Below are 72,089 nucleotides of genomic sequence, written 5' to 3' on the forward strand. Positions count from 1 at the left end.
ATTTTTAGTTAGAAGTGGGTCAAATGTCAATCCTTGCATTTCTATATTCAACAGTTGACTCAACAGTGAATTTTCCGTTGAGTCCCTCCCTTGAACGATCTGATGTCATGTTTTATAGAAAAAAGAAACGTTTCCATTGAAAGGGTACTTTTCACAATGGCCGACTTAATTAAGGAGAAGGCAATGATTTTGACTATTTTGTTAAATAATTAAATTAGCTTGCTTAACCATTATTCGAATAAATCTTTTTATTCAAATGAACCCTTATCATTTTCTTGTATACTGGGTCTTTCTTTAATAATTTGAATTTCTTATATCATTAGGAAGACTTAAAGAGGGTCAAATATCAATTGTAATCAATTTTGGACAAATTTGTGGAGGTAATTTGTTTATGAAGAAAGCTTAATATTTCACTATTGACCAAATTATCTAACATAATCATGCAATTATATGTTTTATCATATACAGATCATTCATTAATCTGTTTGCTATTAGATCCACAACAAGAGTGAATGGATAGTTTCTATAAGCAAAATTTACTTTTTCATGGAAGCCACCATCTTAGTTTGTTGAATACTCAACGGTCTTTCAGGTCGTTGAAACCATTGAACTCAACAGTGAAACGGCACTGACATCACTAGTCTCAGTGGAGAACTCAACAATTCATTTAGAAATGTCGTTTTTTCACCATTGAGTCAACCATTGAATATAGAAACGTACTGAATGTTATTGTTTTATTGTTTTTTTTTTTTTTCAATATTTAATAACTAGTTTTGTTAGATTTGGTTACTATAATTTTATTTTTAGTTTTTTATGCTATTTAGTCATGCAGTTATCAAAAATCAGTTACCTAAATTCAAAAATGATCATTTCTCAAAATTGTACTGAAAACAAAATTTTCTGCTGATTGTTAAGGCAGGAATGTTTTCTATATAAGAAATGAAGCAATTGAAAAATAATACATGGATCACCAAAAATTCGGTCATTTACGACATGCACAAATTAAAAACTTTATAACTTAAAAATCTTAATAATAATACCAAATAAACGCATTAGTTACAATAACTGAATGATACTGTTACATAAACATAAGTTTTAATTGTTGCAAAATTCAAAATATTATATATTTTTTATTGCTTTTATTGCAACAACTTGACACAACAATGTCTTAGTACAAAAATTGTATTTTCAAAAATAAATTCATTGGCTCATTTGAATGGAATTGAAATTGCTCTAGACCAGTGGTTCCCAATTAGTGGTACGCGTACCCATGGGGGTACGTGAAATTGCATGAAGGGGTACGCGCGGCAATCTAAAATCGGTTGATTTAAAATTTAAATGCATGAGATGAAGCAACCAAAAGAATAATGGGTGGACCATAAAAAATTTGGCAATTTACAACACGATGTCGAATGCACAAATTCGTTTATTTATAACTAAAAATATTCTCAAAATTTCATTAAAAATATGCATTTGTGACAATAGCTAAATGAAATTCTTACGCAAGAAACAAAAATTGTACAATTATCATTATCATCTTGTCAGCGAAGCGGCAATAAAATATTTACTACCATTTTGCACAACATACCTCTGCGAGAGCGGATTTTCGGCCGAGACAAACATGAAAACTAAACATCCTCATCCACTTCGACTCGAAGATGACTCGAGACTGAAGCTGGCCAAAAAGCAACCATATTTTACAAAGTCGTGCAAAGAAAATCGTGCACATTTGTCACATCAAAATTAAATAACCTTATGTTATTTTCATTATTAGAATTGTATTTTAAAGGTAATAAATGTAAAAAAAAACTTATTCTATTTATTACTAGCTGTCTACCCACAGCTTCGCCCGCATTATATCGAATTTTCTCGTAGGAGTAAGATATTTTCTCGCAATAAAATATAGCCTATGTCCATCTCCAACATGTAAGCTATCTGTGCCAAATTTTATTAAAACCTGTTTAGCAGTTTAGACGTGAAAAGGTAACAGACAGACAGAATTGCCTTCGAATTTACAATATTAGTATGGATTAATATGGATTTCTGCTATAAGGGGTACGCGAGTTTTAGCTCTTTATTGAAGTGGTACGTAGGAAAAACTAATTGGGACCCACTGCTCTAGACATTAAAGTGCAAAGAATGTAAGAAATAGTATTATTGTAAAGATATATTCATTATACATTGGTATAATCATACTAATTATGTGCAGTGCTTGAAGGTACAGCATCCTCACAATTCCTGTAAACTTTAATGTATAATTTTTTTTTTTTTTTTGGTCAAAATCTAGGCACACAATGGAAAGTGTATGTATCACATTTTCTGTGACTTTGAAATGTTAGGAAGGTATTGATTTTTTTTCAAAATTTTATGAAAAATTAACTTTTGAAAAAAAATGTCATTAGAAATTAATGGGGTGGCATGTGGTGCTGAAAAGGGGATTGTTTGTAGTACCCATTATATCCCTCAGGTACCTTTTCAGCCCTTGGCATTGTCAGGTGTTGCTCTCAGTTGGATCCAGCCATAGCATTCAGATGAGAAAATCTCACCAAGACACACCAAAACAAATTACTAAACTTCCCACCACCACAAGATGAAAATACAGTATGAGAGGAAGTTATTATCTATTGTTTTTTTACATTTAATTTTTGTACTAGTTTAAAATAAAATATGCTGACTTAATGACAGTGGTATAATATGAAATAATTGTCCATGTAGATTTTTGAAATCTATGTTTTAAGAATTTTGATAGTATTATAAAACTGGGAGAATTGGGACAAGGAAGATTAAATAGAAGAAAAAGTAACACTGAAGATGTGCTAAAAAGCAGTGTATTTCATTAAAATGCATTTAATGTTTAATATAGTGTTAAACATTCTAAAATAGATAAAGATGAGGTGTATTCAGAGAAGGTTAGAGACCTGCTCTATTAAGCAACAATATATAATTAAATTTTGTGATTAATATCATATGCATTCACAATATTGAAACACGGATATAAAAATTTTAGTTTTAAATTATTTCTATAAAAGTATGGAATTAGATAGAGTTAATTTCACATTTTTTCCAGGATATTCTTTTATTTTGGTAAATAAAAAAAGCTGATGTAAAAGCAAACACTGCTTCTAAAGACAGTAAAATTAATTTTAAATGTATGATTTTTTGTGTATTTTTAAAGTTTGAGTGAAATTTAGAAAAAGAAACCTCATCTCATTTGTATGAGATGTATTCCAAAACAAGGGCTAAATGGTCATAAAAACAACAGAAACACTGTCAAAATTTATTAATGGTTATAAACACATATGTAACCTCTTCATTTTTCTACATAGTCACCATTTTTTTTAAGCACATTTGAAAAAAGTTTCTTTATGCTCCTGCATAAAATTCAACCACTTCAATACTGCCATTTACATCTCCTCACTTTCTTCAAATTGTTGAGATGCAAGTCCCTTCTTTAAGTGCATGAAGAAGTGATAGTCACTGGAAGAAAGTCAGAACTGTAAAGGGCATCCCCCTTTACAGTCCTGACTTTCTTCAGTTTCCATCTGAATTGCTGAAGCATCTGAACGGTAATGGCAATAGTGTGAGAGCACACATTGTTGTGCAGGAGAACAATTCCTGACATCAACATTCCACAACATCAGTTCTGAATGGCATATTTCAGTTTAGTAAGTATTTTATAATAAACCTTCTCTGTGATTGCTGTTCCAGTTTCATGCCTTCTTTTTGCTCCAGAACACATTTGCCATAATCTTTCAGGCAGATCAACTTTGCTTGAACTGTTTTGCCTTTGGTTAATTTGAATGACACCACTGCATGGATTGTTGTTTGTCTTCAAAATTGGTTTCATTACCATTCACAATATGGGGAAAAATGTGTCTTCCTTTTTTTATAGCAGTCCAAAAATGAACATACAGATATCATTATGTGCTTTTTCTAAATGTCTTTCAACATTGTCAGTGCATGTCTACATATGGTTTGTTTATGATAGCCTGAGGTTTCAGTAACAATTCAGAACAATGTTTTCCATGAAATATCTGGAAAACCCATGGCAAGAGCACTAATTGTGAAGCACCAATTTTCTCACTCTTTGGCATTCGCACATGCAACAACATTGTTAGTCTGAACTCTAGACCTGTTTATTGTAAACATTTGTACAAGTATAGCCTCATGATACCATTTTTTTACTTTTTCTGTGCTCATTACTGTGGGACCATAAATTTCACATAATGACTTTATGAATCAATAAAAATAAAAACCATTCAACTATCCAGCAAAATTCTTTAATAATTTAAAAACGTTTTCAAATGCATTAAGTGTTCATCATCAGTTATTTCTCTAATTCAAAATGTGAAATTCGAAAAATTACGCAACGGAAATTTCAAATAACAGTTATGTAAAAAATTAAAAGGTAACGTGTGACTTTATGAATTGGCTACTGTGAATTTTGGAAGCACAATGTGCTTCTGCTTGCAGAAGTTGACTCACAGACCATGCTTCACAACTGGTGGGATTGTTGATTCTTCACAGCCATCATTAGGCACTGTAACAAAAAAACAACTGATAGCAGACTGGTGAAAGTTTGGCCACTCCGAAACCGATAATACCAGTTAATGCTACTGTTCAAATGCATTCCAACAGTCGTTGTCAGTCAATTTTTATAATAATTTGGCCTTGTTTTTGGAATATGTTTTATAAATTTTGCTTTCAACTGATTCACTAATTGCTAAATTTTGAAAGGATTATATAAAAGGCACAATTTATTGTGCACTATAATTAGCTAATTGTAGAAATATAGCAACTGCACTGAAGAAAGTCCATCTGTTTTGGCAAAAACTTGGCTAATTGTAGTCACAGGGAAGCTATAGTGGGATCTGGGGATGATACTCCCAGGAAAATGAGGCTCTTGGAGTGACAGCCATGGGAAAAACTTTTTAATTTAGAAATATTTGGGTGAAACTTTTTAAAGGAAAAAGTACTGGACAAAATGATTGAATGACTACAGAAAATTTATTTATGCTTAATGTACTTAAATTTTAAATCTTAAAATGTCTTATTAGAGAGTGAATGAATTAAATTATTCACCATTCACTTTCTGAGGAATTTTAGGATGAACCAATATCTAATTTCACTCTGGCATGCATGATACCAGGCTGCTAACTTAGACTTTTAGGTAATACTAACATTCATTTTTAGATAATGGGGCAGATTTCAAATTATGCAGCTAGCTATTAGGCAATTCAGTCAATAAAGCGAGTAAATTAAAGTTTCAGTGATACCTCGGTTTTCGTTGATAATTCATCCGAATACAATCGGCAAAATTTGAAACTGATGAAAACTGAGGCAATTATTTCCGTATGAATCAATCTAAATCTAATTTGTTCTAGACACTCCAAAATACATACCAAAAACATATTTTATAGAAAATAAATATAGTGTTTAATACTAAAAACAATAAGAAATTAATATAAAATGAATGTAAAAGACTAATGTAAAGAATAAATAAACGTTTAACATGGCCTTTCCGATGATGAAGCTGAAAGGAAAGCAATGGAATTGGACATATTCAAAATCTCAGCATCAATCCGGTGAGATGCTGCTGGAAGTGATGCAATGGTTAGTGTTTTCTAGCAATGAAATCCGGTGAAATGCTGCTGCCAGTAATGTCAGGAGAGAAAAACAATAAAAATAGAGAATGATGATGACTTCCATGTTACGTTAAATTTATTTTTAAACTTACTTAATGAGAAAGCTTAATGAAAAATTAATATTCCGAAAAGAGAAATAGGGATGAAGATTTTTTTAAATTTCTGTAGGAGTTTAAATAATTAAATCAATCCTAAGATTACACTTTAACAACTAAAAAAAATTATGTGATGCCCTACATAAATATACTAGTATATTAAAATGTTCTCATAATATAATTAATATAAGAATATTTTTTAAAAGTTATTGTTAATACATAAAGTAAAACTTAATTTTTCAGTATTAATTAATACTGTATATATAAAATTAAACTTTTTAGACTTAAATGTTTGAGAATTCAAACATTTCAAAGCATTTCACGTTGGAATAGAATTGTAATGCAACTTTTTATTACTTTATTTATAGAAAGATAACAGAATTTAATATTTAAAAAAATCTTAAGCATACATTAGAAATAACTTCTATAATATAATATATGGTATAATGTAATTTTAAAAAATGCATAGAAATTAAGAAAATAATGAAAATTGTATAGTTAAGAATTCAAATTATAAATTAAAATTTAACTGATTTATATAATAAGTTGTAGAATGTTCACAAAATTTGCCAAAGAAATAAAAAGATTGTATACATATTTCATTTTTAATATTTAAAAAGGTAAATGATAAAACAAAAAATTTACTGAATTACTGTTATAAATGATATTATAAATAACATCAATAGTATTATATTCCAAATTGTTCATAAAATACTCATTATAATATATAATCAATAAGTTTTAACAAAAATAACTTATTGAAAACGTAAATATATTTTTTTTTTTTGTTAAATAGATATTTAATACTGACTTGTTTAGTGTTTTATCCAAGTTTGTTCATATTTTAATACAATTCATTTATATATTAATTATTTTTTGCTTTCAGATAAATAGTGATAACACATGAACTTACTAAAACTCATTTAGATATGTCAAAAGTTAATTAATTTAATATCTATTGCTTAATTATTTTATATATTTACATATTTTATTAGTAGACAAATATATGTTTTGATTCTTTTAATGGAGTTATTTAATTGCTACTGACCTCTTATGATGATTGGTATAATTGACCCATAATTTGAGGTACATTTTTTTCAAAGTTTTTACTTATTATTAATTGCTGCAAATGCTTAATTATAATTGTATTATTACATAATTTCATTATTTATATGCATATTTAAAATTATTTTTAATAATTACCAGTTATATTTTGTTCTGCACTTAATTATGCAAGCACAAATATTTTCTATTAAAACACTTTCTTTGATATATTGCTTGCTAATTGCTTTTACATATTTTGTTGCAAAATACATTACATAAATCTACATTGATTTTTAAATTGATATATAATTTATTTATATTAAGCAAATTTTTAAGCATGCAATTGTTTTCTTTATTCTGTTGTATATAGAGTAAGTTGTGTTGATTACTTTACATTTTATTTTTTGATTTTTATGATCACAAATAGTACACTTTCATGTAGAACGTATCAAAACCTAATTTTATTATGTATCTATCATTCTCATAGTATTTTTTACATTCAATAATTATGCTTGTAGATGAAATTATAGCGTTCTCATTAATTGCATGAATATTATATATATTTATTAAAATGTCTTTGTTAAAGCTTAATATCTGTATGATTAATGCAATTTTCAGCACCATATTTTGCTTTACAACAACACAAACAGTTATAAATGTATATTTAATATATATTTCTAATTTTTGTACAGTATGTGCCAAGCAATATTGATATCTATTCCTATTGCTTAAATAGCTTTATTTTTTATTTATGCATGGCTAAAAAGAAGTTATTATTAAATTTTGTTTGACTACAAAGAATAAGATTTCAGGTATTTGGCAGACTTATCCTTTCCCACTAATATTTGTCTTTGCTAACATTCTAGAAAGTTTTATGCCAGAGCAGCAGACCGCTGCAGGCAAGACGACAACTGAAGATTCTGTACTTCCCTCCCCTTCCAAAGATTCTCCTATCCAAGCAAAAACTGTTGGTCTTGATGAATCTTCTCATTCTGTATTACTTCCATCCTTTGGCATGGATGACGAAAAATCTTCCTCAAATGAAATCAAAGCAAAAATTACTTCAGAACAGGTTCATGATTCAGAATTTATTTCAAAATCTTCTAGTGAGTCTGTGTTCAAAGACTCAGCTCAGAAAGATGAATTACATATAGATGATTCTAAGTTAGCAGATGAAGATGATGATGATGATATTAATTTGTTCAAGGATAAAGATGAATATGAAATGACTGTTAATTTATCTGTAAAAGTTCAGCAGCAAATAAAATCACAAATATTGAATGAAGAATTAGATCAATCTATTGAAGAAAATCCACCTGAAGAAAAAGTATTAGGTATTAGTAATATTCCAGATTTTGATCATGAAGAAAAAGTAGCACAGCAAATAAGAACAACAATATTATCACAGGAATTAGAAGCAGATATTGAAAGTGCTTCTCCAGAACAGAAAGAATTTCCTGTTCACAGTGCTGCAGTTGAAAGTGGATTTAATATTGAAACTTTAAAAACATCTGACTATCTATTACAAAATGCTCTTCAACAAGAAACAGAACAAATTACATGGGAAACACCTATTCAAGAAGAAACTGAAACTGTATTGCATGAGGAAGTTAAAGAAATTCCAAGAGAAAAACAATTGATTGTAGAACATGATGAGGAAGTTATATCTGAAGGAGATGATGCTATGAAGGATACACAGAACAGCGATTCTATTTGTCCTACTTCAGAGAGTTCTATTTCAGAAAAAGATAAATTTAAACCCTCATCATTAGAACAAGTATCATCAGAAATATCTGATGAAGATCTTGTTGAAAGAGATCATTCATCTTCAGAACTAGAAACTAAACCAATAAATATTTTAAAAGAAGAAATGGATTTAATGAAAAAAGAACTTTTGGAAGAAAAAACTAAAAAGGAATTAACATCAGAAGATTTATATAAAAGTTCAGAAACTCAGCTTCAAGATGAAACACCTACAGATAAAAAAAGTGATATTTTAGAATCTGATCAAATGAAAACAGAACATGAAAGTCATACTGATTCATACACATCAGAAAGTTCTGATTATACACACAGAGAAACTGAGGTAAATAGTTCTGGAGCAATATCTGAAGATTCACATTATAAAGATAGGCAAGATTCTTCAGAAATATCAGATAGGGAAAGTAGTCAACCTCTCTTTGTTACTGCTGAAACCTTATATACAACTGATGGCAGGGAAGATAAAAGAAGTGATTCAGAACCTTCAGATGGAGTCAAGGATCCTAGTAATATTGTTTTAAGACAAAAATCAGCATCTAAAAAAGATAAACAAGGAGGACAAGAGATGGAATCATGGTCTAGTTCTGGTGAAACTGAAAGTCATTATTATTCTTTTGAAACTTCAGAAAGTGGGAAAACATCTAGAGACACTCCTGCTATTAGTAGGCCATGTTCTTCTGAATTTGAAGTTACAATTGTAAGTGGTCAGCCATCTTCTGAATATGAAACATGTGTCACATCCCAGGAAACTTCCATTGGAGTATCTGAATCTTATACAACTGCAGTAACATCCCAAGAAACATCTTATTCTACTGCTTGCTCATCTCTCAGTCATAGTTCAAGAGAATCAGCATATTCAGTTGATTCTGAAAGTTCTGGACACTTAGCAAGTTTGGAATTATCTTCAGAAACCAGTGAAACACTCGTTCCTTCTGCACAAGAAATAGAAATGGATCTAGTGCAAGAAATAGATACACCAGTTTTAGAAGAAGAAATTGCTGCCCAGGCTGGATTTAAAGAACCATATGATTCAGAAATTCCGGAATGCATAATCAGGGAAGGAGTGGAAGTTCCTTTTCTCAAAGATTGGTCTTTACAAGCAAATGAAAGTGATATATCTTCAGCAAAAGAATGGATTTGGCCTTGTGAAAGAGACATACAGATGGTCATGAGTCCTTTTGAAATAATTACAAATGATGATTTAGCAGAATGTTTACAGGATCAAGCTGCTCAAGAGCCTTTATCTGATTCTGATAAAGGTTTATATGATGTACAATCAAAAGAAACAATTCAAATAGATTCGTTAGAAACTAAATCTGAAAAAAGCGTGGAAGAAGAAAAACTTATTTCAGAGATGCAGAATGATAAAGCAGAAAGTGAAAAATATTTATTATGCTCTGAGAGCTCAGAATTGCCTTCTCAGTCTATTGAAGCAATAGATAAACTGGAAGTTGGAACAGCACTTAGTGATGATGTTGCTGAGCAACTTAGTCATGATGAACTTTCTATATCAGAAAGTTCTGCCACTCAGAGTGAGCAGACTTGGCAGACTTCTAGTATAGAAACTGCTATCCATATTTCCCAACAGATGTCCTCCTGTTTTAAGCCTTATACTGAAACTCCCCCAGTAACTAGAGTAGATAGCACTGTTTCCGATGTCACATTAGATCTCTCAGGTTCTCCCATACATAGTGCCATTGTTCAAGATAATTTACAATCTGCTCAAGAACCTTCAATATATCATCAATTAAATGGTCCAGTTGAAGTTGAATACATTCCTGAATATGATGCTCCTTTTGATGACAGTAGAGAAAATATTTCGGTTCAGAATGTCCAAGAAACTCAAATTCAAAATTATGATGCTGAAGGACAGTATATGCAAATAAGTGATGATCAAGCAGACTTTAATTCTGAGAGATGTTTATTTCTTGATTCTGAAGAAATGGTAACTTCATCTCAACCTCCAGTTGAATTTTCTGAACAATGGATATCTGATGGAGAAGTTCAAGCTCAGGCCAGAGAAGATAGTTTATCATTACTCACAGAAGATTTATGGCAACAACATGTTCATAGGCATGAATCAGAAATTGAGAAAACACCAGATATACAACACGATGATATAGGTGAAACAAATTGTTTACCAGAAAGTGAACAGAATGTTCTACATAGCCAAGGTTTTGTTCATATAAATTCTGAAATGGTTAAAGATTATGAAATAGAAAAACCAAAGTTAGAAAGTAGAGACTCGTTTGATATGACTGATAAAGCAGAAGCTATAGATACCTCCCCTGAAGATGAAAGATATGATAATCTTCTCCATGATTTAGATGAACAAATTTGTGATGATGATTCTATAAAAGATAAAACATCTGAATCATTTCAGAAATTAAGTACGGATTCTATTCAGGATCAAAGAGAGCCTGCAGATAAAAATGGCTTATTGGTTACTAAAGAAACATTATATGAATCTCAGAATACATACTTATATAATATGGGGTTTGAGAAAGAACTTCCTGAAGAAGTTTTAGATGTGGCTGAGGATCAGTTTACTGAAGAGAAAGATAAATTGCAGGATTCTTATCAAGAAACTGAATTTGTTGATGGTGTATATGAAAGAGGTCAAGAATATGATGATGTCAGTCTTGGTTATGGTGAATTATATACACATCAAGAAGAAGATGAAGAAACTGAAGATGCAGAAAGAGATGAAAGGCATTATAGTCCAGCTGCTGTATCAATAGACGAAAGCAAACGAAGTACACCCAGTTATGATACTTTAGGTGTTCGTAAATTTTTTGGTAGAAGTGGAGAGCATGATGATATGTCTGTGTCATCATTACAAGAATTTGAAAGATTAGAAGCAGAAATAGCAATGGGATCAAGAATGAGCCAAGGATCTGGTGATTCAAATGAAAGACATAGTGTAACAAAAAGTGGAGAACATGATGATGTATCAATGAATTCTTTAATAGAATTTGAAAAATTGGAAACAGAATGCATTGAAGTTGAACATAGTGAATCAGTACCAGTGGTTGAAAAATTATCTGAAATTGAAGAAGGGCATGAAAGCTTATCAGAAGCAAGTCAAGGAACTCTGTCTGATCATGCTGCTGAGCATGAAGAATCAGAAGATTCAGATGATTATGATAAACGAATGTGTGAAATTGATGAAATTATTCGGCAAGCTCAATCTAATGTTGAAAAATTTGATGATAGTTCAGCTGTACTAAGTTCAGAAAAGTCTCCTGCTAAGCATGTTCATACAGTTTCTAGTGATAGTACAGAGAGTAGTCTTGTTGATAAATCACCATCTCCAAAAAAATATCAGGGTTCCTTGAAAGAGACAGAAAGAACACAAATATTGCTGGATACTCAATTACCAATTTCACTTGAACGAGAACAAGCTGAACATGAATTGGAAAGTCCAGCAACACTTGCCCGACATATTATTATCGGGAGAACAATAAGTGGCCATTCTGTTGAAAGTGGAGAATCTCTTCCAAGGAGTTCTACATCAACAGTCACTCAATATGATACAGAGTCTTTAAAAGATAGAGAAATAGATGTGGAAGAGATTGATATTGGCTGTGAAGACAAAAAAATTTCACCATCTGAAGAAGAAAAATATTTTATTCAAGAAACTGATCAAGATAGTTTTCAAACTGAATGGAATCTTCATGATTTAGCTGAACATGGATCAGATCAAATCAAACAAACCTGTGATACTGAATTTCATTCCATCCCAAATATAGATCATTTGAAACAGTTACAACCAGTAGAATTTAGATTACAAGATGATATTACTAAAGAAACTTTTGATATTCAATGGCAAGAAGAAGAATCTCATTTAAGTACAGAAAATTTGACTGGTGAAGGGGAAAGCATAAAAGCAGAAACAACAGGTTCAGGTCATTCTAGTTCAAATGGAAGAGATGGAGAACATGATATGAGTGGAAAAGGAGATTGCATGGTTTCTAGCACTGACTCAATTGACCCGAGCAGTTCTACTGCAACTCATGCAACTTATCAGTTTGAAACTGATTCAGTTATGTCATCAAGTATTAACAGTGCTCAAGCATCTGGAGAAGAATTTACTATGATATCAAGTACAGACACTTTAGAAGCGGAAACGAAAGTAACTCATGTAAATGAACTTGCTTTTGAAGAAATACCTGAAGCACCACATGCTGAAGAAGAAATATTATTAGGAGGTGATAAAACTGAATCAATGTCAGTTGAACAATCTGTAACAATACAGATAGGAACTGAAGAATATGAATCTTTACCTCAGGAAGTAAAAGATAAAGTAAATAAAATGTTAGCTGCTTCAGAAGTTGATCCTGAAATATCAGAATTTCCTGCCAGTGATACATCTTTTTGTGAAAGTGGAGTAGTTACAATTAGAAAAATTGTTAAAACTCAAATAACTTCTGAACAGCAAGTAGAAAAAACAGAATTTCCAATACAAAAAGATATTACTCTTGATTCAACTTTTCAGTCAGAAATAAAGGAAAAGGAAGGGGAGGAAAAACAGCCTATTCCATCGCACTCTTCTATTTCCTCAGAAATGTTCCATGATGATCTTCAGACATTTAACAAGAATACTTCCTCCATGCCAGAGGGTACAGATTCTTCCCTGAATTATCCTTGTTCTCCTGTTACCTCTGCTGTTCCTCAGACTGTTAGTTCTGACTATGACATAGATGAACCATCAACTTTACATAAGGATACTGATGAAAGTACTGCTGTCTCTCATGGGATTGGTCCAGCAACAGGTAGCTAACAGACAATGGTATAGATATTATGTGCAGTCTTTTTCGTCCATTCTACAATATGTAACTAGAAAATATATATCTATATATATATATATATATAAAATTTCTTCTGTTTGCATTTATTAAACAGGAAAAGAAAATTTTAAAAACAATACAAAAAAAATTTGGAAAAAAAGCTGCACAAACATTATTTTTACTATAATATGTAAAAATAATATGTTTAAGAAAATTATCAAAATACATATATTAATGAGCATTATTTTGCTTATAGTTTAATGAACAAGAAAACTAATATTTGCAAATTTCTTATAAAACTAAATTTATTCAAAAGTTTAAACAAAAGCTGATTTCCTTTACTTAAACTGGTTAAAATAATGATATTGGATCCCACTTTTTTCATTATGTATTTGAGAAAGACTTATTTATTTTTTAAAAACTATTAAGATTTTTATATCTCTGTTTCAAGTAGATCTTGATTTATTTATTTTTTTTTTTACTTTTTCCTGTTTGTTAATAATCCTCTAGCATTCATTGCAACTTTGCTGTTTTAAAAGGTCTTTTTTTTCTTTTATGTTGCAGGATGAAATTGTGATATTGTTTGATAATGAAACATAATAGAATTTTGAAATAAATGAAAATGTTTATAATTTTAATAATTAATTTATATGTTCTGATTTGCATGTATTTATTAGTATTATTTGTATGTTTTTATAATGTGATTTTACTTTAAACACTGAATTATATATACGTATTTAAATAGTTTTCTGCACTTTTAATTTGTATTTATAAAATAAGTATTATAATGAATTGACATTTGTAAAATATTTCAGTTTCAAATAAATTTTTCACGATATTTTATTTATTATAAACATGTTGTGTTTGATAAAGGAACTATAAACTATGCTTGTATATGTTAGATTTTTTGTCATAAAAGGATGAATAATATTTTAAGATATTTCTATATTATTTTGCATGCTTCAAATCCTTCACTATGCTTTTCTGCTTTGCTATTGTTTATATTTATAGCAATATGTATGCTTCTTATTTTTTTTTTTTTTTTTTTTTTTTTTTTTTTTTTTTTTTTTTTTTTTTTTTTTTTTTTTTTTTTTTTTTTTTTTTTTTTTTTTTTTTTTTTTTTTTTTTTTTTTTTTTTTTTTTTTTTTTTTTTTTTTTTTTTTTTTTTTTTTTTTTTTTTTTTTTTTTTTTTTTTTTTTTTTTTTTTTTTTTTTTTTTTTTTTTTTTTTTTTTTTTTTTTTTTTTTTTTTTTTTTTTTTTTTTTTTTTTTTTTTTTTTTTTTTTTTTTTTTTTTTTTTTTTTTTTTTTTTTTTTTTTTTTTTTTTTTTTTTTTTTTTTTTTTTTTTTTTTTTTTTTTTTTTTTTTTTTTTTTTTTTTTTTTTTTTTTTTTTTTTTTTTTTTTTTTTTTTTTTTTTTTTTTTTTTTTTTTTTTTTTTTTTTTTTTTTTTTTTTTTTTTTTTTTTTTTTTTTTTTTTTTTTTTTTTTTTTTTTTTTTTTTTTTTTTTTTTTTTTTTTTTTTTTTTTTTTTTTTTTTTTTTTTTTTTTTTTTTTTTTTTTTTTTTTTTTTTTTTTTTTTTTTTTTTTTTTTTTTTTTTTTTTTTTTTTTTTTTTTTTTTTTTTTTTTTTTTTTTTTTTTTTTTTTTTTTTTTTTTTTTTTTTTTTTTTTTTTTTTTTTTTTTTTTTTTTTTTTTTTTTTTTTTTTTTTTTTTTTTTTTTTTTTTTTTTTTTTTTTTTTTTTTTTTTTTTTTTTTTTTTTTTTTTTTTTTTTTTTTTTTTTTTTTTTTTTTTTTTTTTTTTTTTTTTTTTTTTTTTTTTTTTTTTTTTTTTTTTTTTTTTTTTTTTTTTTTTTTTTTTTTTTTTTTTTTTTTTTTTTTTTTTTTTTTTTTTTTTTTTTTTTTTTTTTTTTTTTTTTTTTTTTTTTTTTTTTTTTTTTTTTTTTTTTTTTTTTTTTTTTTTTTTTTTTTTTTTTTTTTTTTTTTTTTTTTTTTTTTTTTTTTTTTTTTTTTTTTTTTTTTTTTTTTTTTTTTTTTTTTTTTTTTTTTTTTTTTTTTTTTTTTTTTTTTTTTTTTTTTTTTTTTTTTTTTTTTTTTTTTTTTTTTTTTTTTTTTTTTTTTTTTTTTTTTTTTTTTTTTTTTTTTTTTTTTTTTTTTTTTTTTTTTTTTTTTTTTTTTTTTTTTTTTTTTTTTTTTTTTTTTTTTTTTTTTTTTTTTTTTTTTTTTTTTTTTTTTTTTTTTTTTTTTTTTTTTTTTTTTTTTTTTTTTTTTTTTTTTTTTTTTTTTTTTTTTTTTTTTTTTTTTTTTTTTTTTTTTTTTTTTTTTTTTTTTTTTTTTTTTTTTTTTTTTTTTTTTTTTTTTTTTTTTTTTTTTTTTTTTTTTTTTTTTTTTTTTTTTTTTTTTTTTTTTTTTTTTTTTTTTTTTTTTTTTTTTTTTTTTTTTTTTTTTTTTTTTTTTTTTTTTTTTTTTTTTTTTTTTTTTTTTTTTTTTTTTTTTTTTTTTTTTTTTTTTTTTTTTTTTTTTTTTTTTTTTTTTTTTTTTTTTTTTTTTTTTTTTTTTTTTTTTTTTTTTTTTTTTTTTTTTTTTTTTTTTTTTTTTTTTTTTTTTTTTTTTTTTTTTTTTTTTTTTTTTTTTTTTTTTTTTTTTTTTTTTTTTTTTTTTTTTTTTTTTTTTTTTTTTTTTTTTTTTTTTTTTTTTTTTTTTTTTTTTTTTTTTTTTTTTTTTTTTTTTTTTTTTTTTTTTTTTTTTTTTTTTTTTTTTTTTTTTTTTTTTTTTTTTTTTTTTTTTTTTTTTTTTTTTTTTTTTTTTTTTTTTTTTTTTTTTTTTTTTTTTTTTTTTTTTTTTTTTTTTTTTTTTTTTTTTTTTTTTTTTTTTTTTTTTTTTTTTTTTTTTTTTTTTTTTTTTTTTTTTTTTTTTTTTTTTTTTTTTTTTTTTTTTTTTTTTTTTTTTTTTTTTTTTTTTTTTTTTTTTTTTTTTTTTTTTTTTTTTTTTTTTTTTTTTTTTTTTTTTTTTTTTTTTTTTTTTTTTTTTTTTTTTTTTTTTTTTTTTTTTTTTTTTTTTTTTTTTTTTTTTTTTTTTTTTTTTTTTTTTTTTTTTTTTTTTTTTTTTTTTTTTTTTTTTTTTTTTTTTTTTTTTTTTTTTTTTTTTTTTTTTTTTTTTTTTTTTTTTTTTTTTTTTTTTTTTTTTTTTTTTTTTTTTTTTTTTTTTTTTTTTTTTTTTTTTTTTTTTTTTTTTTTTTTTTTTTTTTTTTTTTTTTTTTTTTTTTTTTTTTTTTTTTTTTTTTTTTTTTTTTTTTTTTTTTTTTTTTTTTTTTTTTTTTTTTTTTTTTTTTTTTTTTTTTTTTTTTTTTTTTTTTTTTTTTTTTTTTTTTTTTTTTTTTTTTTTTTTTTTTTTTTTTTTTTTTTTTTTTTTTTTTTTTTTTTTTTTTTTTTTTTTTTTTTTTTTTTTTTTTTTTTTTTTTTTTTTTTTTTTTTTTTTTTTTTTTTTTTTTTTTTTTTTTTTTTTTTTTTTTTTTTTTTTTTTTTTTTTTTTTTTTTTTTTTTTTTTTTTTTTTTTTTTTTTTTTTTTTTTTTTTTTTTTTTTTTTTTTTTTTTTTTTTTTTTTTTTTTTTTTTTTTTTTTTTTTTTTTTTTTTTTTTTTTTTTTTTTTTTTTTTTTTTTTTTTTTTTTTTTTTTTTTTTTTTTTTTTTTTTTTTTTTTTTTTTTTTTTTTTTTTTTTTTTTTTTTTTTTTTTTTTTTTTTTTTTTTTTTTTTTTTTTTTTTTTTTTTTTTTTTTTTTTTTTTTTTTTTTTTTTTTTTTTTTTTTTTTTTTTTTTTTTTTTTTTTTTTTTTTTTTTTTTTTTTTTTTTTTTTTTTTTTTTTTTTTTTTTTTTTTTTTTTTTTTTTTTTTTTTTTTTTTTTTTTTTTTTTTTTTTTTTTTTTTTTTTTTTTNCCAGAAGTTTCCTTTAAGTTGATTTTTTGATTGAAGTATAAATTTTCGTTAACATTAGTTTAATAAATACTGTTAATAATACTTACTTTTAAAAGATCTCATGTCAATTTTAAAATATTTTGAAATAATTCACAAAAAATAAATAGCCTAATTCTTAATGGAAAAAGTGGAGATTTTTTAAAAATCAAATTGCCCAAAGGGAATGTAACTATATTCATAATGTCCTGTCAATTTAATAAATTAGTCAATATTTATCAGGCTGCCTGGCCATTTTAGTCATTATTCATAATGGCTGGTTATTATAAATTCTGTAATGTCCTATTAGTCCATAACATATACATACAATTATAATGTGATAAATAGGTACAGAACTTCATTGGAAAGTAGAGATACCAGGCAGTTTTGTATATTTCTAACTCTCTAGTAATGAAAAATTGATAATTGTGTAGCATTGTGAAAAATTGTCTTATTAATTTTATATTAAAATATTGTGAGATAATATAAATAGTAAATTGTTCAATAGATCACAAAATCAATAGTGTAAATAATTTATTAAATGATTTTGTGATCAATTAATTGCATTTATATGAATTTCCATTTTGAAATTATTAGTATGCTTGGATAACTGTGCATCAGATATCGGCATGACACAGATTTATCATATTGCTCGGGGTTATGCATCAGACAGTATTTTGATTTGCATTTTATCATAAAAATAAATAAATACATAAACCTGGTTTTTGCAAAAGTATTAGCAATGATAAATTTGCATTAAGTAATAAAGTTTTTCTGAATTGCTTGTTTGCATTTTGTTTCAATAATAATAAAAAGACTAATGTAATAAATTTATATTTTCTAGCAAACTTTTATTTAATATTAATACAATGTGATAACACTTGAAATTTTAATATATTTAGAAGTATATGTTATTGTTTTAATCTTTTATGTACTTTAATTTTTAAAATATTTAAGAAATTTTTTTAATTGGCAAAATTTATATTGATAGGAAATGTTATAGAAACTGAAGATAGTAATGAGGATGGACTAAGTGATGGAAATGAGTGCACAGTTAAAACTAGGTAAATATATACATTATTGTAACATTTACTGTTTAATAAGTTATATTTATCTACAATTGGAAACAAAATTAACACAAATTACCACTTATTCTACAGCTGTATACAAATAATAAATATAATAAGAGAGTTATAAAGATAGTTTAGTAATTTTAATTACTGTAAGAAAAACTTTTTATATTTTAGTTTAACGAAACCAAATGGTGCTAAACAAGAATATTGTAACTAAATACAACTGAATTTTTATTCAACACAATCATAATAAATTAACTGCTTTCATAAAGAAAATTACAATTGTTTAAAAAATATACTGGAATATGCTTACATGCTGAATAAATTTCTTCATAATAATTACAATCAGTAATCAGTTCTTGCCTTAAAGTGTCTAATCTACAGCAATTTTTTATAAAATGTTTAACTAAATATTCAAATTTTTTTGTGATGATGAAATGGAACAACAAGAAAGACTTCAATGTTTCTATTTGTATAAGTCTTTATTATTTGTATTTTTACCATGTATATTTTAAAAGTATATTTCATCCTGGATCTTTTTAGAGATTTATTCAAATTTCTCATTACAAAAATTACATAAATTATTTCTCTGAATTCTAATACAATGATTTTTAATTAGTAATTTATATTTATTCTACCTGCATTGAGAGATTAGCATAATAATTGAAATGAGACAATAAATATTCCTGCAAATGCCAGTAATAAATTCTTAAAAACTTTTCTTAAACATTTATAATTGTTTCTTTTTTGTGACCAAATTTCTTTGATGCAAAAGCAGGATGCCAGATTAATACCAGTTTAGTGTACACTAAGCTTTTGTTGTTTACAAATAATTATTTAAAATAAGTAGCATATATAATTAATATGACCTGTATGTGTATTTATTGACCATATTTTTTTTACTAAGAAATAAATCACCTAATGACACAACCAGTAAGCTAACTATTTTGTTTGAACTTGATTTGCATATGAGTCCATCTACTCTGAAGCACACAATGAATGGATTTGAAGCATGTTGGGTCAGTGGCAAATATTTTATAGATGAGTAGCTTTTTTGTAACACAGTATATTCCTTCAGCAGCATCTCATAAACTTTCTTACAGGACTTGTCACCAAAGTTACACTTGACCATCAGCATACCTTTTAATATTTCAACTTTGAGTTCTGTATTCTTGGTTGGCTACATATAATTTACTGTGGAAAATACTCTCACTTGCAACATTGAATGGCAAGAAGCTTTTTTAATCTAGAAACTGTATTTGATTACTGAAGAGGTACAACGAAATGTAATAGCTACAACTTTTTAAAGTACTGATCTAAAGTGGCCTGCTTCATTTTTATTGCAAACTTCTAATATGTAAGATTCTAGGAAAAGCATATTCGAGCAAATACAGTATATAAAAAATGTGTTTACAATATTTATTATATTGACTGCACAGAACTTCATTGGAAAGTAGAGATACCAGACAGAGGCCACATGTTTATACTGCTTATAAAACCACAGTTAGTCAACTGATTACTTTTCTCTTACTAATCACAGCAATAAATTTAATATTTTGAAAAGGAATAATTTTTGAATTCAAATTCAAAACTGTTTACAGTTGAAATTTGTTAGCCAATCAAAAGCATAATTTTAATTTTCAAACATTAAATGTGTGAGAATCAAACATAACAAATTTCATTTGTAATCTAAATTTTCAAAATTTTTATTTTAAAGTTCATTATCATTGGGCTGTTAAACTAATTAACTTCATAAATTTCAGTAATACAGTAGAACCTCCATTATCCGGACCTCCATTATCCGGACCTCCATTATCCGGATTTTCGATTATCCGGATTGTTCAAAATAAACAAAAATTTTACGAATTTGCTGATTTGCACTTGGCGAATTACGGCACTGTTTATGTACGTGATGGAATGCACAACTTTTTTTGTTTCAACAACGTCTCACCCAGCACAGTGGTCGTAAACTCTTAAATATATTTTACGTAGTAATAAAAATATAACTTGACATACGTATTTATAAATAATTTATATTCAAATTACATCATTTCTATGACCAAGGGCGGCGTAAGGCATGGACGACGTGGGCCACCGCCTATGCCTCGCGGTCCGAAGGGCCTCGCGCCTCGAAGGTTTATGCATTACTTAAAAGCCGCGAACGCGACGAAAAAATTTTACTCGTCATAAAACGATAAATAGTTTGTCAAATTTTTATTCATAAAAGTGTAGTTTCGACTGCTTTTTATTTTATAAAATCCGTCTTCTTGCGCCACCAGAGGGCCTTTTAAACAATAGGTAGTCTGTTAGCGTTGGCCAGCAGTAGTCCAAATTTAATACGAACGTTTGTATCTTGAAAATTTGATCACGATTTAAATACAGTATTTACTTTTAATATTACAACCGGTATGTCATCGAAAAGAGAACGTCTTGTATTATCATTAAAAGACAAAGTGTTTGTTTCGATTATCCGGATTTTTCCTTATCCGGACTACCTTCATCCCCAATTAGTCCGGATAATCGAGGTTCTACTGTATTGAATATTGCACCTCCCTTCTTTAAAAACTACAGGATTCCTGTTTATGCAGCTTATGAGAACAGTATTGGTCCACTAATGTCTATTATAAAGATCATAATTAAATCTACCTGATTCCACACATTTGGAATAATTCCAGAAGCCATAATTTAATTATAAAAATTTAGGTTTTTTATCATATATTTGATAAACTTTTATGCATTTCATTAAATAGACCATCATTTACTGGACATTTTTTATCTTTTAATTTAACTAATACAGCTTCCAACTTCTCTAAACTAAACTATCCAAGAAAGAGAATTTTCTACTTAGAACACACTGTCATCCAAATTGGAATAATTATCAACTGCTTGTTTAAAAAATTAAATCACATATTACAATGAATAACTTCTATTTTAGTTCCATGCCTTACAGTCTTGTTTATTATACATGAAAATCTTCTACTGTTATTAACATTGCTTAAAGTATTTAATATTCTATTCCAGAACAAGTGCATTTTAGTTCTACATAATAATGCATATACAGTCAAACCTGTCTATAACAGAACCCCAAAGGGACCGAACAACTCTTCCGTAGTACAAGCGGTATCACCAAAGAAACAATATATCAGTTAAGCAGCAAACCCATCATTAGAGCAATAGACAAAGACAAATGAGCAGACTATATCGAAAGAAACATAGATCAGATGATCAGGCAAATACAGGCACAATTACACAAATCAAGGAGTCATAAAAGTCAGAGATATCCCACACACGAGGATAGAAGAGAATTTTCCTGGCGTAGAGGCAACAATGCTAGAACCAGATATAAGGACCTTGATGACCCAAGAAACATAATAGGCAGCATGCGAAATCAACCATATAACTCTCGATATAATTCTTGATGCAGACCTAGATGACATGGACCAAGACAATTTCCAGGCAACTCAAGAAAAACTGGCAAGTGCTGCAGAACTGCAGCACTTGTCATAAACCATCACATTTGAAGAGATAATAAATAAAACATTTCTACTTTGTTGATGGTTTCTATGCTTTTTTATATGATCACTAAAATTTTAAAAAAGAAAAATAGCTTAATCTCTTGATTTTAATTCAACTGTAATTATATAAATACTATGATACATGATTAAAATTAATTAGTTTTAATTAAATCAGTGCCAATGAAAACAGTATACAAAATAAAAATGATTCTATTATGCTGTTATGCTGTATCATATTCAAGGTCATCTTCCACTCAGAGAGCAGTCCCACTCATTCAGCTGACACAACTTGTGGTACAATGAAATGCTTGAGATGGCACTGTACTGTTTGATAGTTTAATCCCTGCAGATATGTCCTTATGTGACATTAGTTACTGGATCAGAGCAGAAGTATTTTGTGACTTTTAAATGTTAATATGAAAAAACATGGACATTAATACATTTGGGACATATCCTCCCAATATTTTTACACTATAAAATTGTCCTCTTTCCCAACATATTATTTTCCTGGCTGTTATATATACATAACAAGGAAAAGTATTGGAATTGTGTCAAATTTGGCCCTCTGAGTTTCTTGCAAATCTCCATATTTTGAGATCCCTGAACCCAAAAAAGTAAAAAAAAAAAAAGGCAGAAAAATTTTATAGATGTGTGTGTATGTGTATTGGCATCTGTTTCATTTAATATCTCGAGATGGGATAAAGATTAAAAAATGAAATTTGTTGCAGTAGCTTGTGTATACGGGATATTGATGCTATTAATTAAAGTTTGGTTGTGAAAGGTTGAGAGGATCGGGAGATAGAGGGGTGTCATGTGTCATATCTCAAGAGATAGGACTTAATGAAGATTTTATTCATTATTAACATTTATACATTTTTTATGAAACTCATGTTTACCCTCAAAATTAAGCATTTTGCTATTTTATTATAATTAAATAAGATATATTATTTCAGTGTATTCTGTAAAAGTTATTTTTTAACAGGAAAGTTATGCAACTTGCTGGCTTTTTTTTTTTTTTAACTAATGAAGATAGACTGATAATTAACAATTATCAAGGCAAGTAAAGCAACAACAATACTTTCACCGTTTTGCTAATGAGACCAGAACTAAACACGATCTTGAGTTACTTATGAAGTAAAATATGAATTTAATGAAATAAATAAATCAAATATACACTAGAAAAATGATGATTTATTTGATTAAGAATGATTTATTTTCTTTAAAATTTTATATTAAGGTTTTTTTTTTTTTGAGAATCTAGACATTAATTTAAGATAGTAGAAAATAAATTGTCTTTGTATAAACCCTTTTTTCATAATTGGTAAATAAGTCAGTTATATTAACACACTGGCACATTTCAGCTTAAAAATAGCCTCAATTATGATTACTATATTAAAAAGTAAATTTTAAATATTTTTTTTAATAAAAATAAAAATTTTTAATACAGTAGAGCATCGATTATCCGACTCAATTGGGGACTCGGGTTGGTCGAATAACTGAAAAAATTGGATAACCGAAAATAATGAAAAAAATACATTATTAGTATAGTATATTAGTATATCGCTATTAATTAGTTAAATGTAATTAGTGTATTAGTATATCGTTAACCTACTTTGCGTTGAATTTTCATCGATGTTAAACCTAACAAAAATTTTTTTTAAAATAATATGTCGCTATTGTATCGTTAAAAATTATTTTTAAATTATCTTATTGCTCACAAAACAAACAACCACTAATAATTAGAAAATTAAATCTCGTTTAAATACTGGCCTCCCTTTCATGGTCAAGCCAGTGTTGCCAGCTAAACCATGCAAAAATTTAACAAAAATTATATTAAAGTAGCCAAGACATGGCCAAATATTGTAGCGCCACATTAGCAGACATTTGAAATTTGCCGACTAGGACGGTCAGTTAACCGATGTGACGGTTAATTGGGGGTCAGATAATCGATGCTTTACTGTATTCTCTTATATTTATTTTCTTAAAGAAATATGTTTGTTATAGCTTTGTCTTTTCTTATGAAGAAATTCTAATTATTTTTTCAATATAAATATAATTAAGTTTAGTATGAATTATATTTATATCTATTTGTAATTCTTTTATATGAGGGTTGATCAAAAACTAAGGTTACAAGGCTGATATTCCTGGAGTTTCATTTGTTATAGAGAAATGAGAAGTGTGTGATAATTCCAATACATGCGGTTGGAAACTGTGCAGAGTTTCAGCCACCCACCACCTACAGCGCTAGTTGTAGTTAAACACAAATGGTGACTCATTTGGAAAATTGGTCTTGCGAAGAAATCTGCTCGGTTATTCGATTTCTGTGGTCAAAACATGTAACCGAACTGAAATTTGCTGGCAGCTGGTAGAGGTTTATGGAGAGACTGTAAGGTCTCATCAGCATGTCACAGAATGGTGTTGGAAGTTTGCGACTGGTAGAGAAAACATCATCAATGAGGATTGCAGTGGCCAACCCAGCACAGCATCAACAGATGTCAACACAGCTCGCGTTTCCTCACTTGAAGGAGAACCTAGCAGGATGACAATTTACTTCAGACAAGGAAGTGAAACACTTCATGACAACTTGGCTGAACATGCAAGGACAGGATTTTTACCAGAAGGGAATTTTCAAACTCTTCACACAAAGTGACAAGTGCCTAAACCGATATGGAGACTATGTTGAAAAATATCCTAATATATGTACTATCATTTGGTTGTATTGGTTGTATGAAATAAAATGTACACTTTTCATTGCAGGCTTTGTAACCTTAGTTTTTGATCATCCCTCGTATATAAAAATTTTATCTTTGCTATAATGATATTATAGATTAAATATGTTTGTTTACAGTAGAGTTCCACAAACTTGATTTAATGTGAACTGAGAAAGTGACAAGTTATTGAAAATGAAAGTTTTGCAGTATAGCATTATGCTAGTCTAAATAGCAGAATTTTCATAAAGATGTTATATGTGCAAATTCATATAGGTATTAACTATGTACCAAAAGTGACTATTTCTGTAGTTAAATTTTAATTACAATAATTTTGGCTATTCAGTGGCTACTTCTGAGTCAGTGAATTCATGTAGTGGCATTTTGCAATAGTATCCTGGTAAAGGGTTATATTCTTTGTTAACACATGGAATTGATGCTATTATTAAGTGTCACCAGTGAAGAACCATAAGTTATTTGATTCTAGTGTTAAGTTATAGAGGTAAAAGTTAGATTACAGTAATACCCCGAGTTATGTAACACGTGACTTATGTAAAATATAAATCTCAAAAATTGGAAAACATCTGAGTAGAGTAACATGTAATATGTAATTAATACGTAATTTTATAAAGAATTATTCTATTTCAAACATTCATTCTCTCTCTCTCTCTCTTGAAACCAAGTACATCTTCATTACTTGTTTTTCTATATGTATTGTTTCACATCATTAGTGTAGTTTGCCTCAAGTGATTTGTTTAATACATAACCTGTTTACCACTGCTACATTTACATAGTGTTTGTTGTTTATTTACAGTACTGTACCATTAAAATGCAATCAAAACAACAAATCAAATTATACAAAAAATTAATAAATAATATATGTACACTACACATATAATAATAAATACAGTATTGGATTATTAATTACATAGTTACACTTAAGCAATTTACAAATTCGAGTTACATAAAGGTCTATGGTCTACATTACTTGCGTAACTTGGAGTATTACTGTAAATGTCAACTCATCCTAAAAAAAGAAATACAAGTTTTATGGAATGTCAAATTGTAGAGAGTTGAGTTTCTGGACTCTATTGTTTGCAATAATTTTTAAGTCTGTTATAAGATTATATAAAGATGGAATTTAAATTATACCAATAGTTTAATGAGTTTAGTTTTTGAGTTTCCTACAGCTGTAAATATTGTCTTTAATGTGTTTCATTTATGACTGAAGACAATATTTTATTACTATTAAATAATAAAGACCATTTTATTTATTCAATAAGTTTACAGAAATTTTTAATAATTAATTCTTAAGCAGTATTTATTATATTTAAACAGAATAGTTACCAAAACAACAATAACAACATCAGATGGACAAGAAATTAGTGAAACATCAGAACAAGATGGCAGTGATAATACTTTAAGAGACAGCATGCAACAGATCCTGGATAATTTTATGACAGAAGAAAATCAGCAACTCTGGGAAAAGAAACAGGAGAAAGAATAAAATTAATCAGTTTTACATATTAAAAGTTTAAAAAGAATATATTTCTGCCATTGCTAATAGCACTGTGGAGCAGCCAAGAATACCATATAGGCTACTACATTGTGCTTGCTTTATGCTTCTAAAGACTGGATTTCTTTGTTCATTTGGATTTTTATAAAGTGAGCTGTGAGTTTATTGGTGCCATATTTTGCCTTTTCCTATCACATCATCAGAGGTTTTTGTTGATCAAATTGTCAGTTCTATCAATAAAACTACATTATGTTTTACGATTTCTTAACAACCATATAAAAGTTCTCTACATAGTAGAAATTTTAGAATTAAAAAAGTCCATTTGTTCCTATATAAATACATATGGGGAAAATTGTACCAGCCAAGCTTATGTATAGGTGCTTTTCTAATATAGAATATGGAATCTTTAACTCGGATTTGCCAAGAAATTAGTTAATGACATGTTTGAAATTTTATCATTAAATTACTGTAACATTACTTCCAAACTATTTAAGAATTCTTGTTTTATTTTTTATTTATTATAATTTTATTTTTTAATTTTTTTTTATTGAAAAGTTGGAAATTTAGATTTTAAGACAGTGTTTAATACTACTACATATTTTTAACCCAACAAAATTTGCTTTTATTACTATTTAATAAGTCAAAGTATTTAACATTGTAGTACTTCGCTTGCACATACAAATACTTTAATAGTATAAAAACTTTTAAAAAGAACTGATTCCTAAATATTTACATTTAATCTGTGTAGAGTTATTGCTGGTGGGGCAGTTTACAAAACTCCATATTATAAACGTACAGGGTTTTTAAATTAAAAATAACAGTATATCCAAGATAAGTTTTTGTTTTTATTTTAAACCAAAATGAAAAACAAAAAAACAAGTGAATGTGTGCATTTTTAGAATAGTACATCCTCCATCTTCACAGGTTTGTTTAGTGAAATACAGTATCTGTGCATTCCAGTTTCAGAGATGCAATATCTGTAATAATTCACAGAATTAAAAGTTATATATATATATATAAATTAATAAGGAGAAACAAAATATGTGAATGCAAATGAAAATATGATTTTAAAAAAGTGCACCAGTTTATTTGTTAGAATAAGAGTTGTGTTTCTGAAGACTGTGAGTCTAAATTGAAATTTATGTAAACAGATCAACTGCCTGTTAATCGATCAAATAAAAAGCTTTTCCGTGTATATTTGGTATATTGTTTTATATATATATCTTATGTATGTTTTTTTTTTTAAATATTACATTTGTTTTTTGTCGCTACCTGTCATAAGTGAAGAATCCATCCTTTGACAGCTTAAAAATTTGCCATTTAATTATCATTCATATAAATGTTGTTTACATTTTTTTATAAAAAATATTGAAAAGCCTAAATATTATCAATAAGGATTTTTTTTATTTTCAAAAAGAATAATAAAATAAATTCACAAATATATTTTCAATGAAAATAATTGCACTGTATTATATTTAAAGTAGAACTTACAGATTAAATTATGATGTCAACATGTAATAGTTAATATGTTTTATTGTTCTTAGTAAAATTTTGATTGAAAGTTGTTGATTTAAATTCTGAGAAAAGATTAATACTTTTTTAGGTACAAATAAATGTTTAGTTAATAAGTAATTGGTTAAATTATGTTGAATAAACATGTATTAATAATTAAAAAAAAGTTTAATTTTTTGCACATTTTTAAAATGTATAATTTAAAATTAATAATCTTTTTGCTATGACATTGTCAGATATCTGCTTGTTTATTAAATGCTCTAGGAATTGACATCTTTTTGTTTATTAGACATAAATAACTGATTAAGTACAGTATATCTGCATTGCTCTTTGAATTTGTTATAAATTTTATTTATAGTGTGTATTTTATTAATTATATAAATTAATACAACAGATTGAATTTATAAAAATTCAATGTGTGTGACTTCCAAAAAGATTCCAATTCCTGGCATAGCATATTCTATGATTTTATCACTAGTACAGTACAGTACAATAAATTCTTAATCTACAAATTTGTGGATATGGGACTGTAAATACTTTGACTTAAAATTAATAACACCATTTATTATGTGCTACTTTAAATATATATTTAATAGTGAAAACTTTGAGAAAACAGTAACTTTTATTTTCTCAGTTTCCTTTTCATAAGCAGAAACTGTTTTACTTTAATAATAATTTGAAATGAATGTATACTGTATATAAAAAAAATACAGTGTATCTTATGAGTTAGACAATCTTTTAGATTGTATGGAAACCTTTAGAATGAAAGAATCACATAAGTTGAAGACATTACAAAGATTAATTGCAGATAAACATTGTTATTCATTCTTCTTCAATCAGTTTTGATATCAATATACAAGAGTCAGAAAACTATCAAAATGAATAATTTATTAAATAATTTAACTATTTAATGATATCCATCCAAATATCCATTTATTTAATAAAGTAATGATTATGTAAAAGTTTTTACATCATAAAGTAATCATCAATCAATGTTTTCACTTAAAATATTATACTGAATTTTAAATGAATCTCATAAAATTTGAAATTAATTTCTTATATTTCAATTCTTGTTTATACTTTTTATTTTCTTAAAAAGAAATGTATAAAAATTTCTAAATTACTATTTATCTCTTAATATTGTGTATGTGTATGTTTATCTGTCCATTATTAAATTTCTATCAAAAAATATGAAAAACAATACACTTATAATTTGATATAAAACTCTTATAAATGGACTACGTTTATTCATAAACTTATCATACTGACTATGCAAGTCGTACATTGATATTTAATCAAAGATAATACTACAAAATGTTAATACGTTTTTTTACATCAGATAGTTTTCACAAAGTAAGAATTGAAACACTTATTTTGAATATTGTAACAGTAAAAACCTTTTTATGAAACAATGAGATTTTTTCTTGTAGATACATCTGATTTCATATTTATACATATCTAATTAATGTTTCTCACACACCAAATATTTAATATATGAAAGGAAAAATCAGTATATACCATTAAAATGTAAATGATAGAAACTCTGAAATATAATTATTAATTACAGAATTGTTACTATTTTTCTTTTTTTTTTAATATACATTTAAATTCATATAATTCAATGATTTTAGGAAAATGCTGATTTGAATTTATTATAGGTATTTATGAGGTATATAAATTATTAAAGGAATGTTTCAAGTATATTCCTAAATATTTTTGTTTAAATTATTTGAATAATGTAAAATATAGGAGTAAGTTAAAGGAGTGTCAATTTTTTAAAATTTTGCTTCATAAAACTTCATTATTGGTTATAATCTATTTGAAAGTTAAACAAAAAATAGTTTTCATTACATTTAACTGCTAAACTATTAGTCCTGAAGATTATATTTTCAGGTATTACATTTTTCTATATTACTAATTTTATAAATAGGTTTTATATAATTTATTTCTGTCTGAACAGATTTCTGGATAACCATCCTATTTTACCTTTACTAGTTGAATCTGCCTCAGGAGAGGAAGTAGGACTTTGTGGAGGAACTCTACTTCCTACACTCTTAATAACAGGACTGTTTAGACTAAAGAGAAGCGTTTGTTTACACAGTGCATTTACAACTGATCCTTCTTTATTTTTAGGAAGTTTTAAAAAATCTGAATTTAGTTCATTTTCCTGTTCTGAAACTGTTGTTCCTTCTGCTGAAGATGTTTGATTTGTAGAATATTCTGCATTTTCTATACCGGACGCACAGTTCATTTGTGTATCTATTTCATTTTTTAATTGTGACTCAGCTAATGTACATTCTTTGCTTTCACGATTCATTTGTTGATTTTTTATTGTACTGTCACATACACCAAAAATATTTAATTTTACTTTTTGTGTAGGAACAGTTACTTCTGATATTGCAATTTTAGATGAATCAGATGGCTCAAAAAATGTTTTCTTTTCAGTTTTAGCAGTAAAATGATGAACTTGAGAACTGGTACTAGGAAATGATAAATCTAAACGCTGTACATATGTAGGTAAAATAGGACTTGTTTTCTTTTCTTCTTGTTTGCTTTTCAATCTTGTAACATCATCCTGAATTTCTTGTGTTAGTATTGTAGATGCAGTGTTCTGATTAGAACATTGCTTGAACGATGATGTTCTAACTTTAAGGCTACTAACATCAGTTAATTTATCCACGATAATTTCATTAGAAGAATCTGAGGAACGCCTGTTAGTTGGATTATTTGATGCCTTCTGTGTTTTCCCTTCTCTTTGTACATTACATTTTGAAATTAAAGGTAGACTGTTAACGGAATTAGCAGAAGCAGAACAATTCCTTTCATTACCTGTTGAAGAACCATCCTCATCTTCTTCGTTCAGAGATGAAAATTGGATATTAAGCTCTCTCGACCATAGATCATCTTCCGAATACTTATCATCTCCAGCATAATCGTATTTACTCGAATGGAACCACGAAGCAGCTAAACTTTCTTCGTCCATAAATGAACTTTCTGAAGAGGTAGATACATTATCTTTAGAATGCCAGGTTTTCCATGGCAATCGCAGAAGACAAGGTGCGGATCTTTCGGCTTCATTCACACTAGAACTATCACTAACGTCTGCTCCAGACATGCTACTAATATTTCCTAGAGAATTTCTTCTTTGTCCACACAGTCTTCCATTATCATATAATCGACTGTCCGGACGTGAGGAACCCAGCTGACTGCTAATCTCACTGGAGAAGGACGAAGATCTACTGTGATTAATTGAGCCAAATTCATATTTTTCACTATCGGCCACCTAAGATATAAGAAATAATAAGAAATCTCCACGGCTAATACTAATACAGTAGTTATTTAATTTAATGAGTGCTTTTACCTCGGATTCTGTTCTACACGTAACCTCTTGGGCAGGATCAGCATCTGACAAACATTGTATTATTTAAGAATTTTACTTTTAAAGTATATTTTGAAAGAATTTTACCTACCAATAATGCTAGTTGATAGTTTTAAAAGTGTTTTTTTAAGTTCGTGAATAGTTCCAACAAGTTCACTAGGTCCACATTCTATTTTAGGCCAATCACTATATGTTGTTGTGGAGAGATGCTTCAATCTATTTTGAAGCCATTCTTCTGATTCGCTATCCTATTATAAAAAATAAATTTATAATCCGTTTATATATTGAATAAATAAGAATAATTTCTGTAAGAGAATAATTACTTCACGCTCTTTGGGATACAATCTTTCGCTAGATGACCACGATCTTTTCTGTTTGAATCGCGCTCTTCTCCCTCCAGCTGCAACACTTTGCCATTTAGCTCGATGTACCTCCGCTTGTAGAAGCATCATGGATACGTCTCTATGTAATAGTTCCCATCGTAAATGACAAACTTGTCTACTTCTTTCAGCCAAAGTTTTGTCCACGTCTCTGGCCTAATTAAATAATTATAGATAGTCAGTCTAATAATCATAATAATAATAATAAAAACAAATGCACTAACTTGTTGAAGAAGTTGAGTTGATAAGTCATTCAACTTTGCCACAGTTTCTGTACTGCAAGTAATCACCTCTTCTCGGCGACTATGTCCATCGTCTAATTAAAACAATAAAAAAATTTAATATATAAAAATGTTAGCGTTACTTAAAGTTAGAAAAATCTCGTATAGCCTAAATACCAAGATTTGATGCCCATCCTGCTTGTTGTAATTCTTTCATTTTTTCTGCTAATCCATCTGCCAATCTCGCTTGCTGTTCACTATGGTACCTAAAGCTTTCCTGGTAAACATTGATAACATTACGATGATCGAAGTAACATAAATTTAAAATAGAAAATGTCAAAATTTACTTCTAAAGTTTCTCTATCCAACTTTAACTTTTCGCTACATCTCTGTAGTTCTTCGATTCTGGTCTTTAGACAAGCAATTAGTTTTAGTGAGCTTTGTAAGTCTTTCGGTTTCCTTCCTGGTCGATGAATCTCCCAAAGCTTCTCTCTGTAACGCTCTAACAGTTAAAAAAAAAAAGAAATATANATGCCATAGGAAATAGCAACTTCGCTTGGCAAGAATTAACTGATAAATGCACGAATTTATTGTGATAATAATATATATATATATATATATTAATGAATCAAAAACTAATATAGCCTATTTTATTGGAAATTACAATGAAGATTTTATAATGTTTGATTGATCACAGATAACATGCTAGAGAATGTTCATTAATCTTTAATGTTTATATTGGCCGTGTTGATAGTTTGTAAAATGTTGGGGACACGTGTTAGGGAGCAGTCATTCATCTTTCATAATATTTACACTTGTAATTTGATATCACTTCACCTAATCTATACAATTTAGCGATGATGAGGTCGATTCTATTGCAGGTGTTAATGGTTTGCAGGCATAAAACCAATATCAGGAGACGTGCTGTCTTGAATAATATGTAACACTTCTAGAGACGTGTGAAGTTATTTTGGACGAGTGCCTGTCAACATTCCAAATACCGTATCCTCCATCGCAGAAAAATATATAACATCGTCTGACTGAGATCTAAAATCGTCTTATGCTTGAATAGATATACTGTGACTGATGTATGGTATTTTTCAATGAAAGTTACAACATTACGTCCTTATTCTGGATTAATGCACAATTTTTGGATAAGTTTAGCTTGTTAAGACTAAAAATGGAAGTGAAAAAAACATCAAACAGATGTGATTTTGGATGACGAGTAAATAACATTCATATTTTTAACATAAATCATCTAAATATATTCTTTTTGTAAATTAATAGGCCTATATTCAAATCTATTTTAATTTTAAAATGATTTTTCTTATCTGATAAATGAAGGTGATTTTGGCATGATTAAGGAAAGCTTGTGAGCAAAAGCAATAATAAATTATCACCGTAGTTACTAGATTATGATCTTTTCTGCGGCGGCATCTTAAAAACTATAAATAGATAATTTCTGTTCGCTCACCCATCTCTTCCTGATGCTGTTTAGTCATCAGTTCTGTCCGATCATCTAACCTTTGAAGTTCTTCTTGCAATCCCCTGCAAATTTCCTCTTTGCTTCTTAATTGCTCTAAAAGATACATATTATCTTCCAATAAGCCACAATAATTATTCTCCGAAATATTGTCTGTATTGCTTTTTTGTACAGATTGTTCTTCTGTAACATCTTGATTGAAAGAGGGATTATGAGAAGATAAATCTCCTGACGAATACGATTGAACTTTTTCTGTTTCTTCTTTTTGACCAGAATAAATAGTTAAATCTGGTTCGCTGTTAGCTCGAGATAGCTGATTTCTACATTGTTTTAGGGTGGAATATTTACAAGACGGACTGGAAGAAGGCGATTGAGGATTGGCATCTGCTAAACTAGTTTCAGAACGCGAATAACCTTTTTTTAGAGGTACTCTCTCGTTATTTTGTGATTTAGATTTTAGACAGGAATCGAGTAAAGCGATGGTTGATACTTCAGGATCTAATCCTTGTTTCATCTCCCATTCGTATAGCTTTTTAGTAAAGGAATCCGAGATTCCCTCAAATCTAAATTCTCCCGCTGAAGTCTTGACAAAAACTTCTTTTTTGTTATTGCTATTAAGCATGGCTTGTTTCAGTCTTTCCAGTCTAACAGCCCTCTTTTCCCACTTTTGCTTTTCTTTGGATAATCTTTGCATTTCGCTATCAACTTTCTGTAGTTCTTTTTCTAGCCAGTTTAGATCTTTAACTCTTTGTCTTAAGGTCTTTTCTCCTCTTTCTAGTTTTTTACTCTTTCCTCTTTTATTGTCCTTGTGTTCTGATTTTAAACTAGAAGATTTCGCCTTAATTTTCTCCCACTCCTCAATTTTTTTATTGAAATCCTCGCTTAAATTTTTCTGAAGTTCTTCGACAATATTGGATACTTGTCCGGAAGAAGAATCGGCAGAATCTTTGTGCCCTGATTTATTCACTGGAAGAAATTTTAAAGTGCTAGTGATTGAACTTTTTAAAAATCGTGTTATAAAATGGAATGTAAGTCTTACTTTGTTGTTGTGTCGATATCTTCCTCTTCTTTTCCAAAGAGCCATCAGTACTGTCTTTCTTGTTCTCCAATATCTCATCTAGATTTTTGACATTTTCTAAATCTTCATCTAATATATGATCTACTTTCAAACTTCTGTAATTCTTATTCTGTTGCTGTCTTTGTTTTAAACTATCTCTTCTAGTTTGTATAATAGTTTTAACTTTTCCCCACGGAGTTTTAATTGATTTCTTCAAATCGTCTTTCTCTAGTTTTCCCAAGATATTTAAATCCTCCAAGCCATTGGCTTTCTTGTTTTGTTCTGTAATGTAAATCTTATAAATCTAAATCTTCAATAAAACAATAAAGTTTTAAATTTTTTACCTTTAGTCTTTTTTGGTTCTATTGTCTCACAAGATTTTCGTCTCGAAATTACACAATCATCTTGAAATTGCGGATCGGATAAACAAAGCGATATCCTATGGTCCTCCCAACCTGAAAGTTATTTAAATTAATAAGTATTACAAATTTAAATAATTTAAAATTTGAAAACTTACTTGGTTGCTCGGAATTATAGTTAGATCCTTCTAAGATATCTTCCGATGAGGAATTAACAGAACCCATGTACCAACTTCTGTCAGGAAGGGATCTCGCTGGACTGATATCTTTTCTTTCATCTTCTTTGTAATTGATACACAGTTCTCTACATATTTTATCATCGTAATCTCTTGAGGATCTCTTAATTGGCGCCTTTAGATCCATTTGATTCGAACGTTCAAATCCCAAAGCCTCTTTAACTTTGGACCATTTTGGAAATTTCCTTTTGCTTTTACTGTAGTTTAAATCTGTAGATTTGCTTCTTTCTCTTGCTTCTTTCTGAATTTGCGATACCGTGGCTAAAGTATGGCTTTTATAAATTTCGTTAGCATTGTGCGGTCTAACGATAGCCATGTCGTCTTTGGTCTCAGATGCTGGATAGCTTCGAAGAATTTCGTGAAGTGTTTTAACATCCTCTAAATATTGTACTCTCCTTTTTAGTTTCACATTGGAATCCTTCAGTTCGCTTAATTGTTCCATTAATTTACAGAGATTATCTAGATGATCCAAGCCCACTTTCCGACCACTTTCTACTATTTTTCCGCTATTAGATTTTTCCTGATTCGTGACGCTTTCTTCGTTTCCTCTACCCATCTTTGTAGCTTGGAGAGTCATAACATACTCTATGAATTCTTTTTCTGTTTTTAGTGCTTCTTCTATGGTAGACGTTGGCCTATTCTCCATTTTAAAACGAAATTTTTGATTGCATAATTCAGTTGCAGGCGAGGCATTCACACTAGACGAATCTGTCTGAGGAGAAGCGCACGAACTGCTAGTATTAGTAGTTCCGCTGTCTTCTTTCTTACCATAATAATCATTATTTAATTTCTTCAAGAAATCGGTTCCTCCTTCCAAGTTGTTTCGTTGATGAGAATTTACATTCTGCGCCATCGTACTGTAAAAAAATATTAGATAATAAAAATGTTAGTTGTGGTCTTTTGGAATTTTGCAATGGATGTTATTCAAAAACTTTCAACAGCAATACTCCTTTCATAGGCTTTCATAAAGCGGGAGATAGAAAACAAGGTCGTGACACCTTACACCTTATACAAGAGAAGCGCCAATTAGTACGAAGGACAGAGGAATTAGAGGATTTATCGCTAAATTTAGTGGTTTTGGAAGAGATGCAAGTGAAAATCTTTTTAAGATTATTTTTTATTGAGGGGCGAAGTAATATGATTCATTTGCTGAGGAAAGCAACTCGAATTATCGCATTTAGCTGCCATTTATCGCTAGTTTGAACAAACCTGTATAATTAAATACATTTTCGGTAACGCTTTATGCGCATCGTTATATAAGAGAACGTCTTAATTAAATTTTTCTGCTTAGGCCCAACAGTTTTCACAAATTTAAATATTTTTCCAAGCTTACAAATACTATTAATAAAATTCATTAAAATGTTTTATGTAACCTTAATTAATTGACTATTAATTTAAACACAATAAGTTTTCCAAAGGAATACTTGTAATTATTATAGACTAAGATGTATTCGTTGATTGCCCATTGTTGATTGAGCCGATGTACTGTACATTTCTATATTAATAGAAATGTACTTTTAACACGTTAAAGTTTTCATTTTGCATAATAAACACAAAAAAACAAGTAAAGTTCACCTACCTGTCCGTTTCATACTTAAAGGTAATCTACCTGCAGGTGAGTTCTTGATAGGTTAAAGCTCTTCTTGGAACGTTTTTAAAACACGAATACTGAAAAGCAACTGCCAAAATTTTCTGAGGACTGTCGAGACTGGGCGGAAACAAAGTGGAATTGTTCCAACGCGAGCGAAAATTGGCTCCTATTCATCATTGAATCTTCTAATATGGCGTTTTTTCATCATCTTACTTCTTCGTTCCCCGGATTTCGAATTCTTATGAATAAATTACATGACTAAAATTTCTAGCACACGATAAATGACTGCAGAAAATTTCGTTTCGTTAATGTTTATAAACTAATAGGGGTGTTAAAATGAAAGACAAACATTCAAATGCAGCTGTGCCGACTTCTCTTATTTGTTTTTTTCGAAATCGGAATGTGTTAAATTCGTGGAAGAAAAGAAAAAGAAAAAACAAAGCGCCATATTTTCATCGTCGGTAAAGATAACAGATTTTAAATTAAAGCACTTGTAATAAAGCCACATTTTTTTTTCTTATCAAAACTATTTTCTGAATAGTTATCTACTCGTCACGATGAGTTCGGTTATTCTTAGAGTCTGGTCTGTTTTATATAGGCTATCTGATGGCAAAGACCTTTTCTGCATTGTCTGCACATTTACACTTTTCTTCGGATAAATCAGTAATAAAACAAAAGAAAAAATAATACCAATACGTATAAATTATTAACCCCCGAACTTCGACAGATTTATTCGTTAAACTATAAAACTTCTTAATTTATTATTCTATTAAAAAAAGTTCCCTTCTTAAAGCGTATGTTTTAGAAGATAGAATCCGAAAGGGTAGTTACGTAAGCAAAAAATAGCATCGGTCTTATCTCTTCCTCTCACCTTACTCATATACTTAAATGTCATGAGTGGATCTTTCTTTAACAGAATTTTCTTATGAGATAAATAAAGGTTATAAATTGTGCGTATTGTTTATTGTGTATTTAAAATAATAAATATGTTTAAATTAGCTAAAAAATAAAAAAATACTCACGTATTTAATACTTTTAATAAGCTTACATCATTGGAGTTTAGTTGTCATGTTTACTATAACCCTTTTTTTAAGTCCAACTGTAACACAGCGAGAGTATTACCGCTGTAGAAGCATGCTGAGCGACACTACTTACTACTACTACTACTACTACTACACCTGAATCGCATCCTTAAACTATGAAGATATATTTTTAGTCGAGTTTAGGTACTCGTATATTGGGCAAATAGCCACAATATCTTGTTGACAAACTCGCCTTTCGATATATAACTGTACAAATATATATGAGTTGATATATTCGTAACGAAATTGGGTAAAAGAAGAAATTGCAATTCAGCATTCCCTCGATTAACGAAGGTAGAAACTTGTTGGTTTCATCGTAAATAAACATTTATCTATCGAAGTGGAACGTATCTTAAGTTTTTTTTTAACGTCTCGGGAATATTTGTCAGTTGAATACTTTCAACTAAGTTTTGAAAAATACAGTGTAACGAAACAGACTTGACGTAAATCTGCTAGAGGATTGACTTACGATTGAGACAAAAATTTCGATTTTCGAGAGAAATGAGATTCTTCTTCTGTTAATAGTGAGATGCAACGCAAGTAACAGTAGGCGTGAACTGTTAAACTTTTTGAATCTCTGCCAAAAAACACAATTCTTTACTTCATTCATCAAACTGGCATCACCCTCTTCTGATCGAATCATCTGTAAATTCATATATGCGAGGAACGTCCGTGCATAAAGATATACATAACTAGCGACTCTATTAATATATTGAAACTATAAATAACACGTGTAATGATATCCCACCTTTTCAAGGTTATCTTTTTTAATTGAAATGAAATAACAGCTGTAAAATAGATTCATCCTTTTTTTTTTATGTCTTTTTTTTTCTAACGTGTTTCTAATTTGTGTCGTTTAAACGCATGGGATGAGTCTATCTTTAGAATATTTCATTACACGTGTGTCTATGATATTTCTGTAATGCAAATTGTATAGTTTACGAAATCGATGAGTTTTCTTAATATTTAAGCTATAAAACTAGAACAAATTGATTTAAGGCTCTTTGAAATGTGTTGAAGAGAGAATAACGCTTTGGCATGATTCTTAGTTGCATTTTTATGAACACAAAAAAGAAAGAATATAAATATAGGTCAGGGTAGATAGGAAATAATTCACACCTCTTCCTAAATACTATTTTCGAGTTTACAGTACCCACGAGTGACACTTGTCAAGATTTATAAAATTCAACAAACCAAGGGCATCGATATCAGTATTTTAGTGTCATTTAAGAATTTATCTCATCCAAAATAACTCTTCTTCCTCCTCCTCCTCCTCCTCCTCGATTTCTAAAACGCGCTCGTTTAACATCTTCCATCGTCCTAGATTCGATTTTAACGATGTGTTTGATCTTTAATTGTGTTTTCTTTTTCCCCCCTCTAAGAAACATCTCAACTTAACGATAGATACGATACGAAGGACGAAATACTTTCTCCAAATTCGGTAATCCTAGATTAGATGTATGACTTCAATAGGAACAAACGTCAGAAGAGGAAAATGCGAAAGATACACTTTTATTGATGTATTTATAACACCAAATATCGAACAATTTCAATCAAGAAGAAAATATAAAATGGCGATTAATCGTTTTTGTGTTTGTTTAACGTAATTATCCACTTTCTAACATTAAAATAGTTCAAACAGTAATAATCACGTATACTAACGTCTACCCATCCAATCGCGGTTTATGGCCTAGCGACCGTCGAGTTGCACTTAGTCTTTGTTTGCTCGCATTTTTAGGATCTTTCGCTGGCCACAAATACAGGAAAATTAATTATGTTCCTGTCAGATAAGCATTACAAGCTCGCAAGACTCTCACTAATAATGCAACAGATCTTATATTAAGAAATTCTATGCGAGTATCTTACTGTATAAATGTGTATTGTAATATATAATAAATTCGTGTTAACAATGATTTTAACTTATGCTAATGATTCTTATTATATACTATTTACAATTGATGCATAACTGGAGTCAGTATATTTAACAGTTAGTACGGTCGATACGATTATAACGAGTTAATATATTCTAATTACATTAGTACCGTACAGTTAACGAACTTGTTAATGTAACTGTAAACTGTATTCCTATTATTCCATTGTTGTAAGTTAACATAGGCTCAGCATCTACATATATAAAGACTGTCTTACTTAACATTATTATTACTCGCTGGCATCAATTAGTTTATATATACGTCGAATAATTAATAATATTAAATGTTAATGGCAGCATAGGTATAATTGTTAATGCCCGTGTACAATTATGAATTATAATATTGTAATTTTAGTCTATGTTAATGGTAATATAAACTAATTTCTAACGTATAACGATAACTTCTTAATGCGAATACGTGTAATATCTTAGTGTATATTCCGTTAATTTGACATTTATTCATTATGAAAATTAACTGTATTATGATAATGACTAAATTTGTTTATAATCTAGCTACTTCGCTAGTCAACTAATTATATATATATGTATATATAGAGAGTTAAGTCGGAGTAGTAATTTACGAATGTACAAGACGGTAGCAAGTAAATATTGGTCAACAATGCAGAAATTTGCGGTGTCTCCAAGGACGGAGGACCTTTCTGGAAAATTAATTAAATTTATGAAAGTTTAAATGCATTTGATGTTATAGGGTATTCGGTACCTCGGGGAACCCAAACGACCGAGACAAAGTAGAACGGCATCACAATATTAGAAACATATTTATTGTCCTTTGTGGCCTGTGGGAGTGTTTTGCCTTATTAGCCGCACCGCAGATGAATTTCTGACCGTTTGAACTGCTTAATAAGTTTTAATTACGTTCCGGTAATAAGTAAAAATTAAGTATAATTAAACGCTAATCGATTAATGTAACGGAAGTAACGAAAAATCGACACAGTTCTTTTTTGTTATTAGTTCGCATCGAAACCATCAGATGGTGCCACTGTTGTTAAACGACACAGGAAAAACAATTATTTTCGACACGCCATCTGTCGGGATAGCTTGTTACTGTTTTTTTTTTTTAATAATGAAATTATAAATTTAAACGGGTATAATATATATGTATATTAGATGGATTTTTATTTATTAAATTCGCAGATGAGTGTAAAAAATATATATATATAAATTATGAATTTTTAGATTGGATTAAAAAGAAATTCCGATTAAAAAATATATTTATTACTAAAGAAAAAATAAAATAAAAATTAATTACTTAGATTGAAGAAGTAAGCATCTTCAGGTCGCTGCTAATAGGATTTGCTGTTTTTCTCTCGAAAGCAAGAAGATTAAAAAGAAAAAAAAAAAAACCTCTTTACTACTTCAGCATGAATATCTTAATATTTGCTCGCCGGTTAATAAAATTTTAATACTTTTCCATTTAGTTTTCTTTCGATTTTTCAAATTTTGTTATCTATTTAGTTTTATAAATTCAATATTTTTCTTCTAAATTGATTTAGTAACATAAATTAGTTTTCTATTTAGTGCTTTTATAACTTAATTTTTAATCGATTTATACAGTCAAACCTGCGAACAACGTCCACTGACAGATGGACGTTGTTCAGAGGTTTGTCCTGTATTTATATACAGTAGACACCCCCTATAACACTGTAGATAATTCCGTGTTATATAAATTCCATGTTGTACGAGTCACTTAAATTTTACAAATACGTGAGCCGTTCACAGCCCGGCACACGTATTTGTAAAAATTCTAAGTGACTCGTACAACATGGAATTCATATAACACGGAATTATCTACTGTGTTATAGGGTGATCTACTGTATTAAGTTTAAAGAGATCGAACGAATTATTATTATTATATTTTCGTACCATTTAGATATGCGAGTAGCGTTGTATTTGATAAAATTAGGAATAAGTGAGATGCATTTTACAAGTTTTTATGAAGGTGTAAAGTTAAGACGATGAGGAGACATTAGACGATGGTAAAGGAATTTTTTAATAAATTTATGAGTGAAAGAAGTGATTATTAATATTTAGATATTAGTTTAGAAGTGGATAAAGTTTGTTCGATGCTTTTCGATTGCATGTGGCAGAACTCATCGATTTTCTCCCCTGCTTCAATTTGAAAATCACTGTTGGAGGATTCAATTAACGAACATCGCTTTAACTTTAATCCCTAACAGCAAATAGTCTTAATAACATTTTCTTGTAACTGAAATGTTCGACAAACAAATAGTTTTTCGTGGTTTTCATCTCGAAATACAATCTTCCTTTACACTTTGCTCTTCCAATCGTTGGTTACAATTGCTCCACAATAGATTCTTTTTTCTTTCCCAAATCGTCTCTTCTCTCTTCTGTTTAAAAATATTAATTTAAGAAAATATAAATTACGAAGAGTAAAAAGAAAAAAAAAACTTATTTTTTTTAAAATGTCCCGAGCAATAATTAAAGGATTAAAAGTAGTCGAAGTAATTAAATAAAAACTCGATAAATTCGAAACAAAAAATTTTTTCGCCTAGTTTTGCGCTGTTTTTGAACGATTAATTATAATGAAAGATCAACTTCGATTAGTTAAATGATATTTAAGTGGAAAAAACACAAAAAAAATTAAGGATTAAAAAAAATATATATATATATTAAGAGGTAATTATGACTAATTTGGTTAGTGAAATATCCCCGGGAAGATGAATGATTATATGTAATTACAATTAAAGCGTTTAAAGGATGATTTTTTTTTGTGTTTGNTAAAATGGCGATTAATCGTTTTTGTGTTTGTTTACGCGTTAGACACGGTGCAAAGTTGAAAAAGATGGCGAGTTTCTTTTCGTTAAACACAAAGCGATGTTTACAATACAACTTTCTCCGAATGCTATCCATATTGTTGACATACTCGTAGGTAGAATCTAAAAAAGCCCAAACTCTATACATTTATATATTCGCTGTCTGGGCGTGTATTTTTGATATATGACTGTTCAAAACGTTCCAGTTGTGCTCTTCTCTCTCGGTGCAGTTTCTTTCTCGTACAGCATCGAAGATTTTTCAACTAAGAAAACAAAAAATAAAGAAATAAATAAATAAAAAATAATAAAAGTATATAATATATAGTTTCAAAGAACTAAACTGAAAAATGCTTTCATTAAATAAATAAAAATTGTATATGAAAATTTATTAATGTTATAAATTTTGCTAAGTAATGAATAAGCATGTTTTTTTTTTCCTCCCCTCTTCTTCTTCTTCTTCTTCTTCTTCTTCTAGTAACAGTTTATCTTCGGTGATGTATAGATATAAAAAAAATGCCTGCAGATAAAATCTATAGATACTCTGTTTATTTTGGGGATGATGATGATTTACCAGACAATCTGCTGGGTTATTGTGTTTGTGACATAAGAAACAGTTTTGATAGATAATAAAAAAAGGATCTATTATTAGGTTGTATTAAGAAAACTCCGGGATAAGAGAGGAAGGGGGAGAAAAAAAAACGGTAAGAGAAAATTAATTTTCATTTTTTATCCTACAAACTCCTCTTAACTTTCTATTCTACTTCTAAATGAAAATAAGAATTTAATAGGTAATCTGTTAAGCGATTATTTTCGAAATTCTCTCGTTGTTGGTTCCTGGGTAATCTGGCTTAATACACGCAATAAATAGGCTTTATAAAAGTTTGAACCACGTTTGGAAAAACTAGATATTTGGAAAGGAGGTTCTATTCTTTCTTATCTTAGTTTGAAATATGTAACAAACTTGACTGCAAAGGAAATAGTTTATTTTGGAAGCTTTGGTGAAAATAGTGGTGCTTTGAACACTTTTCACCGCTTCTTTGCCTGCAACCAGACACAATGACCGCAATCGATGTCCCTACTTGGCCGTTTCTCAACAATTGTTGACATTTGTTGTAAAGTATGGACCCGAACACGTCAATGATTTGGTTTTACTATGGCTAAAGTATCTGGGGTGAAAGTCAACCGCTTTCCATATTACTTCGAATTGAAAATTCTGTTTTCGTTACAACATTACTCTTCACGCCAAACTCGAAACTCGTTTTAACTTTTGTTTTTAATAAAATTTTAATAATTTAACATAAAATCGTGAAAGTTTAACTCGAAAAAAAAAGAGAGAACTCGTTTGTTAAATAAAATTACAAATATAGATTTTCTGTATCCTGTGCTGGAGCATCGAACATTGTCCATCCTATCGGATCAGCAAGCTCTCTTCTAATACATCTTGTATACACATAAACAGTGTGATTCCTGACAGTGAAGGATGACCTTCATTAAGGATTCGTTTCTATTAGATCCCCTTTAGCATTTTTTTTTTTTTCCTCCTCATCCAGCAAACTTCCGAATGTTGCAGTGTACGTGTCCATACAACTTGGCACAATTTAGATTACGTATTAATCAAAGTTATATTTAAAACTAGAGAAAAATTTTTTTTATTATTATTGTTAACGCTTTGCTTTAATTCTTTACTGGTACTGGAAGCCAATTAATCAGAAGAAAATAAGCCATTACGCGTGGAGTTGACTCGGAATGGTTCGAAAACTTTCTTATGGTTGGTTATATCTGGTCGATATAAGGGCGACAATCGATGTAACCTTTTATAACACATTTTTTTCCTTGTCGTTTCAACTTTTACGATAGCAAATGAAGAAAAGAAAGCATTATGGTCTTGTGCAGCGCCTGAGATAAATGATCTTCTCAAAAAGCAAGTTTCCTCAGCCCTCTTAACACATCAAAATAAAGTTACCAAGAAAAAAAATAAAAAAAAAAAAAACATTAAATTTATAGAATACCATTTAAGTTAAAATCTTTATATATATTTATTTATTTATAATTCCAATACATTTCTTTAAGATTTTTGGCATGTTAAAAAGAAATATGTTTTTGCCATAAATAATTTTGCATAAAACCTTTCTTGTCTCATTATGATGCTTAATTATTGTTTTCTGCTTAATTGCGTTGTTATTGACTAAAATACTAATTAAATTTACGTTACCAAAAGAAAAGAAATCATATCAATATGATAATAATTAAATTAAACGGTCGTGTCGAAGCTCGGTCTGATCTTAATTCTACTTTTTAATGAGGGAAGAAATGGTAATTATCAATCTTCTTTCTTGCTTTTCATTTATAATTATATAAATCGAGCGGCATTCTTAGATATAACTTCATTTACTCCGCAATTTTAAAGGGGGGGAAAAGAAAAAAAGAAAAAACAAATTCATTTTATACGCTTTAATTATATTTTTTAAAAATAATTGTGTTTTTTTTTTCTTTTAAATTTCATTTTAGAATTAATTATTTATTGTCGTAGTTTGAATTTCTAAAGTCGATAGGTAATTAATTATCGAAATTAAAAATCGATTAGTCGAATAATCGATTTTTAATGCGGAGTTTTCTACGTTGAATTGATGATAGAAGAATTATGGCTAGAAACAAAGGTAAGTGGTGTTATACTAGTAACTAATTGTGTCTTCAGCTTAATGGTGCAAGAATAGGAAATCCGTCCCCTCCAGCTAACCTATGTCAATTCTATTTCCTATTGTTTCTTTGATTGAAATCTTTCTCTTAAATTCTTCCACAAAATATATGAATTGTTATTGTATTATGATTAAACTATTAATTAATTTTGTTTAAGGATATATTTTAATATATATATATAAATGTTAATTGTATAGATATTATAGAAATAAAAGATTTTTTAAGGTTTTAAAACACTGTTTTTTTTAAAGAAAAGGGGAGGGGGAGAGTAAATATGATGTCTGAGTTGAGAAATTCATTATGTTTCCTTTGTGAGGATTATTGAGAAAGTAAACAAAGTACGTCTCTTTACAGAAACGTTAGCTTATTTATTATATATAGGTTTATATGTAGTCGAGTAAATTATTTAAGGAGAAAATTATTAAATAATTTAATGATAATCAATATTTTGTAATCTTTTCTTGTTTGTTTCTGCATTTATTATTGTTAGCGTCTTTACTATGATAAATATCGTATGTCAGAGACGACAGGTGATGAAATATCTAGAGATATATATAACAGATATTTTCACTCGGGATGTCTTCATTTTATATATATATATATACGTGTGTGTTTTTATAGGTTTAAAGAAGTTATAAGGATATAATTCATTTGCATATTGTAATTAAAGAAGGGGAAATATTTAATAATGCTGTGGCAGGGGGTGAAGTGCTAAGTGGAGACCTATTAGAGGAATTTTGATAGGAAAATCTCACTAAGCAAGTCATCGTTTTAGAAAATTGATGATGTCAGATATTGTCGCATTCTCTAGAGTATTTATATCTCTGTCGATAAATTCTGTACAGCATCTCATCACACTCGATCAATACAATATATATTCAGCTGTAGTTGAGCATCGAAAAGAATAATACATTCCGACCCCTTTTACTTTTCCTAAAGTGGATTGAAGTAAAAATACGAAAGAAAATTATAAGTTGTGATGCAGTAGTTGGGTATTTATTAAAGTCAAGGTGGGTAATGAATTGTTATTCTTGCAGCCATCTGTAAGACATGGAGGTGCATTCCAGATGTCGTGGTGGACGTGAGCTTCGGTTGTGGTTAAGGTTTCATTATATCGATCTATGGCGAAGCGACAAGAGTGTCTTATCCGCAGTCTTGCTACGGAGGGGAAGAGCCGATACATCATATGTCTGTATAATAGCTGTCGACACAGAAGTGTTTCCAGTTTGTCAGACGTATCCAAGTTGACAATCACAACAAAAGAGGTCGACACTTGATATTGTCTACGGTCTGATTGAAAGTCATTTGTTATAAAAGATTTAAATTAAGGAGTTGAATTGTGTTATCGATTTTTGGAACGTGATGTGCAATAAATGCGTGCTCCACCGCTTCCTATATCCGCATCACTGTAAACAGTTACAAATCTCCTCCTTCTCTAACTATTATATAATACTCGTAGGCCGTGATTTAATTAGTGACAATATGTTTCGTAAGATCTAACGATCATTTCAAGTTCGAGCCACCTCCTTTTCTTTTTTTTTCCTTTTGATAATATCGACGAGACCGTTCGCCATGTTGGCACGCTACTAGTTTTGTTGTTCGAAATCATTCATGAGAAGTCAACTCGTGTAATTGTAACAAATGTAAGATTACAACGCTCGTTTCCGAATTGTCCCATTGCCTTTCAGAAGACGGAACTGCACAAAAGTTTTCTCTTCCGTCCATTCTCCTGTTTTCCGGCTTTCGGGATGTTCTAGAGAATAAGTTTTCTTCTTGACAAAAGACTTTACTTCTTTACGTAATAAATTAGAAAATAAATATTTCTAAACATTTATTTATTAAGAAATAAATTACGCTTTCAATAAAGAAAGAAAAAAAATTGGTTGAAAATTCTTAATTATTTCTGTTTTTATCGTTTGTTCTTCATTATTATTCTCATATTAATTTATATTCATAATTAGTCTTGTTTACATTCTTTAATTATTTATTACGTATTTCGTTTTTTAAATTAATTTTTTTTATATTTATTGAGCTTCTTTATTTTTATTACTTATTCCTCTCTTATACTTTTTTTTTTTTTTTCCGTTCCGGAATGCCTGAGGAAAGAGGAAAAAGACGGAGAAGAAGGACGAATTATCATGATCACGAAAGACATTTTAGTGATGAGGAGGACGAGCAATCATCATTCAATCTTAGCTTTAACAAGATATAAATTCATCGCAAACTGCAGTAATCTATTTTCCATTTAAAGTCTATTGTTTAGTTGTAGGTTAAATATGGCTCTGTTAGCAATATTACATCCGACACATGTTCCAACAGTAACATTTTAATGGTTCGTTTAACAATTATTGTCCAAATTCGAGGATAATTGTTACAAGCTGCTTCCAGATAGAACTGATTTCGTCATTTGCTCCACTTATACTCTGTTTCAGTTATCGACGTTCTCTCGATAAAATAAAAAGAAAAGTAGAAATACGTTTCTCAAATATACAGCATACTTTGGAAGAAACTATTTTGTCTTGTTAAGTTTTAAAAGAGGATATTCGAAGGAGCCGCATCGATCTTTGAAACCACCATTCATCGAATGGTTTGAGTAGAGAGACAATTTTATCACCCTTTGCTTCTCAAACAGTCGATAAATGTACTGATAATGTATAGTTTGTTCCAAAGAAAAGCTGTAAAAGAAGGAAGGATAGAATTCAGCTGTGAAACTTTCTTGCACTAGATCTTAAAGCAGCCTTTCAGTAATGCTAGCAAAATCCTGTTTACTTCTGTTAAATAATAAAAGTACAATTTGTAAGAAAAATTGAAATCCTGAAAAATAGGAAGAAGGAACTTATTTTATAGCTTCTAAAAATACTTTTTTTTAATATTTTTTTATATTTTTCCTATCCAATTTACTCTTAACTATCAAACGAATTAGTAGATTCGATACGACACTAAAATCTCCACAAATGCTATATTATTTTCCGAAAATATATATATCTTCTGGAAAGAGTTTTTTTCTGTTAACTGGCGAGGTTATCTATTCTGGGAGCAGCTGGAAGGATGGGGAGGAGAATTTATTTTCAGTCGAATCACTANATATTTGGCTAATTTGATTAAAAATCTAATACTTTTCCACGTTGTTTTCTTAATTAGAATAAGCTAAATCACTTTTGCTATCGTGTTTATCGATTACGGATACCGAAAATGGTTATTAATTGTACCAATTATACATATGAAACTAGTCTGATCAGCTAATATGGAAATTATATGTTATGGGAAATGGGTTGTTATTTAAACGAATTTGTTAATGAGATATTTGCCTTATTAATTATGGAAATTAAGTTTTAGAAATTTGAAATGTAACTAATTATGATAAATCTAATTGAACCGGTGCATAGAAAATAACATAATTTATGCTATTTTTATGGTAAAAAACAAAAAATACAAATAATTTTCAAGCATCATCTCTCGGTATTAAAACAAGTAATCATACAGTATTACAATGATATAAAATGCCAACATTCTTAGAAGTAAAACCGCTAGTGATTAATGTCTTTTCGTTGAATATACTATATAATAAACTCGAACAGACATACCAACATGCTCTGATGATAATTATATAATGTGATATTAATATCAAACTCCTTCACAATACCAGAGCCACGGTTAATGAGGCATTAGCGAATAAATCTGGCACATTACGTTTGTCCCAGTAATGACTTAATTAAAGAACAAACGAATGGAAATTTGATGTTAACTTGATAATGTTTGCCACTCCGTGTCCATCCAGACAGTGCTAATGATGGTAGAAACTGTGTAAGGTCGTCGGATACGGGGTCAGAAGGTGTCTCCCGACATAACTGTATGTCCTTCATTATACATGTTCATGTAACGGTATGCATAAATTGTGTCCTTCGCTCATGCCATAAGTAAAGCTTCATATAGTGACATATCTGATGGATTTCTCTCCTCTCCTTCTAACAACTTACATTCGCAGAATGATATATTTGTTTAATGGATTGATAGTATGCAACTTTGATATCTCTCATCTCCCTGCTCTGTATCTTGATTCCATGCTTTGATATCTTACAGAATCCTTTATACTTTCTACAAAATCAAATTGATATATTTTATTTTTTTAGAAAAATATGATTTATTCAAGTTATGTTCTTTTCTTCCTATAGAAAAAAAATACGTGATTTTCAGATAAATATCTCAAAATTCTACTATAAGATACTAATGCTCTTTATTTTCTATAAAAAAAAAACCTTCGAAAGAGCTCATTTTTTTCACTTTTTACAATAGAATTTTAGAATTTTTCAAAGCAGAAACTATAATTTTCAGACCAATATTGTTAGATTTTCAGTTTCTCCTAGGAGAAAATAGAACCGAAATCTTTTATAAATCTACGATTGGTTCTTACATATATTAAGAAAAGTAACACGTATAAATGACTCAATTTTTATTATATACGTAGGGTTTGACATATCCTTTATCAATACGACGATCTAAAACAAAGAAAACGTTTAAGTAAAACTGACTTTTATATTACAGTTGAGCAAGAGATGATTATCTAAAGGCAAATGCTCATTACCACTACTTATAAGTCTTTGTATGATCATCTAAACCAAATGTAATCTTTATTGGCGGTGACATCGTTCCTCGAGAGACGTTGTTAACTATCAGAGCGTCAGTCAGTGTGATGGAACCCGCATAATGGATGCTACATAAAGATAACACGGAATTGAAGTATTGTCCTATGAGGTTTCTGTTTAACTAACAAATACAGATTGTAAGCCTCTGGTCACGTTTTCAGTTTGTTCTAAAGTCGTAAAACTATTCCCCAGACTGGATTTTCGGCTATGTCTCTCTCTCTCTCGCTCTCTATCGATGGTAAAACTGTACTTTCTACCCGTATATAATGTATTCCAGATTAAATACTGTTGAATTAATCATATATATCCTTGGTGTGGTTATACATATGCATCGTTTTGTAACGCTCACTTAACGTCTTTATTCGTAGTCGGTAATTTATCGAGGATTAATTTATATCGATTTTTACAAAAATTCCTGACCTGTAAGTAATGTTATAAGAACAAATTTGTATCCCATTAGGTACACTTAGACGATATCTCGACCCCCTTTTTCTCTCCATCGTTACAATGATGCGAATCCCTTAAAACTGTAGGGATAATTAATGAACGGCTCCATAATAATAAATATTTTGATATAAAATTTACATTTTACATTATTTTAATGTTTTCGATAAACATAAACATTAGAATATACAAGTTTCTTTCGGGAATTCACCTAAACATCAGCGTAAATATTTTATCGAGTAAGATACAAATCACAGTAGAATTTAACCTTTTAAAATTTCACAAATGCTTCGAGTCTTCTGTTTAAAAATATTAAATTTTTATATAAAATAAAATATAAATTGTTTACTCGAAAATAATAATAAATGCATATAATAATACAACTGCACTTCTAGAGAAGAAAAAAAAAACAAACAATTTTAATGGCAATATTCCTTGATAAAAATAATTAAAAACACTTTCTACTATACAAAAAATACTAAATTTATTGAAGAAATATCAGCTTATATAAATTTATATTTATATAAAACTTAGGAAAATGCATCCGGAGAGAGCGGCATAAATACTTTCCAATTTAATTTAAACCATAAAAAAATCAGATATGGATTTATGTAAAAGTAGTACGGATCCAGTTTAAATTTTTTTGTTTTTTTTTGTTATATTTATCCATACCAAATACTAAAGAATCAATTTTTTGGAATTTCCTATTGATCTCTTGCTGCATTCTACTTTAAATTTTATATAAAACTTAGGAAAATGCATCCGGAGAGAGCGGCATAAATACTTTCCAATTTAATTTAAACCATAAAAAAATCAGATATGGATTTATGTAAAAGTAGTACGGATCCAGTTTAAATTTTTTTGTTTTTTTTTGTTATATTTATCCATACCAAATACTAAAGAATCAATTTTTTGGAATTTCCTATTGATCTCTTGCTGCATTCTACTTTAAATTTTATAGATTTTCTACTATTAGTGCTGAAGAAGAAGAGGAGGAGGAAGAAGAGGATGAAGAGGAGGAGAAAGAAGATAAGAAAAGATCCTTCGTATATGTCTACGTATGTATATAAAGACTTAAAGAAAACCTTTTTAAGAATAGAATAAGTGCGAATTTAAACATGTATCCAAGAAGTTGAAGAAAATATTCTTTATTTTGCACAGTACAGCGAACAGTAAACGCTTCTATATTTCTCTACACTTTCTGAATAATAGATGTTGCTGACTACGTCCATATATTCTACAGCCGGTAATATTTTTTTTTCCTTAGGTTTATCCACATGTTTTATACTCAAAAATAAATTTTGTTGGATTTATCTAGCATAAATCATGTTTACGTTATTTAAATTCTTTACTATAATCTATTCAGATTTTTCTGGGGTACGTTTATGTGTATAGGGGAGTCTATATAACCTATATATTTCTAGAATTTTTTTTAAATATAATTTATAACAGTATTTTTTTTTCTTTAAATTATTTTTTAAAATAGTCGAGTTTTAAGGTTAAATAAAAAAATCGATAGTAAGAACACTGTTTAAGGGACACTTAAAGTATATAGAAGATAAATGCTGGTCGGTATCAAGGATTGGGTGAAAATCCTTTCGACTTAGGATTGTTCAATCCTTCAGATTACTAAAGTCAGAATCCAGTTTGCAAGAATCCGTATCGCGGGGGTGAGAATATTTTTACACGCAGCCATATATCAACGTCAATTCTTGCTTTGTTTTCTGACTATCACTGATAGATCAGTTAATATATAAATATTGATACTATAAATAATAAATTACATTTTTATTGAGAAACTGTCAAATCGCCATTTTTGAATTTCTTTTTGTTTTTTTCCTACATTTACTTACCGTTTTCTTCCTCTTAACAAGTTATGTTCTTTTCTTCCTATAGAAAAAAAATACGTGATTTTCAGATAAATATCTCAAAATTCTACTATAAGATACTAATGCTCTTTATTTTCTATAAAAAAAAAACCTTCGAAAGAGCTCATTTTTTTCACTTTTTACAATAGAATTTTAGAATTTTTCAAAGCAGAAACTATAATTTTCAGACCAATATTGTTAGATTTTCAGTTTCTCCTAGGAGAAAATAGAACCGAAATCTTTTATAAATCTACGATTGGTTCTTACATATATTAAGAAAAGTAACACGTATAAATGACTCAATTTTTATTATATACGTAGGGTTTGACATATCCTTTATCAATACGACGATCTAAAACAAAGAAAACGTTTAAGTAAAACTGACTTTTATATTACAGTTGAGCAAGAGATGATTATCTAAAGGCAAATGCTCATTACCACTACTTATAAGTCTTTGTATGATCATCTAAACCAAATGTAATCTTTATTGGCGGTGACATCGTTCCTCGAGAGACGTTGTTAACTATCAGAGCGTCAGTCAGTGTGATGGAACCCGCATAATGGATGCTACATAAAGATAACACGGAATTGAAGTATTGTCCTATGAGGTTTCTGTTTAACTAACAAATACAGATTGTAAGCCTCTGGTCACGTTTTCAGTTTGTTCTAAAGTCGTAAAACTATTCCCCAGACTGGATTTTCGGCTATGTCTCTCTCTCTCTCGCTCTCTATCGATGGTAAAACTGTACTTTCTACCCGTATATAATGTATTCCAGATTAAATACTGTTGAATTAATCATATATATCCTTGGTGTGGTTATACATATGCATCGTTTTGTAACGCTCACTTAACGTCTTTATTCGTAGTCGGTAATTTATCGAGGATTAATTTATATCGATTTTTACAAAAATTCCTGACCTGTAAGTAATGTTATAAGAACAAATTTGTATCCCATTAGGTACACTTAGACGATATCTCGACCCCCTTTTTCTCTCCATCGTTACAATGATGCGAATCCCTTAAAACTGTAGGGATAATTAATGAACGGCTCCATAATAATAAATATTTTGATATAAAATTTACATGATTTCAATTATATATACTTTTAAAATGTCTAAATTTATCACACGTAAGTAGTTTAAGAAAGTTCTTTCTTTGAATCCATTATCTAAATTTCATATTATATCATCATTCTTCTAATTTATTTCATATAATCTTATGAAATAATTTAAGTCTTTTTATTTACTTCAAATAATCCTCAGGTACATTATTGTATCAAAAGTACAGTAAATTCTCAGACTATTTTATTTTTCTAAAAGAAGTTGTTTTACATAACATTAATAATTTATGTAATATGATACCTTATGTTTCCTTATGCTTTGCCAGTCACATGAGTACATGGGTGTCTACAGAGGTGCAAATGGGATACTTGCCCTTCCAGGTAGAGAGTAAAAAATTTTGATTGAGATATGTAACTTTACACCCTCGACCATGGGATGTTTTGATGCAATACTGTATTCTATAATTTACTTATAAAAAACCCCAAAAAATTAATGAAATAAAAATTTATTGATATAATTATTTGTCTCCAAGCTTTGTCTCCATATGTTCCTCCTGGAAAATTTTCTGTAGTGGCCTAATAAAAGTCCACACCCCTGTGTATGGGTAAGTGGGCTTTCCTTGTTTGCAGTTGCTAAGCTATAAATTTAAAATAAAAATCCCCAGAGTTTTTTAACCTAAAAATGGAAAGAAACGAATTAATCTGTCGAGCAGAATTAATTCTCTGCTCTAACTCCAACTTAAGAAATTAGTAAAGAGTAGGACTTCACAAATCCATCTGAAGTCATATGTAGTATTCTAATTTTTTTTAATTACTGGTATTTTATTATTGCTATTTGAATTGTTCTTTTTACTTTTTATACTTAATTTATAATGTTATTTAAAGTTATATATGTAAGCTCTCATTCCTATACTTCAGAATCTTACTTGATTTTGCACAATTTATAATGTTACAAGGGATCCAATTGCATTGAGACATACAACATTTGAACAGATATCAATTTTATTAGTAAAATTGTTTATCAGGTTGCTACAGTTAAAGCCAGACAGCCAATCTGGAAGGCTTTTCATTAATTTTTGGTAAACTTGCAATTTGTTGTTCCATTCCTATTTCAAAACAATAGTTTCATTATGGACAAAGCAGAACATAGACATGTCCAACTTACCTCAAATATTTTCAAAGGGATTCAGATTTTGCCTTTATGATTGCCACTAAAAGATATATTATTGTCCTGGAACCATGGAGGCATTTATAATTACTGCTTTGTGACATGAAGGGGAGTGTTCATGCTAAAAGATATAGGAGACAGTATAAGCTTCCCAATTCCTGAAGAGCTGATTCCAGGATTTTTTCNTTTTTTAAGGTTTTAAAACACTGTTTTTTTTTAAAGAAAAGGGGGAGGGGGAGAGTAAATATGATGTCTGAGTTGAGAAATTCATTATGTTTCCTTTGTGAGGATTATTGAGAAAGTAAACAAAGTACGTCTCTTTACAGAAACGTTAGCTTATTTATTATATATAGGTTTATATGTAGTCGAGTAAATTATTTAAGGAGAAAATTATTAAATAATTTAATGATAATCAATATTTTGTAATCTTTTCTTGTTTGTTTCTGCATTTATTATTGTTAGCGTCTTTACTATGATAAATATCGTATGTCAGAGACGACAGGTGATGAAATATCTAGAGATATATATAACAGATATTTTCACTCGGGATGTCTTCATTTTATATATATATATATACGTGTGTGTTTTTATAGGTTTAAAGAAGTTATAAGGATATAATTCATTTGCATATTGTAATTAAAGAAGGGGAAATATTTAATAATGCTGTGGCAGGGGGTGAAGTGCTAAGTGGAGACCTATTAGAGGAATTTTGATAGGAAAATCTCACTAAGCAAGTCATCGTTTTAGAAAATTGATGATGTCAGATATTGTCGCATTCTCTAGAGTATTTATATCTCTGTCGATAAATTCTGTACAGCATCTCATCACACTCGATCAATACAATATATATTCAGCTGTAGTTGAGCATCGAAAAGAATAATACATTCCGACCCCTTTTACTTTTCCTAAAGTGGATTGAAGTAAAAATACGAAAGAAAATTATAAGTTGTGATGCAGTAGTTGGGTATTTATTAAAGTCAAGGTGGGTAATGAATTGTTATTCTTGCAGCCATCTGTAAGACATGGAGGTGCATTCCAGATGTCGTGGTGGACGTGAGCTTCGGTTGTGGTTAAGGTTTCATTATATCGATCTATGGCGAAGCGACAAGAGTGTCTTATCCGCAGTCTTGCTACGGAGGGGAAGAGCCGATACATCATATGTCTGTATAATAGCTGTCGACACAGAAGTGTTTCCAGTTTGTCAGACGTATCCAAGTTGACAATCACAACAAAAGAGGTCGACACTTGATATTGTCTACGGTCTGATTGAAAGTCATTTGTTATAAAAGATTTAAATTAAGGAGTTGAATTGTGTTATCGATTTTTGGAACGTGATGTGCAATAAATGCGTGCTCCACCGCTTCCTATATCCGCATCACTGTAAACAGTTACAAATCTCCTCCTTCTCTAACTATTATATAATACTCGTAGGCCGTGATTTAATTAGTGACAATATGTTTCGTAAGATCTAACGATCATTTCAAGTTCGAGCCATCTCCTTTTCTTTTTTTTTTTTCTTTTGATAATATCGACGAGACCGTTCGCCATGTTGGCACGCTACTAGTTTTGTTGTTCGAAATCATTCATGAGAAGTCAACTCGTGTAATTGTAACAAATGTAAGATTACAACGCTCGTTTCCGAATTGTCCCATTGCCTTTCAGAAGACGGAACTGCACAAAAGTTTTCTCTTCCGTCCATTCTCCTGTTTTCCGGCTTTCGGGATGTTCTAGAGAATAAGTTTTCTTCTTGACAAAAGACTTTACTTCTTTACGTAATAAATTAGAAAATAAATATTTCTAAACATTTATTTATTAAGAAATAAATTACGCTTTCAATAAAGAAAGAAAAAAAATTGGTTGAAAATTCTTAATTATTTCTGTTTTTATCGTTTGTTCTTCATTATTATTCTCATATTAATTTATATTCATAATTAGTCTTGTTTACATTCTTTAATTATTTATTACGTATTTCGTTTTTTAAATTAATTTTTTTTATATTTATTGAGCTTCTTTATTTTTATTACTTATTCCTCTCTTATACTTTTTTTTTTTTTTTTCCGTTCCGGAATGCCTGAGGAAAGAGGAAAAAGACGGAGAAGAAGGACGAATTATCATGATCACGAAAGACATTTTAGTGATGAGGAGGACGAGCAATCATCATTCAATCTTAGCTTTAACAAGATATAAATTCATCGCAAACTGCAGTAATCTATTTTCCATTTAAAGTCTATTGTTTAGTTGTAGGTTAAATATGGCTCTGTTAGCAATATTACATCCGACACATGTTCCAACAGTAACATTTTAATGGTTCGTTTAACAATTATTGTCCAAATTCGAGGATAATTGTTACAAGCTGCTTCCAGATAGAACTGATTTCGTCATTTGCTCCACTTATACTCTGTTTCAGTTATCGACGTTCTCTCGATAAAATAAAAAGAAAAGTAGAAATACGTTTCTCAAATATACAGCATACTTTGGAAGAAACTATTTTGTCTTGTTAAGTTTTAAAAGAGGATATTCGAAGGAGCCGCATCGATCTTTGAAACCACCATTCATCGAATGGTTTGAGTAGAGAGACAATTTTATCACCCTTTGCTTCTCAAACAGTCGATAAATGTACTGATAATGTATAGTTTGTTCCAAAGAAAAGCTGTAAAAGAAGGAAGGATAGAATTCAGCTGTGAAACTTTCTTGCACTAGATCTTAAAGCAGCCTTTCAGTAATGCTAGCAAAATCCTGTTTACTTCTGTTAAATAATAAAAGTACAATTTGTAAGAAAAATTGAAATCCTGAAAAATAGGAAGAAGGAACTTATTTTATAGCTTCTAAAAATACTTTTTTTTAATATTTTTTTATATTTTTCCTATCCAATTTACTCTTAACTATCAAACGAATTAGTAGATTCGATACGACACTAAAATCTCCACAAATGCTATATTATTTTCCGAAAATATATATATCTTCTGGAAAGAGTTTTTTTCTGTTAACTGGCGAGGTTATCTATTCTGGGAGCAGCTGGAAGGATGGGGAGGAGAATTTATTTTCAGTCGAGTCACTAACTATGAAGAACCATAGCGAGTCAACAAGTTACCATTATTTTCGTGCAGGCCAATAACACAACAGTAGCTCTAGAACATTAGTCATGTGAACTTAAGAGACTTTCTGACGTACATGTTGACAAATGGACAATATCGACGACGTCTTCATCCAGTTCGAAATGTCGATGAATCCCCTGTGACGTCGACACGCGAAAAGGCACGTCGACATTCGCGTGCCTTCACACTATTCATCTACACTTGATGCACACGTTCTCTAAACTTGTTAATCTTTTTTTTTTATTATTATTTTTTTCTAAGGAAAAACCTCGCGTGGTATTCGATAATGTATTTTGTTTAAATATTACCATTTTCTTCCCTTACTAATTTCCACACAAGATATTTTATTATACTAGAAATTACTAGCATTTTATTTATTTATCTAATTTTTATTCTTCTATACGACGATATTAATTCGATTTAATCGCCATTTTGTTACTTGTAAAAGTTGTATTTAAAGCCCGTGTACTGTACGTGTTCAAAGTCTACTGTGGTCATTAGTATTGTATTTGTTCCTGTAACGTATTTTCATCTAGGTTCTTATCGCAGTTTAGGCATCTCTGTTTGCTTCTGCAATATCGATCAATGTATTGACAGTTGTAATACCGTGTCACCTTGGGTCAATACTCTTCCATCTTGAATCTTTCATATCCGGAGTTATATTATTGTAAAGTTTCACTTTTGCAATTTTTCTTCTTCTTCTTCTTCTTCTTCTTCTTCTTCTTCTTCTTCTTCCTTCGCATTATCTTTTATCCATTTATGATGATTCTCGTATTATTTTTAACCATCCTCTTGTCATCCCTGGCATCTTTATTTATTTTATTTTATTTTTTTCTATTAACGTCTACGGCATCTTTTAATTTAATTCTTGAATAAATGTTTTAATTAAAAATGAAATCTGCATGTTCTAATTTTTCTGTTAACATGAACAATTAAAAAGATGAAATTTTTTGGGCTTCTGTTATTCGTTTACAGGAAATAACTTATTTTTTTTTTTGTTGTTTTTTAGTGGGGGAACTTCACGAAAAGAAACAGGGTCTGGCCATATGTATTCCCGAAAGTACAATACTCGGAGGATTTTTTTTTTCCTTGTTTAAATGTTCGCTAAGGATAGAAGGATCTAACCCGGAGCCATTTGATAGATTAGACTGATACACGAGAGAATTGGCTCCTCCGGTTCCAAATTGATAAGATCAGAATATCTCACGGTTTTTGTTTTACCTCTCTGTTTTTCAGAATATACTTTTACATCTAGATCCATCGTTGATCTATTATTTTATTTTAATAAATCCTCCTTTCAAAATGACTAATAATTCTCGAATTAATTCTAATTTTTATACTTTTTTCACTTAACTTTAAAGTTTGGGATAAATAAAAAGAAAAAGAAGAAAATATATTATTTTGTGGAGTGGATAAAAGCTGCTTTTCTTTGATGTCGGGATGTTAGATTTCTCGTTAGCGGTTATTTTATGGCATTCTATGGTCGATGTGGTCACTAAATTCCATTTTTACTGCTCGAGTGTTATTTGTCTTGGGAAGTTTTATCTGTTTTACTTAAAGCAGTAATGAAGTGGGTTTAATGGAAAAAATATATTGTGACATTAAAAGCTTTCTACTCTTAAAAAAAAAAAAAAGTATTAATGACGCTCCGGTGATTCTATGTAAATGAATTGGGATGATCCGGATATAAATCTTTCTATAAGGATAAATAAAACGTATTGACGATTATCCCATTTTTTCTCGTAAATATCTTCATCTAAAATCTGGAATTTCTATTAAAATTTAATATATTAAATACTCGACCGAGTCGAAATTTATTGATTTAACTTCAAGTAGAACCTCTTAAAAACTTTTTACCATTAAATTAATAGAGAGAGAGAGAGAGACGATGTGTAATTAGAAAGCTATTTTTAGACACGATCTCTCGGATGACGATAGAGACGTTCTCTTAATACACAAGCTCATGCAGTAAATATGTCTAATAACCATTATTTCGATTGCTCGGATAGATAGAGGAATATGCCTTTTATTGAATTGTCGGATTGGTACACGCGAATTTATTGGCTTAACGGTCGAACAGCATGTTTTGCCTGGTCATAAATTGATAAACTACGATTAAAGTAGAAGGGATAGAAGGTATATTGCATCTGGATTCGCATCTTGTCTGCGGATGAAAGATTCTTTCCACGTTAAATGTTGTAATTTGGGATATTATTCGAGTACTTTATCAACGATGGACTCGAGGAGAAGGCACGTGCTATATTTCATTACTTTCCTCTCTATTCACTTTTCATTTATATGCACACTTCTGATCTTAATTTATATTTATCCAGTTCGATGTTAAAACGTTATTTAAGTATTTCTTTACTATATTTAAAAAAAAAAATATATATATATATAGTTTAGCTTAGAGGTGGTACTTATATAACACGGGATTAAGTGTCATTTGGCCCGGAGCAAACCGAACTACTGTATTTTTATCAACTGAAAGATCATCTACGGTTCAATTCTGCCACTTGCACGCAGTTTCTTGTTTACTTCTAATCCGGATCCGCTTTTCTATCCGTCTGTTTGTCGGTTCGATGCTGGTATCGTTTATCTAGATAAGAATTCGTGATAAACTCGAAAAAACGTACGACAAAATATATCCGGAAGACACGTAATAAGCATTTATCTATTATTATCAAACAGACTTATCGTTTACTCTAGGGGGTGGCGATTTATCTCAGCGACTAAGAAGAATGTAGTTAATTACATTCAAATTCATATAAAGTAGCGACTTCTGGTATTTTGGGAGGAAACACGACTTTGCTTTTCCGACAAGAAGCACGATTTATAACATTCGTGCTAAAGGTCCATTTTCCGATTTGTGTAGGAAGCATTTATGATGAAAATATCCCTAACAGTTTGGTTATACGATAAGAATTACAAACGATTTATCACCGCTTACATATGGTGAAAATTATAAAAGTTTAACGGGGGGGAGGGACAAAACAATTTTTAAAAGTATCGTTAGTAACAATGCTAGAAATGATCCATCACGGAGAACAATATCGTGTGTGTGTGCAACACCCTCAATTCCTATCGAACACTGCTTAAACTGGGAATGTCATCCATTTATTAATTTCAACGCCTTCTGCCATCTTCAGTCGCCCCGATAACATGACAACGGAATGAATATCAATTTAGGATTTCTAGAAATAACAAAAGATGAAAAAAGATTCTGGCCACGTCTACGATTGTCATTAGACAATATTAGTAAATTTATCATAGAGACATTATTAATTAAAGAGTTTTAGAAAAATAAAAGCCGCTAATGAGAATTTTGATAGATCGGTAAGAATAATTACAAAAAAATAAATTGCTACGCTTAAAGGTTAATTATCTTTGTTATTTTAGTAGAATTTATTTATTCTCCTTCCGATTGAATTGATAAATTTAACAAAATTATTATTAAAAAAAAAAAAATTCGTAGATAAAAGGAGAACGACGAAATGAAGATGCGAACATCCATGAAAAATCCCTAGTTCTATTTAATGAAATTTTATCAACTGTACAATACATTTCAAAATTATTTACAAAATTCTTATCTTATTTATTTTTATTTTAAGTAAATTTATTTATTTCTTCTTCCGATCGAGTTAATAAATTACTAAAAATCTCATCCATAATATAGGAAAAAGGAAGATGGAGAGGAACAGCATCCTTTCAATAATACCCCAAACACTCGAAACTTTATTCTTTCTTTTAATTATTTTTATGTTTTAATAAACATTATTTGATATCGTTTCTTAAGAATGGTAAATTTTTAAGTAAATTATATAAAGAACGTAGCACCGGTAGTCAAATTTTCAAGAGGAGAACATAGAGAGAGCACTCTTCCGTTTAATGAAACTTTAATGTCTAGCATATTCTCGAATCTATAAAGGTCCTTATGTTTATTTTAGTAGAATTTATTTACTTTATTCTCGTTCGAAACGATAAATTTAAACAAAAATAGATAGAAATAATACATAGAATGACGAAAGAAAAGATGGAGAATATCGGGAGCTTTAAGTCATATTTAGTTTAATAAAGAGAATAAAAGTTTAATGCTCCCGGTATATAACGTATCGAATATAAGTTCTAAGGTGGATTATATAACAGTAAAAAGCACTTTACAATATTGACCCAGTGCTCTCCAATCATAAGAAAACAATAGCAAGAGTAGAGATGACGTAGATTCACCATCCCGTATAGAAAACGATGCGGTTAAAGAGAAGGCGTGAACACATAAATGATCTATCATAAGTACAAATAAAATTCCATGATTGGTCGATCAGTCGTGACGAATCTTCCGTAGTAGTAAAATAACGCTATTTATTGGTAAAGCAATAAAAACCGGGGACATTCTGTCCAACAAAAGGTGAAGAGGATCTTTATAACTCCCAACTTCGACTTAATGTTAAAAGGTATCAACACCACCAAATTGGAAAGTACATTAAAACTTTCTCCACTTTAGATTTTAAAGAGCGGATTATCTCAGATCCGTTCGGGCATTTTAAAAAAATAATAAAGGATTTCTACATCCGCGACACATCATCATCGATCCACTCGGACACTCGGGATAAAGGACGACCCCCCTCACTTGAAAAAAATTCAATTTTAATAATTAAATTCTATTTTTAAGGGATAAAAAGATAATAAAGAACTACCACGATAATTTTCTTACTTGTTTAAAACAAAGGAACGTGGTGTAATTTGCCGATAGCGTGAGAAATGTTAATATTCTCAACTTCGATAATCGTTTGAACACATCAACAACTTTTTTTTCCTCCCCCTCCCCCTCTCTTTCTCTCTAATAATACAAAACGCATTTATCAAAATTTAAAACATTATAAAATTAATATTATTTAACTTAAAATAAAATATTTTATTTTATTAAAAACTATTAAAAGTTATATAAGAAAATCGAAAGAATTTAATAGCGTTGTTTGTCTTATACAGTAACAACTTTATGTTTCCTGGAGAGGACTATAAGTTAGGGAATTTCAATAACACTCGGTATATTTTCTTTTCCTGTCAAAACACAACTTATGGTTTACTTTTTTCTCTTGTTATATTTACAGAAAGGAGATAGGTCAAGCGTACTTTCAATAGAAGCAATAACTTTCCATAAAGACAATCACTTATTTTATGTATCTCCGGATATAGATATAAAAATCTGTAACAGACTCCATCTTTATTACGTCTTTCGGTAATATCTTACACGTTACTGGAATTTTAAAACTACATTTAAAAGCTATAATTTCTTGTCGTTTTTCTTACAAGTAACGTTTGGCTTTTACTACTAACATCGAACGTGTTGCTGTCATTGTAATTCCGATGTAATTTAACTTTACTAAGTTCTTCTTCCGGATAAATATGAAGGGAAAAATGTCGATTTTTCTCCTCGTAATAATGCATGCTTAAAAGATGTCTGGCTTAGATTACGAGGGTGGAATTATAAGAGATAAGTTAGATATATCTTTGAAAGTTTGGTGGTTCTCCTCTGATATAATGTATTCGTGCGTTAAACTCTAAGAAAGCCATTATGTAATGATGCCTCCAGGTTACAAGACGTATCAATTAGGAATGTCACACGTATGTCAACTTTTCAAAACGCCTTTCTAAGAATCTATCAAAATCTCTAAGTTTAATTAGAAAGTGAAATGTGCTGAATTACTCCAACATCTCTCTCTCTATGTTAACACCATTTTGTTGTTAGAAACTTCATTACTGATTTGGTATTAAGTAGCTTTTGAAGTTATGAGAATTTTCTTGAGTATAATATTAACTTCAATTCACCTCAATTTTTTCTAAATATATTCTTGTATAAGGATAAGAAGGAAAGTACGGTATATCAGCCATTATTACACAGTTTATATCATCAATAAAGGGAAATTACGTGGAGAATTATTGGTCGACACGATGATGTATTCTGCTGTCAGAACGACAGCGAAGGGGTCACATGTGACATCCTAACTTGAAAAGGTCACAATCTCTGTCCAATCCTACTGACCCAATCAATATGTTCGTGTTACGAAGCTGGAAATAAATCACCAATGTTAGAAACTAATAGAGTTTCTCTCGCTCTTTGCTTCTTGATAGACTCGAATTGAATAAGTCTCTATTACAAAATCGATACTTTGTTGTAGAGATGAATTCATTTAATGTCATTCAAAATAGCTTGAGGGATGATGTACAGGATATCCATTTACCCAATTATCCCTTTAAGAGGTATCTTATTCATTTTTAATTCGTACTTGCTACTAAATCAACTTGTCTATGTAACTGTCCTTTCATGCTTTTGTTTCCTTCCTCCATATGTTGTACAGTACAGTACAATATAGTACGTAACTTTCACATTTTAACACAAATAATTTAAAATCCCTTTAAGGCTTTTACTTATTAATAGAGAATATTTTATTATTAATTTACTTTATTTATTTATGATTATTCTAATCGTAATTTTCTTATAAAAAAATGCATTTTTTTCATACCGATTTCCATTAAATATTTGGCTAATTTGATTAAAAATCTAATACTTTTCCACGTTGTTTTCTTAATTAGAATAAGCTAAATCACTTTTGCTATCGTGTTTATCGATTACGGATACCGAAAATGGTTATTAATTGTACCAATTATACATATGAAACTAGTCTGATCAGCTAATATGGAAATTATATGTTATGGGAAATGGGTTGTTATTTAAACGAATTTGTTAATGAGATATTTGCCTTATTAATTATGGAAATTAAGTTTTAGAAATTTGAAATGTAACTAATTATGATAAATCTAATTGAACCGGTGCATAGAAAATAACATAATTTATGCTATTTTTATGGTAAAAAACAAAAAATACAAATAATTTTCAAGCATCATCTCTCGGTATTAAAACAAGTAATCATACAGTATTACAATGATATAAAATGCCAACATTCTTAGAAGTAAAACCGCTAGTGATTAATGTCTTTTCGTTGAATATACTATATAATAAACTCGAACAGACATACCAACATGCTCTGATGATAATTATATAATGTGATATTAATATCAAACTCCTTCACAATACCAGAGCCACGGTTAATGAGGCATTAGCGAATAAATCTGGCACATTACGTTTGTCCCAGTAATGACTTAATTAAAGAACAAACGAATGGAAATTTGATGTTAACTTGATAATGTTTGCCACTCCGTGTCCATCCAGACAGTGCTAATGATGGTAGAAACTGTGTAAGGTCGTCGGATACGGGGTCAGAAGGTGTCTCCCGACATAACTGTATGTCCTTCATTATACATGTTCATGTAACGGTATGCATAAATTGTCTCCTTCGCTCATGCCATAAGTAAAGCTTCATATAGTGACATATCTGATGGATTTCTCTCCTCTCCTTCTAACAACTTACATTCGCAGAATGATATATTTGTTTAATGGATTGATAGTATGCAACTTTGATATCTCTCATCTCCCTGCTCTGTATCTTGATTCCATGCTTTGATATCTTACAGAATCCTTTATACTTTCTACAAAATCAAATTGATATATTTTATTTTTTTAGAAAAATATGATTTATTCAAGTTATGTTCTTTTCTTCCTATAGAAAAAAAATACGTGATTTTCNTCGGCTTTACAACTCACAAATTTCTATAGTAAAACTATTTAGTTGCACAAACGATATACAAAATTACTCAGTGAACATATTCAATTCGATTGTTTACATTCGACCCACTTTACTCGCTATCTTTATATTTGGCTATCTTTATATTTGTCTAGCAAGTCAATAAACTCGCTGTTGTATTTACTAAATTGAAAATTCATACGAAAGATCATCATCTATCGTCTTCCGAATCAATAATAATAATAATAATAATAATAATAATAATAAATAAACAAAAAATTTTCTACCGACAAAAATTTTAAAATTAGATTTTAACCTTCGATTTCTCTTATCAAAATGAACATTCGTCCAGGATTTCGGTCGATCAATAAGTTTCTCTTTATCATTAAATTAACATCGTTCCATCTCTGCTGACTCCGAGGATTCATTATGGGATACGTGTAAATGACTAACCCATAGGACCACTTTCTTTCTCCATTTGTAAAACTAAGAACTCGTTTAAAGCTTTATTCATCCCAGAATAGCCAAGTCGGAATGATAGGCCAGAATGAAAATGGTGTAAATGAGATGTTGAAGAAGCTCTTCTTATAATTTATCACTCCTCTTAAGTAGAAAGAATGGAAAAAAAATCCACGAGAAGATAGGCCATTTTGCTTTTGTTTTTTTTTTTATTAATCCCATTCTATTCTCCCTACAAAAATTAATGTTAAATTCCTCTCTAAGTTTACACTTTATTAAGTATATTTATATAAAAATAAAAAGAGTAAATGAATATTTTTTTAATTTTTTAAATATATTCTAAGTTAAATTTCGTATCACTTAATCGGATGATACTTTAATACGATGATAATGTGTTTCTACAACGATTAAGGTTTTCTCTTTTGCGATTCTTGTCGACTTGTCGCCAGATAGTTAATGCCACCAAATGAATTCCTCTGCAATTTTGCTTTGTTTAATTATAAACGGACTGCACAATCGTCCATCCCATTCTAATTTTTAATTAAAGATAAGTCCAGAATATTAATTCTTTTTTTTTTCTCTCTCTCTTTCTCTCTCCCTAACGAATTTTGTTAAATATATTTTATTAATTAAGAAAATTACAATTAACTTGATAAAAATTATTATTAAAACTTTGCCTAGTTTAGGAGGGAAAAAATAAGAATAAAATTGTAATTAAAATATTTGAAAATTCGTATTTTTAAATAATTTAAATATGATTAAAATGGTAAAAAAAAATTATATATTTTCCTTAATTAAAATTGTGGATAAAATATCCAATTAGAATAATGATTGAAGGTAGAATATTAAATAAATTGTTCATTAAAATACTTAATATTAATAGATAATTAATAGGAAAATAGTAAGGAAATTTATTAAGCGAACGATTTAATTACGTTATTTGTGCTTTAACAAGTATTTATTAAATGTTTTTAACCTTATTTAAACCTGTTAATTCCGCTTAAGAAGATACACGACATCAAAGAGGAAGGGATAAAGTCGAAAAAAATCTCTTAAACGTTTAGAAAAATATTTTTTAATGGAAACTGGCGCTTAAATTTTTTTTCTCCTTTCTTTCTTTACTTGGAAAACTTTAATTATTAACAAGTAGATGATGCCATTAACCCAACATAACTAATGCAAAAACGTGTCCCGAAAGCTTTTAAGAAAAATGAATGAATAGAAATTGCTAGACATAAGGCAATGAAGTGTTAGAAGTGGAGTGGTCCAATGTTGTGATTAATTAGAAACTAAATGCAGGGAGGGAATGCATTAAGAGTCCGAGTTGTGGTTCTGTATACCGAGTCATTTATAACAATCTCGACAGTACTAATTCCTAGATAATCTTCTCTTTTAGCAAATGTCCGAAAAGAGCCATTCTCCAACGGGTACAGATTAGCGAAAGGTTAAATTATCTGCTAAACATGGACTAATGTTTAATCTAATAGAAGAGATGTCTAACTATCAATCATATCCTTCTTCCTCCTCTTTAAATTATCGCTTCCACTAAGCAGAGAAAGAGAGAGAGAGAGAGAGGGGAAGAAGGGAGAGAGAGAGAAAAAAAAGAGAAATCTTCCATTTAAAATTAATCTTAACTTTGCCGAAAAGATAATGAATCCATTCTTTTTTTTTAATCTTTAAAAAATTATGGGACGAGTTATGCAAAAATGTGCAAATCAGTCTGTTAAACAATTTAGGTATCAATTTAACAGAAATTGAATTTGGTTAAAAGTAAGGGGAAAAAAAGGAAGCTTAGTATATTCTTTTCGGTTGAATAATCTAGGATACAGTTACCATGGTTACTCCGATCTTTCAGGATGTTTCTTTACCAATGAGGATGTTACTGTAGGGTGTTGAAACACACGAACACAAACCATTAGCACAGATGTTGTCTGCTGTAATTGGTATCCAAATGCGAAGAAATTCATTCGGCTTTACAACTCACAAATTTCTATAGTAAAACTATTTAGTTGCACAAACGATATACAAAATTACTCAGTGAACATATTCAATTCGATTGTTTACATTCGACCCACTTTACTCGCTATCTTTATATTTGTCTAGCAAGTCAATAAACTCGCTGTTGTAGAAATACTATATAATAGAAAGTAAATTTCAGGAATTTTTTGGGGGTGTTTCCATCCCTCACCACTCGACTGCTCCATTGTAGGACTGCCGAATTCATAATAGGCTGACTAAAAACAACCCTCTTAGTGCCCTTAGAGCAGAAAAATTTTATTAAAAAGAATAGAAAGAGAGAGAAGAAGGATATTGTTAATGGGTGGATGTTTTCGCTTGTTCTTTAGCGGTTAGTGAACGTTTACTATTGTTCTTTAGCGGTTAACGATTTAATTTCGATGGAAGAAACAATTTAATTTGGCAGGGACAAGTTACGATTTATGGCCATCCGACACCATTATGCAGGGTGTCGCAACGGGGTTATCAATCATAAACAATGATAGCTTTAACTTCTGTCAGGTGCAGAGGCAACGAATCATCCACCTATACTTTCCAATCGAAATAAATGTGCATTTTTCTCCCGATTACTTCCGTAATGATCATCGAATTTTAGCCGATAAATATCGAAAAAGAACAATAAATATCGAATATTAAAGAAATGGAAAAAAATAGAAGAATATTTCGTCGATATTAATATAATTCTTCCATTCAAAATACGTGGATAAACATATCATATTTCTTCTCCGTTCGACTGAGAGATCGGTTGCCTAGCTACACTTTAGACTATAACAATCAAGGAAAGAGAAATAGCCAGATTTATCTTATTGTGGACAGCTTGCTTCACTATCTAATCTGATCAGAGAAAAAATCATTTGTTTACCCAAAAAATCAGTCACCGTCCTTCCTAAAATTACTATATATTATATTAGGATTATCGATGCATTTCTATCTCTTCACCCAATTATAGATAAGGTCTTTTTTTTTATTTTTCCAAAAATATAATAATAATAAAATAAATAATAATTGGATGTTTTTCTTTCGCTCTTTCGCTCGAATATAACAAGCTAAAGAAAAACGATACTTTCCTTTATAAATTTTTATTAACGTGGATTCTCTTCTATGTAAATCTTTATGGGATGAACATGACGATCGGGACGTAAATTCTGTCTTGTATTTATTAAAGAGATGATAGATAACACTTGAAAATTATTTATTTTTTGAATATTTTTTATCATTGATCCTCCTTAAACGCTTATTATTCAGTTGGGGATGCTCTCTTCCGAGTTAGCTCGGTCCCACCTGCAGTTGAGAGCCTTTTCCTTTTATTGCTTAACAGCCTCGGGGTGTATAAATATTGACGAATGTTCAATTTTCATCTTGGGAACGAAATCTGCTTTATGCCTAGCCAAATTCTATTCTGTTCAATCTGATTTTTTTCTTTTTCCTTTCTCTCTCCCTGCCAGGCTCTTAAGATCGAGAAGTAAAGCGAATGAGGATGTGCTCCGTATTAATAAACGGGATGAATTGGTTGATTATCTAGACCCCCTCGAGCATACGTCATCATCTTTTATTGTTTAGAATGACTTTTACTACAGAAACTAATTAAAATTTAAATTTTGAAAGTGTTTATTAAAGATTTTTCTGCTTCAGTTCTGCAGTGTAAGCTTCCTTGTTCCTTAGTCGAGAGTTTTATCTCGATTGAGAGAGAGAAATTTTGCATCTATGACAATTTTGGACGGATAGTAAAGTTAGTTAATAATCCAAGGTAGCGGCGACAGTGGACACAGCAGTTAGAACGATAAGGAATTCCGTTACTAGTGGTATAGCGCACACCATCGACCGCAACTGCATCTACTGTAGAGAACCTGGGTGTCGTTATCACATTTTACGGCTTGTGGATACGAATCCCATTATTTCAGAACAGTCGACGGTTATTCCCATTGATCTGGGGAGGTTTTCGATACAAACTGTGCTTTCCAACGTCTGTTATTAATACTAGAAAGATGTATGTGGATCAAACTATAAATAAACTCAGCCCAGGCTAACAGAAGAAACGTGAAAGTTATATATATATATATATATATATATATATANAAAAAGAGTAAATGAATATTTTTTTAATTTTTTAAATATATTCTAAGTTAAATTTCGTAAAAATTATAAATTAATCTTAATTAAGGACATGTTTATACCGCAATTCTTTTACACGCCACGTACATTCCTTACTTAATTCTATAATAAATGGAAGAGTTTTTAATTTATATAACTTTAAATCATTTAAAACTAACCTAGAAATAAACTTTGTACATAATAATCTACACGAGAATATAAATATGAAGATAAAAATACCTTTTTCTTTTTCTAGTGATGCCGAAGAGGATGGAGTATAGACGACAACAATAGCTCTAGAAATTAATAGTAAAATTATGGATAAAGATTGAAAATATAGCTTCGTTAGACACTTATAAAGCTTAGAAATTGTATATATTTAAAAATATATATATATATATTTTTAATTCGGACATGTTATAGTCTAGCAGAAAAGTTCCATTAATATTCTGGATATTAGTTTATGTTATACAGCAGGAAAAAGATTGTTCAGGGAATTCAGCCTGTTCCCGGAAATAAGCAGGAAGAATTGATCGATAAGAAAGCGTCTGGCTTCAGGTACAAGTTCCGCTGTATCTTGTGGTTGTTGTGCTGCAGGCGATTCTTCCACTTTCATCTTTAGATTGTCGCTCTTTCCTAACTCGCAAGAACAAAAGTCTTTCTGATTGAGTTGGAATATTTTTATTTTACTGTTTCTTCCTTGTAATTTTTTCTTATACAAAAGGAAGAGAGAGAGAGAGAGAGAGAAAAAAAATGAAATTGCGTATAAATATATTGCTCTATTTTAAAATGCAACACACTCGAATCTTTGCATCAAGAATGGGAAAATGTTTTATTCCAGAAATTCTTTCTGAAAGAAATGGCGCACAGTTTTTACTCCTTTTTTTTTAATATAAGAAATAATACATTACGTAGTCAATCTTTTTAAGTAAAATACTATAAAAAAAAATCGTTTTTTTCTGTATTAAAAATGTATTTTTCAACGTCTAGTTGACGAAAATTTACCACTTATTAATCATTGCCGGGAGAGGTTGTCGTGTGAAGAAATCGAAGACCGATACTAAGTGGATGGATATTGACTAGTTTATTTATGTATAGACTAACGAGTGCTGTAAGAAGAGAAGGATATGTCAAACAGAATCTAGCGAAGGCAGCAGAGATGTACCAATATCCGTCATGTCACGGGATGTCGTTTCATTAATGAAGGTGATGCCAGTCTCGTGAGATGTTTGTGGTAGAGAAAAGAGAGAGAGAGAGAGAGAGAGAGAATAAAAAAAAAACAAGATGGGAATTAAGTTCGGATCAGTTTCTCTCTACCTGCAGGACTAACACGGTAATTACAGTAAACACTTTGATGTCAAAGTTAGGATTTAGCTTCTCTTGAGAGAGTGATTGGCTGGAAATTTCTTTGGGATTAAATGTCTTAAAATACTAACAATGAATCATGCTTACTCGTTAATACTCGCATCAAAATATATTAATTATATAATAAAACGACTTTATATTATATTCTGACCTTTGACATTTTTTTTAAATTAAATGTTACTTTATGCTTTTAATTTGTGAAATATTGTTGAATTGGATTTGTAGAGGAAAAAAATCGATTTTTATGGGTTTTATTTAACGGAAATATTAATTTATAATCATTTTTAAATCCTTAAAAATGTGAATTTGATGCGTTAAAATTAGGAATTTAGGTTTAGTCAGAAATAAAATTGCAAAAATCAATTCGTTCTACTACTTTTTTTGTTACTAAATCCATTTTTTTATAGATTATAAAGTGGATTTTATGCGTTGGAAGCTCTTCTTAACATCTCCTACAGTTTGTTCTAATTTTACAAATAGCATAAACAATAACTGAATTAGAGAAGATCAACAAGCAATGCCAGCCATTTAGAAAAGAATTGCAGTTATAAACTATTATAAAACTCCAAAATCTTCTTAGAAACCATAAAATGTGGTGTTTTTTTTCTTAAAAAAATCACTTGGAGATGGTCTCAGTCGAGGATTAAAATATAATTTAGATTCAGAATCTTTTTAATATCGTTGATATTTTAAAAATTTTCTCCAAGATAATTCTACAGAATAGTTACATACGTTTACATTCACAATATAACTTATGTTATTAGTTATGACAGTTGCTGAAAACAGGAAGCGGTATGATTCATTAACATAAACCGAGCAAACCTGGTAAGTTAAAATAGTAACTTTGTTCATCAGAATGTATTTTTTTTTCTCTTCCTCTTCTTCTGCAGGAAGAGTTAAGTAAATTTTTTGTATATAAAACGAAGGCAGCATCCTTAGAAAGGATGTAGTAACATCTGAAGACGACACTGCTGACGTCAGCTGCTCTGACATAAAACATTACCGTCACAACCACAGAAGGTGATTTATTCTACCACGAAAATAGACAAGACACTAACAGCGTACATGACTGAAAACATAACGTAAGTGTGGCATAGCTAATATGCACCATGTCATCGGCACACCTCGTTCTCTTAGTTACAGGTTCCCTTTTCTCCTTACGGGATGTAAGCAGTCGTGGCGTAAATGATAACCACCGGCCTGTGACAACTTGAAAGTTTCCTTATACAGCTTAAGAAAAATAACATTTTAATGAAGTTCAAGTGACAAATTTTACGGTTTTCAGTTATTACTCTTTTATTTTTGCCTTAATGATTTAACAACTCTTACAGAAAGGATGCGGAGGATGGAGAGCATCTCTCTCTCTCTCCCTCTTTCTCAATCGGAAAGAAGAATTTTAAAATAATTTATTTTCTATCCACAAAGATGCTTT

At 29.0% G+C, this 72,089-nt stretch overlaps 2 protein-coding genes across 5 annotated transcripts; one reads left to right on the forward strand and one right to left on the reverse strand.

Moving 5' to 3' along the window:
- Positions 1–7,323: 7,323 nt before the first annotated feature.
- LOC111638915 (serine-rich adhesin for platelets-like) lies at positions 7,324–27,280 on the forward strand. 2 transcript variants are annotated; one of them, XR_002758983.1, is made up of 3 exons: positions 7,324–13,337; positions 18,265–18,337; positions 25,908–25,927. XR_002758983.1 is itself a non-coding variant. In XM_023384687.1 (3 exons), exons 1-3 carry the CDS (start codon positions 7,659–7,661, stop codon positions 26,074–26,076), a joined length of 5,904 nt encoding a protein of 1,967 aa, XP_023240455.1. In that variant the 5' UTR covers positions 7,331–7,658; the 3' UTR covers positions 26,077–27,280. The 2 variants fall into 2 exon arrangements, 1 of the variants encoding a protein (XP_023240455.1); XM_023384687.1 differs by having other exon boundaries at positions 7,331–13,320; positions 25,908–27,280.
- Positions 27,281–29,364: 2,084 nt separating this feature from the next.
- On the reverse strand, positions 29,365–37,638 carry LOC111638916. 3 transcript variants are annotated; one of them, XM_023384688.1, is made up of 13 exons: positions 37,326–37,638; positions 36,292–36,541; positions 34,635–35,569; positions 34,462–34,572; positions 34,100–34,399; positions 33,052–34,026; positions 31,925–32,079; positions 31,755–31,854; positions 31,581–31,672; positions 31,300–31,512; positions 31,068–31,224; positions 30,959–31,002; positions 29,365–30,880 (listed from the first exon to the last, which is right to left on the reverse strand). In XM_023384688.1, exons 3-13 carry the CDS (start codon positions 35,563–35,565, stop codon positions 29,540–29,542), a joined length of 4,419 nt encoding a protein of 1,472 aa, XP_023240456.1. In that variant the 5' UTR covers positions 35,566–35,569; positions 36,292–36,541; positions 37,326–37,638; the 3' UTR covers positions 29,365–29,539. The 3 variants fall into 3 exon arrangements, with proteins under 3 accessions (XP_023240456.1, XP_023240458.1, XP_023240457.1); XM_023384690.1 differs by lacking the exon at positions 36,292–36,541; XM_023384689.1 differs by having other exon boundaries at positions 36,292–37,638.
- Positions 37,639–72,089: the final 34,451 nt, after the last annotated feature.

Source organism: Centruroides sculpturatus, unplaced genomic scaffold, assembly GCF_000671375.1.
Source record: "Centruroides sculpturatus isolate CEXI.00-Female unplaced genomic scaffold, Cexi_2.0 scaffold1073, whole genome shotgun sequence".
Lineage (NCBI taxonomy): Eukaryota > Metazoa > Arthropoda > Arachnida > Scorpiones > Buthidae > Centruroides > Centruroides sculpturatus.

Bases quoted from the DNA above. Each gene is read 5' to 3' on its own strand.
- LOC111638915 (XM_023384687.1), top strand. From the start codon at position 7,659: ATGCCAGAGCAGCAGACCGCTGCAGGCAAGACGACAACTGAAGATTCT. The intron at 13,321-18,264 runs GTAGCTAACAGA...TTATATTGATAG, and splicing joins TGGGATTGGTCCAGCAACAG to GAAATGTTATAGAAACTGAA. The intron at 18,338-25,907 runs GTAAATATATAC...ATATTTAAACAG, and splicing joins GAGTGCACAGTTAAAACTAG to AATAGTTACCAAAACAACAA.
- LOC111638916 (XM_023384690.1), bottom strand. From the start codon at position 35,565: ATGGCGCAGAATGTAAATTCTCATCAACGAAACAACTTGGAAGGAGGA. The intron at 32,080-33,051 runs GTGAGCGAACAG...TTTAACTGTTAG, and splicing joins ACAGCATCAGGAAGAGATGG to AGCGTTACAGAGAGAAGCTT. The intron at 31,673-31,754 runs GTATTTAGGCTA...TGTTTTAATTAG, and splicing joins AGGATGGGCATCAAATCTTG to ACGATGGACATAGTCGCCGA.